The 61,746-nt window shown below is 47.1% G+C and overlaps 3 protein-coding genes across 11 annotated transcripts; 1 reads left to right on the top strand and 2 right to left on the bottom strand.

The window, feature by feature from the left end:
- Nucleotides 1–3,076: 3,076 nt before the first annotated feature.
- On the bottom strand, nucleotides 3,077–24,553 carry C1H1orf35 (chromosome 1 C1orf35 homolog). Of its 3 annotated transcripts, none has more exons than XM_012543452.3 (9): nucleotides 24,435–24,553; nucleotides 20,335–20,463; nucleotides 14,343–14,493; nucleotides 13,687–13,732; nucleotides 12,170–12,252; nucleotides 11,786–11,858; nucleotides 10,435–10,508; nucleotides 9,439–9,573; nucleotides 3,077–8,305 (listed from the first exon to the last, which is right to left on the bottom strand). In XM_012543452.3, the coding sequence occupies exons 2-9, from the start codon at nucleotides 20,426–20,428 to the stop codon at nucleotides 8,149–8,151; spliced, it is 813 nt and encodes a 270-aa protein (XP_012398906.1). In that variant the 5' UTR covers nucleotides 20,429–20,463; nucleotides 24,435–24,553; the 3' UTR covers nucleotides 3,077–8,148. The 3 variants fall into 3 exon arrangements, with proteins under 3 accessions (XP_012398906.1, XP_031816190.1, XP_031816201.1); XM_031960330.1 differs by lacking the exon at nucleotides 24,435–24,553 and adding an exon at nucleotides 20,995–22,278; XM_031960341.1 differs by lacking the exon at nucleotides 3,077–8,305 and having other exon boundaries at nucleotides 9,433–9,573.
- Nucleotides 24,554–30,530: 5,977 nt separating this feature from the next.
- On the bottom strand, nucleotides 30,531–40,508 carry MRPL55 (mitochondrial ribosomal protein L55). Of its 5 annotated transcripts, none has more exons than XM_031960300.1 (4): nucleotides 40,421–40,508; nucleotides 38,901–39,050; nucleotides 36,272–36,473; nucleotides 30,531–30,771 (listed from the first exon to the last, which is right to left on the bottom strand). In XM_031960300.1, exons 2-4 carry the CDS (start codon nucleotides 38,924–38,926, stop codon nucleotides 30,619–30,621), a joined length of 381 nt encoding a protein of 126 aa, XP_031816160.1. In that variant the 5' UTR covers nucleotides 38,927–39,050; nucleotides 40,421–40,508; the 3' UTR covers nucleotides 30,531–30,618. The 5 variants fall into 5 exon arrangements, with proteins under 5 accessions (XP_031816160.1, XP_031816165.1, XP_031816170.1 ...); XM_031960305.1 differs by lacking the exon at nucleotides 40,421–40,508 and adding an exon at nucleotides 39,831–39,963; XM_031960310.1 differs by lacking the exon at nucleotides 40,421–40,508 and adding an exon at nucleotides 39,813–39,834.
- Nucleotides 40,509–40,533: 25 nt separating this feature from the next.
- On the top strand, nucleotides 40,534–61,478 carry GUK1 (guanylate kinase 1). Of its 3 annotated transcripts, none has more exons than XM_031960288.1 (8): nucleotides 40,534–40,640; nucleotides 49,837–49,950; nucleotides 50,528–50,569; nucleotides 51,393–51,489; nucleotides 57,850–57,988; nucleotides 59,041–59,125; nucleotides 60,086–60,171; nucleotides 60,410–61,478. In XM_031960288.1, the coding sequence occupies exons 1-8, from the start codon at nucleotides 40,556–40,558 to the stop codon at nucleotides 60,443–60,445; spliced, it is 684 nt and encodes a 227-aa protein (XP_031816148.1). In that variant the 5' UTR covers nucleotides 40,534–40,555; the 3' UTR covers nucleotides 60,446–61,478. The 3 variants fall into 3 exon arrangements, with proteins under 3 accessions (XP_031816148.1, XP_012398903.1, XP_031816153.1); XM_012543449.3 differs by having other exon boundaries at nucleotides 40,557–41,776; XM_031960293.1 differs by lacking the exon at nucleotides 40,534–40,640 and adding an exon at nucleotides 41,803–43,343.
- Nucleotides 61,479–61,746: the final 268 nt, after the last annotated feature.

Raw genomic sequence — 61,746 nt, 5'->3', positions numbered from 1 at the left:
CCTGAGAGCTACCTTTCTAGCCCTCTAGCTTTACCCCCATAGGATCTGGAGTTGAAAGTCATGTGATCTAAGTTACTTAACAGGAGAAAACTAAAGAAATATCAGAGTGGCATTAAAACTGAAATCATTTGAGACTACATCCATGTGTGCTATGTCACAAATGCCTTTTCAGTGATGATGGATCACTACTCTCATTGGTGCCCCCAGGTACCTAGCATATTTTTCTTTCCTAATCATTGCTATAAGAAAAAGGCCTTGGAGGTGTTTAATATCACATGGAAAAATAAACTCCCAGAGCTGGTTTTACTTTCTATTTTGAGCATGCTTTCACAGACTATTTCATTTACTATGGTCATTTGGTAGTGCTGATTAATAATAATATGACTCTTGGGTGATTTTGGCCAAGCCCATATCAATGTTTCTAAGTATTAACTTCACAGTCCTTTTTCCTTAACACAATGTTAATAAGTTAGTGGGGCATGCTTATGTTCTGAATTAATAAAGACTGCCACATTTCTTCCTTACCCTTAATTTTCAGGCATTTCTTAGAACCACCACCTACATTGGTAAATTTAGATTTCCTTGATAACCTGCTCGTGAGAGGTACTATTAGCAAGAACATTCACCACAGGTTAAGCATCTATTTTTCTTCATAGCTTTTGTTTTTACCTTCACTTCAGATACATTTCTCTTCCCCCTTTACCTCAGACCAAAGAACAGCACATTCAGTGCCCTAGACCCCTATTCTACAAAGAATAGAGCAGTTGTCCTTTCTCATTTACATGCTGAATTTGGTCCCTTAACTACCCGCTTTACTCTGGGCCTATGTTCTTTCATATATACTGTTGTGTATTCATGGGCTATGTTTTCCTGGTTCTGCTTGGTTCACTTGGCTTTGGTCCATTTAAAAGTCCCAATGCATCTCTGTTCATTTTTGAAATTTCCTATCACAGTTGCATTATCATTTAGTCTTCCCAGTCAAAAGACATCTAATTTTGTTTCCGGTTACTTGCTACCACAATGCTATTCTCAATATTTTGGCCCTTCTTTGCTTTGCCTTTCTTAGGTATAGGTCTTGAGATGAGATCTCTCAAACAGTATGGACAGATTAGTCACTTTCTTAACATGCTAAATAGCAAACCATGCGTTCTAGTGAACTAAACCATTCCACAGCTTACCTCTGACCTTTGAAATTTCAGAAATGAGATCACAAAAACACCATGAGCCACTTTACCTCCAACTTGGCAGAGCTTTTGGTCACTTTGGGGGAGCAACTGCTATCAGGAAGGATTTTTTTTTTTTGGCAGTATGTCTAACTTTATATCTCTATAATTTTCACCCATGCAGAATGAGTGCTACAGCCATTTAGATAGTTGAAGAACCTCCCAAAGCTTCTCATATTTAGGCCAAAGAGCCTCAGTCCTTTCACCTAAGAATATACAGTGCAAACTGGACACCCTTCATCCTGGTTGCCTGACTGACCACTCCCATCAAGGTCCTTCCTAACAACAATGTTCGTTTGACCATGAAGATAGTCAAGTGGAACACAACCATTTAGCCAGTTCCAAATCTATTCTCGTTTCCTTGAACTTGTTAGTAATGTGATGTCTAGAATAAGGGAAAAAGATTAGTCTAGCATTACCTGTACATTTTTGGCCCTTTCCTAATGTTTTTTCATAAAAATGAGGTGAAGTGAGGAAATGGCAAACCATTCCGCTTTGCCAGGAAAGTGCAGAAAGATGCCCCAGGGCAGCCTCAAGTCATCCATACTGCTGAGCCTTCAGAAGAACCCAGGAGAGGCCAGGCAGGTAAGAATTGGCTATGAAAAAGCAACACCATGAAAACCCAGATAAGTATATGAAAGGGGACAACCCAGGTGGTCAGGCCTGTAGAGCGACAGAGATTGAGGAGAAGAAAAGGCCACTAGGTTTGATCATAAAGGCCACTAGTGGCCTTGGCAGGGAATAGTATTTCAAGTGAAAACCAAATAGCAAGAGGTTAAGGAGTAGGAAATAATGAACTTGGTTCTAACAGTTTGGCATGATAGTTTGAGGACACGGGTTCAAATGAACATTTTTTAGGGGTAGGATTAGGGCGTGTTTGTAAGCATCAATAAAGACTAAAGATGGAAAATCAAGGATCAGAATTGGCCAAAAGACAAAATAATGGAGAAAGGAGGGAATAGAATCAAGGAGAGAGGCTGTATGATGAACCTTGAGCAAAGGATGAATAAATGAGGGACAATTTTGAAATTATTTGAAATGTGAAATTGAGAATAGAGGGAGCTTTGTATGGATGGAAGGCCTGATTTTTTTTTTCAATGAAATTAAAATGTCATCTTTATGCAGTTAATTCCCAAACCTACATATTCAGCCCCCATCTTTCAAACTTGAGTCCATTATCTCTAGCTTCATTTCAGATTTACATGTGGATTCTTCTAGAGAGGCATGTAAAGCTTGGCTTGGTTCAAAATCAAATCCATTATTTTTTCCCTTAAACCAACTCTCCTAGCTTGTTCATATCTTTACATTTCTCACCACTATTCTTCTAGTCATAAAGGTCTGCAACCTAATCATCTTTTCATTTTCTATCCCTGCAAATCCGATTAGTCCCCATATCTTGATTCTATTACACTATTTCTCCTTTCTATACCCTACTCTCCACTTTAAAGGTATTGTTTCCTTCCTTAGACCTCTCCCTTCTCCAATCTGTTTTCCAAATAGCTGTGAAATCTTAAAAGCCTGGCTTATTGATCGGGAACTTTTTTGTTCCCTTTTTTTCCCCTTAGGATAATATGCCATATTATCTTACTATAGCTCCTTCTTGCTCTAGCTTCTCCCTCTCCAGATAATTGCACAGTGCTACTTTCTCCCACTATTTATGATGCAGCTCAGCTATCCTTGCCTTTCCTTGTTGACAGCTCCCCATATCCTGCCTCCACGGTCCCCTAGGCCTTCCTTTTCTGGAAGTCCTCTCTCCTTCAAGGTCCAGGCAGTGCCATCTTCAACAAGCCTTTCCTCATTCTTCCAATTGTTGCTGTCCTGCTCCATTGTCATTTTTATTTTGCACACGGTCCTGTGTATAGTGACTTGTGAATGGTCATACTCTCCAATACAATGTGAGTTCTTTAAGGGCAGGGATTGTTTCTTTTGTGCCTTGGGTTTAAACAGAGTGCTTAGCACACTATATACATGGGTACTAACTACATGCTTTTTGATTGAGAGGGGAAAAGCCTGGCTTGTTGATCCAGGAGCAGCCTGTTCTGAGGGATCAACCATGCTTCCATCCTATTTCCATAACAATAGGGAACTTAGAGCTGGAACTTTGGAGAGCATTTATTTCATGCAGGAGGCATAAAGCCCAAAGTCACATAGGAAGTCACTAGCTAGCAGGCCAGAGCTAAAGCCCCCAGGTCTTGGGACTTGGACAGCTGGGTCCTTTCCACACATGCCCAATAAACCCAAAAACCAGCAGCCAAGGAAGTTCCCGCCAAGAAGCCCTGGGTGGGCCCAGCCCCTTTAGCCATTAAGGATCATCACTCAAATTCCTGGGTCCTAGGAAGAACCCAGGCTCAAGCTCCAATTCGGGGACCAGGTCTCTAATCCCTCCAACTTAACTTCCAAGCATCACCCATTACACTATTTCTTGTCTATATTCTAACCAACGTGTATAATTGGTTATTCGTTCCATCTGATGTTCCTGGATTCTGTGGTTCAGTTCTTATCTCTTGCTAAATTGAAACCTGAGCCATCTTGAAAAGGTGCGCATGTATGTGAGCCCATTAATACACTGGTCAAGAGCCTTGTGTTCATGTCCTGGCCCCCAAGCCGACTGTGTGGCCTTAGGGGCCCTCAGCATCAATGAGGTTGCCGTGACGAGTGAACATGCATGCATTGAGCACTTTGATGTGCCGTGTTTGCGTGTGGTTATGTCGGCGGAGCACTGCCATCTCACAGCTCTGAGAGGTCCTTTTACAGCTGTGGCCCCCACTTGGGTGGAGGTTCACACAGCTAATAGGTAGGAATCAGGATCTGAACTCTCCCCTCCGCACCAACTGGCAGCCTGTAGTCACAGCTGGCCTGGGGCCTAGTGCCCTCTACTGGGAAGGAAGGGAAGTGCAGGCAGGCTCCATCCCCGGCCAAATGCCCAGCTGGGTGTAAAGGCCAGCGCTAGAGATCCAGAGTCACACAGTGAACCGCAAAAGGCACATAACACTACAAAGAATACCCTGAGAAAAACAGAATGCCCGAGCCGAGGGAAAGATCAGGGGCTCTGGGAAAAATGAGTGAGCAACAACAGTTTGAGTCAAGTATTTATTAAGCACTTACTATGTGCTAGTGTGTTGAGCAGAAGGGTTGTAAGGAAAGGCAAAGCATGATCCCTGCCCTCAAAGAGCTCACACTGTACAAAGAGAGTCAGCATGCATGATAACAGTGTAAAGGGAAAGTCGTCCTAGACTGAAGGCACTGATTGGGGGGCACTGGAAAAGGCTTCTTCCTAGAGAGATGGGGCTGACCAGATGGGACAAAGCGCAAGAAAGCCGAGATCCCTGGATCTTACGGTCCATGGAAGCGAGGATGTGGCAGAAGGCTGGGCACAAAGGAATGGGCCAAGTTGCGAGGGGCTTTAGGGCCTGTGGATGTTCTATTGGCTACTAGAGGTAATAGGGAGTCTGCTAGAGTTGACTGAGTATAGGGACAATAATCATCTATGCTTGAGAAAACAATCTGGGGGCAGCCAAGTGGTGCAGTGGAGAGTACTGGCCCTGGAATCAGGAGGACCCGAGTTCAAATCCAGCCTCAGACAAATTTAATAGCTATGTGACCCTGAGTTAATCACTTAACCCTGATTACCTCCTTTCCCCCTCCCACCAGTCAACTATACCTCCTTTCCCCCTCCCACCAGTCAACTAGACAGCTCAGCAAAAAGATAAAGATTAGACCCACCGGCAGCCATTGTACTTCAGACACAAGGTGGTGAGGATACATCATAGAAGGTAAGAGAAGGGAGAGATGTGGCCCAACTAGATCTGGCACAAGACTGAAGGTATACAAGTGAGGCTGTGCAGATGATAGGGGCTGAGTCCAGGTAACTGGATGGCTGTGCCTTCTGGTCACAGGGAACTTCAGAAAGCAGCTGGGTCTTGGAGCAAAAGTGAGGGGTTGTGGATAGGGAGATGGGAGCGGAGGAGAGAGGCCCAGGAACCATCACAAGGGTTAGCAATGATACCTAATGACAGCTCCCCTAAGGTGACACCTGAGCCAAATCTGGACACACGTGAACAGTAGTTAAGAACCAGACATGGTATGGGCAGATAGCTCCCATTAATGTTCTGAGAGCAAGCCCATGATCCATCTGGGAATGGTATAACAGAAGATGCTTGAAAGCAATTGGAAAGCCCAATATGAAGAACCTTAAATTACTGGGCCATGAAATTCATATTGAATATTATCCTACAGGTGGGAGGGACCCCCTGAAAGCTGCTGAGTAAGAATATGGTAGATTGACCTGCCCTGAGGCCTCTGCGTAACAGACAAGAGATGGGAGAGATGGAATGTGGAAGCCACTCAAGAAGCTATTCTGGCGGTCCAGGCAAGAAGTGACAAGGGCCTGAACCACTGGTAGTGGCCATGAGAGTGCTGGAGAGGGATGAAAGCTGGGGGGGTGCCCTGGAAGAGCGGCCCATGAGGTTTGGGGGGGCCAGCAGGACACCTAGACAGATTGCACAGAGCCAGAAGGGTGCTCTAGTGGGTTCCTCATTTTACAGATGAAGGCACCGAGGTTCCACAAGTAACACCCCTGGCCCAAGACCACAAGGCAGTAAGATCTAGCAGAGCTGGGGGAGTCTGGACTGCCACTCAGGACAAATCTGGGCTTTGAAGAAGCAGAAGTCAGGGGCCAGCAATCGCTTAATTGGAGGTAAAATACTTAACATGGGGGCAGAAGGGGAAACCAGAAGCTGGAGTGGAACACGGGTCCTTCCCTCCTTGACATCTGCTGGCTCCTAGCACACAGAGGGTGTTAGGGGCAGATCACCACACTCAGGACAGAAGGGAGAGCGGTGGGGTGGGAAGGGGCGGCACAGGGTCCCTGGGTGCTCAGGCCCGTCCAAGCCCTTCTGGCCGAGCCCACCTCTTCTGCAGATCAGAGAGTGCTTGTCCCGCCCGCTTCCTGACAGAGGTGCACCAAGATGGATCAGGAACAAGTCTTGTCACCAGTCATAACTAAGGGCCCCTCTCTCCTGAAGGAGAGCATCAGGGAACACAAGGTACAGGACTTGGAGCCCAAATCTATTCTAAGCCCCTGAACAATCTCTTTGGACTTCACTTTCCTACTCAGCCAAACAAAAGGTTGGAGCAGAAAGAAGTTCTCTAACAATCTTCCCTGCATCCTTCCTTCCAGTGACTTCATTCTGGCTTCTCCTATTCTATTTCCAGATACCTGAAATCCTCCTCCTCTCCACTAAGCTTTTCCCATGGTTCTCAGGACCTCCATGGGCAACAAAGACACAAGGGGCTGCTACCTCCCTTGTTCAGACCTTTCTAAAAGGAGTTCTTAACCTGGGGCCCATGAATTTGGATGAAGAAAAAAAATTATCCTTATTTTTATCAACTCATTTAACTGATATTGAATGTTTCCTTCAATGATGATTTTTTTTTAAAGCCATTATTATGGGATTAATGATTATTATTAGAAATGAAACATTCCTCATCAGATGACCCACAAAAGATTCAGAACCCTTGGATCCAGTGACTCCTGCAGGTCCAATCCTACTGAGGTGTTGTCTCACCTGGCCTACTTCTATGGGCTCCTCCTTTTCCACCAGTGGCCTTGATTCCAGAAGTTCTCTGAAAACCACCTCAACCTGGGAGTTCCTAGCCCTGCAGACCTTTACAACACACCCAGTTGGTGTATCTCCAGCTGCTCCCAGCCTAGCTGGGCCCTGGGGTTGGGGACTGAGACAGCTTCTCCTAACATGCTAAAGCTGGGGCACACGGGCAGTCTCCCTGCCCCCATGTTTGGTCCCCACATCTGCTGCTTGCTGATGTTTTCATTTCATTCTTTATAAAAGCTCAAATCCACCTCTTAAGGGTGAAGATCTAATGAGGATCTAGGATCAAATATGGACTGAGATCACAGAGAAGAGGTTGTGTGTTAAGTCTGGAACCTCGTGTAAAATGGGGACAACAGTAGCCCCAGTGCCATGGGGTGGAAATTGTCGCAATGGAAGCCATTATTTACCTGCTATAAGCAAGTGTTGAAAGCCAGATTCCCAACATCCTAAACGAGACCTGAGCAACTACTGCCTTCTTGAAAGAAGCAGTCACACGGGAAACAATACTCATTTGGATTGATAAATTCTAGCAATGATTAAAACACTAGTCCCTCATCTTCAGTATTTCAGTAGAAATCGGGAATCCCAGATGTCCAAGCTGGAAGAGCTAAAAACATGAAATGTTAATAAAATCACAGCCACAAAAATCACCACGTCGCCTCAAATCCTAGAATGTCCTCGTTTGCCTAAGTAAGCAAACAGTGACCACTGCAGGGTCAGTGACTTGTCCCAGCTCAACTCTCTACAGCCCTTCCACATTTATAAGGCACTTTCTTTGCTCCTACAACCATGAGGTTGGGAGTAAAAAGAATTGTAATTGGTGAAGAAACAAAATCCAAGGGAAGGGAGATGGCTCATCCACGTTCAAACAGTTTTCAGGGTCAGAAGTCAGGTTTCCTGCCTCCCAGGCCAGGGTCTTTTTTGCTAAACAAGGAATGTGCTAAACTTGCCCTCTTGGGGACAGATTTGGGAGGAAGGCCCCCAGGCCCAACCTCTGCTCATTCTCCACTGGGGCCATAAAACTCCCTGAGAAGCAGGGACACGGGCAGAAGCTTTATTGGGAGGACTGGCCTGGGCGAGGAGGGGAGGCTGGGGCACAGGAGGAGGTAGCACCTCTTATGGACACATCAGTGTCGCTGAGGGAGGGACCCAGTATCTCAGCTCCGGCTCCCAGAGACACTGCAAGCTTGGGCTCCCCCAGGGATGGGTGGAAGGTTTTGGCCGTTCAGCCCAAAGGGATAAGCTCACAGAACTCTAGGACTGGGGGAAGGGAGGGGTCCTTGCCGGTACCATCTGCTTTCCAGGGCCAAGGATCAGTCATCAGAGTCATGGCGCTGCCGCTTGTGCCGGGCCTGGGCCTCGGGGCTACCACTCTTTCTCCTGGGCCAAGAGTCTGTGCTGTGCCTGCTCCTGGATGTCTGGGCCCGGGAGGAAGGGGAGGGGGAGGCATGGTGCTGACTGGTTCTGTGCCTATGGGAGACGGTAAGAATAGAGTTCAGGGCTGTTGTAGCAAACAGAAACGGTAAACTTAAATTTAATTCCATAAGCACTTATTAAATGGAGTTTTAATCCCTGGACATCTCATGGCATGAACTGTGGCCAAATCATTTCTGCCTCTGGACCTCGGTTATCTTGTCTATAAAACAGGCAAAAATAATCTTCATGCTACCACTTCACCAGGGAGTAAACTTCTAAGTGCTAGACAGGAATGGAAGTTCCCATTATTCAAGCACCAAGCGTCAATTCTGCCTTCCTAACACCTGTCTATGACTGGGTGGGCCGGGCAGTGCTGGCCTCCAGCCTCCCCTCATCCAGCCCACCCAGCACTCGGCTGCCCAGTTGGCCTTGCATATCACCTCCCAAGTCAACACAGACCTGTCTTGGGCTCGTTTGGCTTCTGAAGGCCTCAGTAAGCCAGTCCCCTCCTAGACTTGAAGTCTGTGGCCCTGGCCTGCTCCAGGCTGTTCCGATTCCACGTATAGATGATGGCTGCCCCTAAGCCTGGAAAGCTCTCCCTGCTCATCTCTGCTGCCTGACTTGCCACCTCCTGAAAGGGGCAAAGGTGCCGCGGATGTGACGGCCTGCCCCCTGAGATTACCTCCCTTTTATCCTCTGGGCTGCTACAGTCACTGCCTGTTGTTTCCCCCATTAGAATCTAAGCTTCTTGAGGGCAGGAACTATTTTCGCCTTTGTATCTCCAGCACTTAATAGCGTCTGACATACAGTATCTCGTAAACGCCCGCTCCTGTAACAACGGGACCAAACTCTCCCCTCCTGGGAAAGCATTCCCTCTTCCTTTGGCCTCTGCCAATGCCCTCCATCCACTAAGGCCCCCGTCTCCTTCAGAGGCCTTCTCTAAGCTCCCCTGCTTTTCTGAATGACGTTATTTTAGCTATCGAGGAACGAGCCAAGAACCGGAGAGTGGGCGACATAAGTTACAGCACCAGCTCTCTGCCAAGGACCACTTGTTTCTGGTCAGCAGAAGGGAGGGAGTGGATCGGATGATCTCAGACTGTCTTTGGGTGGTTGAGGGACTGTCGTGCTCCCTACACGTGACTTCATCACCTCCCCAGAATACTCCACCCAAGCTGGAAGCACTCTACCTGTGCGGGGAGGGGGACAATGATGACGAGGTGGAACGCCTCTTAGAATGTTTCTCTTTCTTCTTTTCTTTCTTGTGCTTCTTCTTTTTCTTCTTCTTCTTCTCCTTCTTGACTTTTTTGTGGCTCTCAGATTTGCTGGGGAAACGGGAAGGAAGATGAATTTATTTTTACAATTTTGTTTTGGGTGCAAGGACAGCACTTAGCAAGAGGAAGAAAGGACCCTCAGCTTCCTCTCCCATGCTAAGGGAAAGCCTTTCCCACTCAGGTCCTGGGCCCTGACTTTATACAGATCCCAGGCAGGTGCCCCACCTGTGCCAGAGCTGGAAGTATCCAGAAGTTTCGGGAGAAGGCATCCTTCCTATCTCCGAGGTCCCGTTAGTTCTGGGGAGTCAGAGAAGGTCAGTTCCTAATGCTAAGCCTAGCCTCCAAGGGAAGCTGATGGGAAAGGAGGTTAGTTCTGGGGTCAGAAGACAGAGGCTGCTCTGCCTTCTTGGCCCATTGCGCACAGCATGGCACCTGAGCTCTCTCCTTCCCAGGCACCTGTGGTAAGAGGATTTTGGACCCATGAACCAAGACTCCTTCCAGCTTATTCTAGAATATGTTTGGAAGAGTTGTAGAAGTGTCCCTGTAATCACTTGATCATTAACACCAAAAAAAGGAAACTTCAAAGACAGACTGTCTGGGTGCAGCTGAGGGAACCCCACAATTTTCTCCCATTTATGTGCCAGGCCAAAGAGGAAGTAGCTAAAACCAGCCTCTAGTACAACATGTATTTCCCTGGGAGAAGTTTAATAGATCAAACTCTTCCCAATCCTACAGCAAGCTAAGGAGTATGAAAGACCACCACCCTTCTCTGACAGATGAGGAAATTCTACAAAGCTACGTCATGAGATTCCCTAGGACACCTGCTGAGTCCCAGAGGCCACCGGCACCCCCCGGCCTGGGTAACCCCCTCTCCTCCCCCCCCCATGCCTGACTTCTGTAAGCCTTTCTTACCTGGTGTCTGCTTTCCGCTTGGCCACTGACGGGGCTGCTGGCATGGCTGCGGCACTGCTCTCCACCTTGTGATGCTAAGGGTCAGAGGGTCACAGATTTAGAGCAGGGAGGGGCTGTGAAGGCCCTCGAGGCCGACCCCTCATTTCTCAGATGAGGAAACTGAGACCTGCAGCACAAAGTAACTACCCACGGTCACAGAGGCTGAGGGGCAGGACCAGAATCCAAGCCCAGGTCCTGACACCAGAGTCAGTGCCATGAGGTCTCTCAAGCCAGAACACTGTCAGTGCAAGGGTGTCTAACTTCAGTCTGAATCAACTGGCTATGTGTGGGAAGTGGTTGAAAAGAAAAAGGAAAGAACAGGAAGAGTGAGCCAAGACTGACCAACATGATCTCCTAGGATGAAGGCTAGCCACCCAGGGGCCTGGCTCAAGAGGCTTCTCAGCAGCCCCCTGAGGACATGGTGTGCCAAAAAGAACTTGGATCTTAGAGTCAGAAACGAGGAGAAGCAGAGCAGTGAGGGAGAGGGGAGGGGGACAGAGGAAGAGAGAGCATCCCCTGTGCCTCCTCACAGAACTGTGGGAGAAGCTTTGAAAACCCCAAAGTGCTACAGAAAGGTAGCAATGGTCTAACGACAGCCTGGGAGCTAAGCAGCACACAACTGAGAGGGACAATCAGTTGGTCCAATATCCTCATTTTAGAGGACAGGAAACTGAGGCCCAGACAGGACAAATGACTTGTCTAAAACCACAAAGGCATCCAGAATTGAAGCAGAACTCAAAACTCGGTTCTTTTGACTCCAAGCCCAGTTGGTTTTCCCCAATAGATTGGACTACGAAAGAACAAAATCAAAACCCTACCGCCATCAGCCTGCCAACCTCCATCCTACTCCTACTGCCAGAACAATCACTGCTCCTACTAGGACGAATGGCTAACCTTTATTACTTTATATTTTGTAAAGCATTTAAAAACATTTTCTAATGAGAGCCTCACAACCGCCCTGGAGAGTAGGTATAACTACCAAAGTGCATAACGGGTGCTCTGCCCACAACTCCTACAAGGCGGGGCACAAGCCCCGTGCCAAGTTCTTGGCGAACCCTGTGAGCAGGACAGGGCCTCAGGGAGGAGAGGCCAAAGGCCCGGTTCGGGGCCTGACTCCAAACCCGCTGTCCTGCCTTTTCAGGAAAGTGCTCGCTCCTGCAGCAGCCCAGCATCGGGGTCCTGGAGGAGGCCCAATTATCCAGCACCTCCTTCTGGGAGAGAGTCGGAAGGGCCGGCCAGGCCCAGTCAGTTCTCACCTCTGTGTTACAGCAGAACAGACCCCAGGGGGAGGGGAAGGGGGAACAAGCTTTACCGTAAACACAGACAGCCCCAGCTTGGCAGCTTCTTTGTCTTCTTTGGAGAGCATCACGCGGCCGGCCGAGCCACTGAAGGACACAAATACACAGGCGTCATGGCGTTGTCATGGCAGCTCCGTTCAGTCAAGATTAACAACCAGAAGAGACTTTCAAGATCTCTTTACAGACAAGGACATGAAGGCCCAGAGAGAAGGTTCCTTTCCCCTTTGTCCCCCAGCCGGCTAATTTCACAGATCCAAAGGCAGACTGTTTCACTGCCGGCCCAGTGTGCCTCCCAGCCAAGCCCCAGCGCTCTCCATCACACCGCACTGCTGCCACGGCCAGGCCTGGCATCCCCCACCGGACTTTAACAGGCAACCACCCCAAGCCTCCTCCTGTACCTGGAACTCCCCAGGCCTGACAGCTGGTCCACGTCCTTCTCCTCACGATCAGTCCCTTCCCGCTTGCAGATTTCCACAAAGTCCTAGAGGGGAAGCAGAACCACTGGCTTCGTTTGTACAACTGGAAGACAATTAGATGTGACCACTATGGCTTAGCACCTTCAGTGTCACAAGGACAGGCCCAAGGAGACTAGCTTTGAGACTCACTGATCTGTGAGGACCCTGCTGCCAAAGTGGCGGGGAAAAGAAAAGAAGAGATGGGTTTCCCAGTGATCACACATGATTAGGCTTCCGACTGGCTAGGAGTGAGCTTTGCCTCATAACCCAATCAATAAGCCTGGCTTCAGAGCCCCCGAGTAGACCCCGGCTGGTGCCCATTTGGCATTTTAAGGCCTGCGCAGTGCTGTACAGAGATGATCTCACTTTGGCCACACAAGCTGTTTAGCCATGAAAGGCTGAGGTTGCTGTCTGAGAGCAGTACAAGGACCAGGAGCTCCAGGGAAAAATGATGCTAACGCTGCTGCTTAATAAAGGAAAGCTCTGAGTCACTGGGGGTCTCCCCAGCACCGATGCCCCAAGAGAGGGTCCTCACTGCCATACTGGCAGCCTTCTCTGGGGAATTCGTGGGCACTCTGTGCCCTGAGGAAGCCTCAGAGACACTATTAACAGCAAACCCAAGATAGGTCAGCTGGTAACAGGAAAAGCCCTAGGCATCCTGACCACCATGACTTACCCCAGAACAAAGTCATTTCTGCCTTCTCAAACCACAGGTCCACAGATTTAGGGGGAAAGAGACCTTACTAAGAGCTGGCCCATCTGCCCCACTTGACAAAGGTGCAGACCGAAGCCCAGAAAAAGTCACTAGCCCAGAGTCACACAAGCAGTAAAGAGCAAAATGGGCTGAGACCTAGATCATCCGATTAAATTCAGTGTCTTCCAAAACGAGGGTTAAGCCCAGTCCAAAAGAAATGACTGAGAGGCCTGATTTCAAAAAGCTGGAATTGACCTGAAAGAATCCCCTTTCATTTCCCAATGGGGACCTTCTCTTGAGGACCAGAACCAGGATCTTCACCCAATCCCAATTCCACTCCCATCTTCTCTCTTCCCTTACATTTGGTCCACCCCCACTCCCTGCATACTAGTTTTCTTTAACCCAGAGCCAAGTTATCTGCTCCGACCCAGCAAACACATGTCACTCTCATCTTCTCCAGCTCTGACGCTTGTCTGATAGAAGGAGCTACATGTGATTCCTGGCTTACTTAGCCAGATCTCCATTGGTTTCATTATGCCCACTCTACCCTCCTTGTGTAAGTGAGCAGATTTATAAATTTGCAGACTGAAAAAAAAAGATCTCCTACTTTGTATCTATCCAGAAATGAGACCATCCATTTGCTGTGGATGTTCCCTATTTACAAATCCTTTTCCCAAATCATGCCCCAAAGCCGCCCCTATCCAGAATTAAATGGAAGGGCTCTCCTGAGAGGAGACCCTTTCATCTTCTCCTTCTCCCAGGTTACCTCTTTGCTCAGTCCTGTGGGCTGCTTCCTCACATTCTTGTAGCCTCTGGAAGGAATGAGGAAGAGAAAATCAAGAAAAAGAAATCACAAAATTCTAGTGTTGCAAGGGACCTCAGTGACTTACTAATCCGAACCTATAATTAAGGAAAGAGTCCCCATGACTCACATCTGAAGTCATTCAGACTCTTTAAAAACCTCCAATGAAGACATGCCCACTACCTCCCCGGTAGCTCGTTCCACTTCTGGAGCACTCTCAACATCAAGCCATCGGTTTCTGATATTGGTGTTCTAAGGTCCCTTTCAGTTCCAACATTATTTGTGTTGGGATCCTGTCCATTTCTGTCAATCTGTGATTTTGCCCAGGTAACCTGAATTTATCAAGGACAGTTAAGGACTTTCTTACTAGCTCTTCATTTAAAATATCAAGAATCAAATTCCTACTGTTCTGTCCTTTCCAGTCCTAGAGTTGTGCAGGTTCCTTGACAGAGAAAAATATTAAGTAAAATAAAAATCAAGAATGCCTCCTGCAATTTGTTAACCTCTTTCTAAAAAATGGTGGCAAAACCACAGAATGGATCCCAACATCCAATGGCACACACCCACACACATCTCCCTGGATACCCAACACCCACCAGTCCCTGGGGTCCAGAACTCACAACGCAGCCAGGAGGGCTTCTTGCTCAGCCTGGCGCACTGCAGCTAGCTCCTCTTCTCGGCTCAGGGCCACATCGCCTTTCTTGCCTTTGGCATACCAGGTGAGGTCACGGCCCTTCTGCCACCTGCCCACTGGAGCCATCAGGGAATTTCCTGGAAAGAGAGCAGCCCTAAACTGAACCCATGGGAAAACTGTCAGCTCCCCCTATGCTAGAAGACAGCAACTCCTGCCTCATTTCCCCTTCCCTCAGTGACTGACCCTTTTATTCCCACAATGCCTTTCTGTTACAGTCAATCCTTTCCTCCCAAAAAACAACAGTGTGAAGGGAGACAGAAACACAAAGAAGTTCAAAACCTAATCTTACTCTGGAGGACTCAGGCTAGCTGAGGAGGGAGGAAAAGGGACCTGTAAGTGCAAAAATGTTTGCAGCGGCCCTTTTTGTAGTGGCCAGAAACTGGAAATTGAGTGGATGCCCATCAGTTGGAGAATGGCTGAATAAATTGTGGTATATGAATGTTATGGAATATTATTATTCTGTAAGAAAAGATCAGCAGGAAGAATACAGAGAGGCTTGGACAGTGACACAGAGATACTGAGTGAACTGAGCAGAACCAGATCATTATATACTTTAACAATACTATATGATTATCAATTCTGATGGATGTGGCCCTCTTCAACAATGTGATGAACCAAATCAGTTCCAATAGACTTGTGATGGAAGTCATCTGCATCCAGAGAGAGGACTATGGGGACTGAGTGTGAATCACAACATAGTAGTTTCACCTTTTTGTTTGTTTGCTTTCTTTCTTTTGGTTTTTCCTTTTTGTTCAGATTTTCCTTTCACAGCACAATTAATATGGAAATCCGTTTAAAATGATTGTACATGCATAAACCTATATTACTGTCTTGGGAAGAAAGGGAAGGAAGGAGAAAAAATTTGGAACTCAAAATCTTACAATAAATGAATATATTGAAAACTGTCTTTACATTGAGAAAAAAAAAATTTAAAAAGAAAGTATCCCAGAAGACATGAAACTTCCATTGGAAATTGGAGGTAAGAGTCTTGGCTTTGAGCCAGATTGTCTCTGGGTTCAAGATCTGTCTCTGCCCCTTTTTAGGTCTGTGACCTGGGCAGTTTAATCCGTGCCTCTCCTTTGGCCTATTTCCTAATCTGCAAAAGAATCCCAGACTAGATTTTTAAGGCCAAAGATTTTATTCTACTAAGAGTGCTCCTGTGTGTCTGGCAAAGATGCCCAGGGCTGTTCTGCCAGTGAGAGGCAGCCACATGCTGCGAGTGAGGAATTGGTCCCTGGTGATCATGTCCTGCGGTGAGTCTCCCCTCCTGGACACACCCTTCTGCAGGGGCAGGGTGGGACATTCCTGAAGCCACCTGCGACCACCACAGGGAGGCAGGGATGGCAGCTCTGGCCAGGGTGACCTTGCACCTGGTGGGTCTGGAAGTGGAAGTACTGGGCACAGACAAGAATCTGGGAAGAGCAAGCTAGACAGCAAGTCTATGCAGTGAGGGACTTGGAACTCCTGGCACTGCCATCCTGAGTAGAGCTAGTGATGTGGTATCCCAGAAAGATCAGAAGACTTTGGTTTGAGTTCTGTCCCCAAAAGTAAGTCATTTCACCTTTTTCAGACTCCGTTTCTTCATCTATACAATCTGCTTGCCACATTCTTAATTTTGAACCAAGCTTCATTGGTGTGGGGAACTCCCGGAGAGGAGATAGTATCTACCTATGAGAATTCTCGGTTGCTTGATAACTGTCTCAGGGAGCTTCCAGGGGCATTGAGGAATTGGGTGGCAGGGCCACAGAGTCAGTCTGTGTGGGCCCGGTGCTACGCCAAGCACTCCGAAAGCAAAGACAGAGAGAATCCAGGTCCTGCTTTCTAAGAGCATCTAATGGGGGAGACCAGGTGCAAATGACACTATTCAAACCAAATGCCTATGAGATAAAGCCCAGGGAGCCTCAGGAGGAAGGCCCTGAAATGAAGGGAGGCTACAGGGATCTTCCAGAAGGAATGGCAGCCAGAAGGGAGACACACAGAGTATTCCAGGCAGGAGGGAAGCCGGGGCAAAGCCTTGGAGTCAGAAGATGGAAGACTGTTGGAGGAAGGGCCAGGAGGCCAGCGATCAAAGTGTAAGAAGACTGGAAAGATACCAGAGGATTTTATAACAGGAGACCCTGGGGCTTAATAAAGGGGCTAGTCAGACCCAAGTTTCTGGAAAGCCACCTTGACCGCTGACTGGAGGGTGAGACTGGGGACAGGCCGATCTCCCAGTAGCCTGGAGACTACAAGAGTTCAGGCTGTGGATGATGAGGGCCTGCACCAGGCTAGGAACAATATCAGAGAGCTGGGGCCACATTAGAGAGAGACTGACCATGATGGGATTCAGAAAGAGAGAGGGAGAGGGAGAGGCGATGAAGAGTTTGGGAGGATTTCAGGAGAAAAGAGGAGGTCAGTAACGGTCAGGTGGGTTTAAGGTGTGCATGGGGCATCCAGTGAGCCTGGAGCTCTGCAGAGAGGTCAGAGCTGGACAAATATATTTGAGAGGCATGACTGTATCCCCCACTGCTGCTCCTTCCCTAAAGGGGGACACCTGGTTAATGTTGCACATGGATAGGCAGCTCCCTGAAAGCAGGTCCAGACTAGGCTCTTCTCCCCCAATCAGGATACCTTCCTGGAGGCTGGGCAAAGAGGAGAGAGGAAGAGCCAGTCATTCCACCCCAGGGGCCTGTCTCCAGTGCAGTAGGGGCTGAGGGGAAGCTAAAGCTGTTCCCCTTCACAGGCCCTGGTCCATTCTCATCTTTCTATCCTCTCTACCTTACAGACACACAAGGACACACACACACACAAACACACTCACTCTCCTTCTCATTTTAGCTATTCCTCCACAGCATTTTAAAGCCAAATTCTCTGCCCAGGCCATACAGCTATCCAGGTGCCAGAGATGAGAGCAAGGAATGGTCCTCAAATCTCTCCTTTAACCCCTAAACCCTGAATTGAGAGCTTAGGAAATTACCCCTTTAAGAATTTCAAGCTTGCTTGCCACCTAGGGGAGGGGGTGGAGGGTGGGAGGGAAAAATCGGAACAGAAGTGAGTGCAAGGGATAATGTTGTAAAAAAAAATTACCCTAGCATGGGTTCTGTCAATAAAAAGCTACTATAATTAAAAAAAAAAAAAAAAAGAATTTCAAGCTTCCCTTTTGCCACAGGCACTTGAGGAAGTCTCTCCTCAGCAGTCTGGGCTTCACTCTCCTTTTTGGAAGTAAAAAAGCTGTTAAAAGACCTGTGGATTCTCCAAAAAAAGGACATGCTTTGCAGAACACTGCCCTAACCCATGTTATTTGGTGACATCACGAGTGTTACCACCCCCAAGTTACATGGAGAAAATGAGGCACAGAGATGAGTACAGTGACTTTTCTATATAGAAGGAGGGCCAAACAGGAAGTAATGGGGAGTCGCTGGAACCCACTGAGCAGCAGGGTAATGTGTTAAGGGGCAGCCCTGCCCTTTGGCGGCCGAGTAGAGGATGGACGGAGCAGGGAGAGAACTGAGGCAAGGAGAAGCAGATGGAGCTACAGGAGGACAGAGCAGGCAAGCTGGCTCCACGGGAGGAGCAAAGTGTCCCGAGGGAGATGGCCAGCTAAGTCAAACCAGCTCCACCTTGAGCACCATCATCCCTCAGTCCCTAGTCAGAAGCAGGGCAAGACAACCCCCCCTCCCATCTAAGTCTTAGAAGGAGCCATGCTTTCAGAAGAGGGTCCACAGCCATCACCCAGGGAAGAACTGTTGTGGAGAAAAGAACCTGCTTCTACTGAAGATCCACAACAGAAAGTTCTTGTCACTTAAGTCTTTGTCATTGTCAAAGGATTCAACATCACAAAGTGATGTCGTTTGTCGATGGAAAGCCCCTACTCCTAAAGATCCTGGGACCTTTACTTTCAGCTAAAATCTTCCACATATTACCTTTCCCATTAAAACGTGAACTTTTAGAGCAGGACTGTCTTATTTTTCTGTGGCTTCAGCTCTTAGCACAGGCCTTTCCATATCTTTGCTGTAGCTGTTGGGACATTTCACTGGATCTGACCCTTTATGACCCTATTTAGGGTTTTCTTGGCAGAGGTACTGGAATGGTTTGCCATTTCCTTCTCCAGCACAGGTAACTGTGAGGTTAAGGAACTGAGGCAGCATTCTACAATTGATAAATGGTCAAAGGATATGAACAGACAATTTTCAGATGATGAAATTGAAACTATTTCCACTTATATGAAAGAGTGTTCCAAATCAATATTGATCAGAGAAATGCAAATTAAGACAACTCTGAGATACCACTACACACCTGTCAGATTGGCTAAGATGACAGGAAAAGACAGTGATGAATGTTGGAGGGGATGTGGGAAAACTGGGACACTGATACATTGTTGATGGAGTTGTGAAGGAATCCAACCATTCTGGAGAGCAGTTTGGAACTATGCCCAAAAAAGTTATCAAACTGTACATACCCTTTCATCCAGCAGTGCTACTACTGGGCTTATACCCCAAGGAGATACTAAAGAAGGGAAAGGGACCTGTATGTGCCAAAATGTTTGTGGCAGCCCTCTATGTAGTGGCTAGAAACTGGAAAATGAATGGATGCCCATCAATTGGAGAATGGTTGGGTAAATTGTGGTATATAAATGTTATGGAATATTATTGTTCTGTAAGAAATGACCAGCAGGATGAATACAGAGAGGTTTGGAGAGACTTACATGAACTGATGCTAAGTGAAATGAGCAGAACCAGGAGATCATTATATACTTCAACAACGATACTGTATGAGGATGTATTCTGATGGAAGTGGATTTCTTTGACAAAGAGAAGATCTAACTCAGTTTCAATTGATCAATGATGGACAGAAGCAGCTACACCCAAAGAAAAACACTGGGAAATAAATGTAAACTGTTTGCATTTTTATCTTTCTTCCCAGATTATTTTTACCTTCTGAATCCAATTCTTCCTGTGCAACAAGAGAACTGTTCGGTTCTGCACACATATATTGTATCTAGGATATGCTGTGACATATTTAACACATATAGGACTGCTTGCCATCTAGGGGAGGGGGTGGCGGGAGGGAGGGGAAAAGTCGGAACAGAAGTGAGTGCAAGGGATAATGTTGTAAAAAAAATTACCCTGGCATGGGTTCTGTCAATAAAAAGTTATAATTATTTAAAAAAAAAAGAAAAAAAGGAACTGAGGCAGCTACTAAATGTCTGAAGTCAGATTTAAATTCAAGAAGATGATTTTCCCAATTCTAAGCTCAGTGCTTTATCCACTATGCCACCCAGCTGCCCCGGCTTTGCAAATGGTAAGAGCTTAATAAATGCTTTATTCATTCAAAATAACAACAATTCTAGCCTTTAGTCCTTAGCCATAGTTCAAGAAAGCTATATTTGTGGAGATGGCAACCTCTTCTGCAGGTGCTGCAGGCTCTCCCTACTCAGGAACCATAATTATTGAAGATCCAGCAAAATTCTCACCACCAAATTCTTTGGCATTGTGAAATGTTTCAATATCAGTTTTCAGAATTAGAAGTAATACTAAAAAAGATGCATTACCATTTCCTTTGCTGTTCCACTCACAGGAACAGGCAAGGCCTTCTACTTGTCTTGTACCTCAAACCTCTTACGTATTGTCTTTCTCTGTAATAATGTGGGCCCCTTGGGAGCAGAGTCCATCTCTGATTTTCTACATGAATCCCCAGCTATTAGCACAATGCTTTGTACACTCTCAGTACTTACTGCTTTTTTTCATTCATTCATAAACACACTGTAGGCTGCAGAAGTATTCCTTCTTTACCTCTTTCATGTACTACATCACTCTGTACAGGTTCCACTCCCTTCCACTTCCCTCCTAGGTTCCCCAAGGAGCAGCTTTTCTTCTTTCTCATTCCCTGCCACATTCATCCCATTGACTATGCCCAATGTTTTTGACCACTTGACTTACCCAAGTAGTTCTCCCTCTGTTTATCAGTCTTCACATCTTCCCAGTTGAATTGGTCTTGTCCACCTCGCACACCTCCACGGGAAGAGCCAAACATCTTTAAAGTCTGTAAAGGCAGTCACTCTAGTAGCTCTGGGGAGAGAGAGCCAGAAAATTCTCAGACTCAATTCTGCTTCTTCTGTGTACAGTATAAGCTTTTTCCCCCCTGCTGCTGAAAATCCCTAAGGAGAAGGAATGAATCTCTTCTTTAAGGTATCCCCATCAAGCCCAGAAGAGGGCTTTGTACACAGGGATAGTTATTCTTGGGGGGTCAAAAGCCAAACGGCTACAGTCTACCATTTGTACTTTATGTTCCTCAGTTTTCTTAACTGGGGGGATGAGACGGTAAAGATCACAGAATCTCAGAATTAGAAGGGCCATCAGAGATCAGCTAGTCTAACCCACGTCCACAGAAAAGCTCTTGTACAAAATACTCACAAGGGGTTGTCCAACCTCTGAATAAAGAACTCTCCAAGTACTCACACTACCATTAGATAGCACTAAGTATTTCTTTAAATCAAACCCCAATGTGGCTCTCTGCACTCCTGGCCACCACTCCTGCTTTTGCTATCTGGGCCTCCTAAATGGGCCTTTCTTCCACGGTCCTTGCAGACCTTTAAATACCTGAAGACAGTTAGTTGTTAGGTCTCCCCAGTGTCCACTCTTCTTCACCATAAACGTCCCTAGTTCCTTCAGCTGATCCTCTATTATCCTGGCTGCCCTCTAGCTTTATAAATGTATCTCCTACAATGAGGTGCCCAGAGTAGTCTCTGGGGATTCTGTCCAAAACACGAAGGGATAACCACCCCCTTCTTCAGAGAAGCTATGCTTCTCTCGCTGCAGCTGAAAGTCAGCCAAGTCTTTTTAGACTACCTTCCCACACTATGGACTCCTCCTGAATTTTCAGTCTACCAAAACCTCTGGATTTTTTTTTTTTTTTAGACAAACTGCCATTTAACCATATTCTCCACACCTTTTTTTGTTTGTGATTTCTGCACTTGAGAGTAAGATACTACCATTTATCCTTATTAAATTTCATCTTAACAGAATTAGCCCTGCCTTCTAGCTGGTCAAGATATTTTTGGATTCCATCATGCAGCATGTTAACTATAGCTCCTGGCTTTATGTAATCTGTACATCTGATAAGCATGCAATCTACACTTTTTATTCAAATAAATCATCTCCTATTTCCCAGGCAGCAGGCTCATCAACCAGGAATCACCATTAAGGCATGTTCTACAATGCTTTATTAACAAGAACCCTATGAGTTAGATATTGTGAGGATTATTAGCCTAATTTTACAGGAAAAAGTTAAGGCTTAAAGAGGGTCAAAATGACATTAAAGTAAAAGTACTTTGCCATTAGGGATAGTTTCATTCTTTGTACTTGCACCTCCAGGGCATAGCACAAAACTGCTTAATTGCTCCTGCTAATTGAGTGATTTGTCTGCACCTAGGAATTATCAGTCAAAACTCAGACCCAAGCCTAGCTCCAGTATCTCCCAAGCTGCTGTTCTTCTCCCTAAGAGAAAATAAGAAGACAGTTTTTCATTTGTTTCTCCTGATGTCAATTTTTCCTTCCCTAGACTAAAGGCCAAGGCCCATCACTTGGTAGATGGCCAGCTCCCTACTTCTATCATTTTCCTCCTGCTAGGAAAGAGGAGGGAGAGATGAACAGAGGTACTGTTGGATTTCTGTTCAGCTTTCCCATTAGGGAAGAGCTCTGAACCTCTAGAAGACCAAAAGAACCACCAGATGTGGGAAAGGTTCTTGGTCTGGTGTCTGGTCCAGGCTCTTCCACTGACTTACTGTCACCCTGGACTAGTCTCTCTGGACTAGTCTCATTTGTAAAATGAGGGGGATGAGTAAGAGAATATCAAAAATCCTCTCCAGCTCTAACATTCCAGAATTCTACATTTTGAGATCCATTCTTCAAGTTCGAATGTTCCATGATGTCAGACACTACCTTAGGGAACTCCTTGACCAATAAAGGAGAAAAAGTCTCTGCTAATATGGAATACCGTCTGAAGACAGCCACTGGACACACTCAAAATGACCAGTTCTTCTAGGTCCTGGACCCTGATCTGAAATGCGAACAGGCCTAGACTAGACAGCATCAGAGAAGAAAAGGTCTTCTGAGCACAACACATCAGAGCTGAAAGAGACCTAAGAGATCATCTCGTCCAATACCCTTATTTTACAGCTGAGGAAACCGAAGCTGAGAGAGAAATCACTTATAGGATCATCGGTGCGGAGCTAGAAAGGGCCTCAGGTCATTAAGTCTAATTCTCCTCATCTCTACAGATTTGGGAAAGCAGCATTCATAGAGACAAAATGACTTGCACAAACTTTCAAGTGCCGGTGAGATCTAAGGTGTAGCTGAAGTTAGAGAAAAAATGGTGGTCAATGGAGTTAAGGTTAAAAGAATTACCAACTGCTGTGAAGGACTTTGCAGTACAATTATCTATGAATGCTGTCCATACCCAGAAAAAAACTAATGGGGTCTGAATACGGATCGAAGAACATTCTCTCTTTTTCACTTTATTTTCCTTAAGAGTTTTTTTTGGTAGTGGTAGAGAAGAACAGGGCTATGTTTTCTTTCACGTGACTTATGGAAGTGTTTTGCATAACTTCACATGTGTTTTCTTAAAGGACGGGTGAGAACCAAGTGAGAATCTGGACATTTTTTAAATGTAATTGGGAAAATTTAAAATATTAAAATTTTTAAAATGACTTGCGCAAGTCACCAATGCAGCAAGCTGAAGAGCTGGGACGGAAACTCAAGTTCCCCATCTCAAAATCTGTGGCTATACTGACTTGTCCACGGTCACATAAAATCTGAAGCCGGCATGAAGTAGCGGAAAGGAGAGGGGACTGAGAGAAAAGTGGCCTGGTTTTGAATTCAGATTCTGCCATATTGATCCAAGCCAGATCCTTTCAAGACCTCCAAGTAGGTCTTTTCCACCCAAAACAAAATATACAAATCTCTTTTACTACCTCCTAGCTCACAAAGTGACTGAGGAAAGTATTCCATAAGTTTCACTAAGTAGCTCCTACGGGTACAGCTGGGAAATTAAAAAACACGTGACACACACACATTAAGTAATCGGAACTTCACAGCAATTCTGTGGAGTCGGGGCGCAGACGGCCGGTCCGAGCGGGGCTCGGGAGTCGGGAAAATCGCCGTTCAAACCCTGCCTAAGCATTCGCTAGCTCCGGGATACGTCATTTCAACTGTGCCTCAGGGTCCTCGCCTGTACAAGCGGGATAGCAGCGGCGCCGGCTTAAATGGGTCACAGCACCAGATGAGGCAAACTTTAAAGCGCCGCTGTGTCCTTATGAAGTGGTCTGATTGTCCGTCCCTTACTCTCCCCGCACACCTCGGACACCGCCCCCAGCCTTTGTCCTCGGTTCTCTCCGTAATCCGTTCTCCGCCCCCCCCCCCCCCCCCCCCAGGGCCCACGCACACTGGCAAATCCCGTCCCGCCTCACTCCCCTCCAATTAGGCTCCTGGAGCACTTTCCTCAAGCCCCGCCCCCGGCCCTAGGCACGCTCCCTCAAGCCCTACCCATCTCCTCTCCCGGCCCAGTCACGGTCCCTTCAGTCCCGCCCCCAGTTACCCCTCCTATCAGGCTTCAGGCACGCTCTCTCAAACCCCACCTCTCATCCGGCTCGGGCAAGTTCCGCTCTCACCTCTCAGGATCCTTCAAGTCCCGCCCCCAGCCTCCTCTCCTATCAAGCTCCAAGCACGCTCCCTCAAGTCCCGCCCCCAGCCCTTCCTCCTATCAGGCTCCAAGCACGCTTCCTAAAACCCCGTGGCTTTCGTACCCGGGTCTGGACGCTCTTGGCAAACCCCACTCCCGCCTCTCGGGCCCCAGTCGCGCTCCCATTAGCCCCGCCCCTCAGCCTCCACTCTTATCGGGCCCAGGCGCGCTCCCGCAAGCCCCACCCTTCTCCCAGTCCCCCTCCCCTTGGGCCCCCCAGGCGCGCTCTCCCAGGCTCCGCCTCCAACTCCTCTCAAGACAAGTCAACCTCTCAGAACAAGGCAAACCAACCCCTCAATACCTCGTGTTTCCCTCTCTAGTTCTTCTGGGCCAGGGATCCGTGGCCCTCCCGGCTCCAGCCCCTCTTGGGCCGCGGACTCCTCGATCCAGGCCCAGCTTAGCTCACAAGTTCTACCGCCTGCCGGGAGGTTCTTCCGCGGGACAGCGCACAGCGGAGCGAAAGCCGGAGCTGAGGCAGAGCAAAGGAGATCGCCGTCGCCGTCGCAGCCCCAGCCGGAGTGGGCTGAGTCGCGGCCGGAAGGCCCGCCTTCTTCTCTCTCGCTCCACCCTCTTTCCTCGCTCCTCCTCCTTCCCCCGGGGGGCGGGGAAGGAAATCTGTGAGCTCCTGCGGTTCTGTTGATTGTCACCGGGAGACGCTGCGGAGCCGGTCCTCTAGTACGCATGTCCGTGAGCCCGGGCCTCGCGGCCTATAGAGGGCGCTGCCACACCTCTCCGGAAAGGAATTCACCCTTCGCTATCTGGGTTCCCGTGCGTGCTTCGTTCTTGGAGGCAGTTCTTGGGCAGTCGGGGCAAGCCTACCTTCTTCCCATTTCACAGGCAGGGAAACTGAGGCCGAGGCCCTTCTTGACCCACTTTTAGAAGTCAGTTAGCTGACTCCCAGACCGCTGTAAAGGCCTACGTGGTCCGTGGATGCTGGACCTGGCTTTAATCCTCCTCTTACCTGGGGGCTCTTGTTGCCTTAAACAAACCCTTTCTGTAGCAAAGATTGCTACGTGCATCCCTAATAGGACAACTGGGTATTCTGCAATTTGTGGGAGGGAGGGAGGGGCAGTGTACATTGTGATAATCCACTTAATAAAATTAAGAACTCCCCCCTCCAAAAAAACAGGCCCAGTTCTTCATCTTTAAAAACCCTCCCACGCCCTCAAACTGTCATCCAAAGGCAGCCAGATACCCAGAACAAAGCTGTCTGTACTTCCTTTTTTGGTTTATTTAAACACTCTTTTTGTACTCTGGCTTCTGATTTCATCACTCATTTTGCATTGCTCTTTTCAAGATCTCTAAATTGCCAGAGCCAGGGGCATTTCTCAGTCCACACCCTCGACCCCTTTGCAGCGTTTACACCGTTGACCACTGTTTCTCCCGTTTCAGAGTTTGTGAAACTGTGCTTTCTTGGTTCTCTAGGATTCATTTTCATTTGGGCTGGCTTTTCCCTTCATACTCTCCCTTTGGTGATTTTGACAGTTTCCCAGGGGTTCGATCACATCTGGAGGTCTCACCCCCTGCATCCTGAGCTCCAAACTCAAGGTTGTCTATTAGATGTGTCTATGTGGTTATCCCAGGGACAGCTGCAACACAACCTACCCAAGGCCGAATCCACCCCTCTATTCAAATGCCTTATTTGCACTGAGAATAGTGGCGTTTTTCCAGTAACCCGGGTTTACATCTTCAATTCTTCATTGTTCCTCAATCAACAATTGTACTTATTGAATGTACCAGACACTGTGTTAGGTACTTTGGATACGTGCTTATGAGACAAATAGTCTAGCCAGAGGAGACATATTTGTATATAGGTTTTTACAAATAGAAGACGATTTTGAAGAGAAGTTACCAGCAGGACCAGGAAAGGCTTCATGTAGAAGGTGACTCAAGCTAAGCTGGGTTTCTAGAAGATGAGTGCATTTCAGGGATGAATGATAATCAGTGTAAGGATCACTTTGACTGCCAAAATGATCTTCCTAAAGCACAAGTCTGACTGTGTAGCTTGTTAAATTCCAGTAGTTTCCTATTACCTTGAGATCAAATAGGAGATCAGAGAGAAAGGGCAAGAGGCAAAAGATGCTTTAGAAGTAGAAAGAAGATTTGACGGCTGATTAGGTATGTGGAGTGAGAGAGTCAAAAGTCAGGGAACTGATCCTTGTTTGCAACTGGAAGGATGGTGCCCTACACAGAAATAGCAGAGGATGGAGAGGGGAAGATGATCATCATCTGTATGGGCCACTATTTGTTAAATCTGTGAATTCTGACCGACATCCAACTGGAGATGCCCAATAGGTAGGTAGTGATGCAGTGGAGAAAAGGTCCAAGGGCTGGATATAATCTCTCTGGAACTCATGCATGGACTCACGTCCATAGTTTAACCTATTGGGGCTAAGGATATTACAGGGAGAGAATGTAGAGTGAATTCTCAGGAAGACTGGGGTACACCTCTAAGATGTATGGGACAGACCAAAGGAGTGATTAGACAGGTAGGGGCAAAGCCAAGACAGAATAATTAAAAATTAAGAGGAGAGTGTGTGTTTCAAAGAGTGGTTCATAGAGATAAAAGCTAAAGAGAGATTTTTTAAATGTGAGAAATGGAGGAGAGAACTAAATTTGTCAATGAAAAGATCATCAGTAATTTTGGAAAGGGCAGTTTCAGTTCTTGTGCAAAGAAACTGGAGTGGACAACCTTAGGAGAATTCCCTTCTATGTGGTCCTTTGAGTCCACTCCTCCTCCTGAGTTCAAATCTGACCTCAGACACTTGCTAGCTGTATGACTCTGGGCAAGTCCCTTCTCCCACTTTCCTCATCTGTAAATTGAGCTGGAGAAAGAAACAACCAATTGCTTCAGGATTTTTGCTAAGAAAAGCCCAGATGGGGTCACAAGAGACAGCCATGACTGAAAAACGAATGAAACAATAAAAACAATTATAGTATACCCAAGAAGCTCAGTTGCATGACTTCCTCCAGGCCTGTCCGGCACCACATGAATGGGTGTGAAGGAGGTAGATTTTAGGAATGCCCAAGCTGAGGCTCCACCATGAGAAGGTATTTCAAGATATTAAAGAGCCAGTGAGTAGGGTAAACCAAAAGTAATTAAAAAAAAAAAAAAAAAAAAGCCCAATGACCAGCACCTCAGGGATGGGCTAGATGGTATGTGGATGTGGCCGCTGGGAATGGGGAGGTTTCATTGAGTGATGAATCCCCTTCCGAAGTTACCACTTAATCCCTGGTTTCTTGTCCTCATTCTCCTCCCTCTCAGTAGCCTCTGACAGTTGGTCACCCTCCCTACTTGATACTCTCTTTTTGGCTCTCCTTAGTGAATTTTCTAAAGAACTGTTCTGACCCTGTCAAGCCCCTTCTCTTTGCTTGGCATTCCTAGTCCCCTCCAACTTTCCAATCTTCTTACACCTTCCTCTCCCCCTCGTACTCTTCAGTTTTGTGACCCTCCATCTGTTAGCTCCAGGCATTCTCTTTTACATCTTTTGGGTGTGTTGCTCAAGGCAATCAGGGTTAATTGACTTGTCAGAGGTCACACAGCTAGTGCAGGTCAAGCAGTTGACTGGATTTGAACTCAGGTTCTCCTGACTCCAAGATTGGTGTTCTATGCACTGTCCCAATTCCAGACATTCTCTCTGGTGGACTGGCCTCCATGTTTTTTCCCCTCCACTCTACCTACTGACTTCCCTGGCTTTTCTTTAAATTCCAAGTTATCCCAAACTTCTAACTTTTCTGAGAAAATTTATACCATTTGCTCTTTTTAGCCCTTATCTCAACACTCCTGGAGATTATCCCATATTCTCTCAGCCTTTCATCTAATCTCTAATAAGATGACATTTCTCCTTAAAAAGGTCTCTATGTGATCCTCTCCCCTCACACCTCTTCCAGCATATTGTAGCCTGCTTTATTTTTCCTTTCTAATCTTTAGAATCTAATCTTTCCTTACCTACTCATTCCTTCCCTACTTAAGCCTTCAAACACACCCCTCTCATCCCATAAGCCTTTACCATAACCTCCGAGCCGTCAATTCTCCCTTTCTAAACCAAATTCCTTGCCTACATTTCCCCCTCGATTATCCTCAACCCAAATCTTGTAACCTGGCTTCGGATCTAATCAATTGAAATTGTACTCTCCAAGTTTACAGATGATCTCCCTATTTGTTGCCCAGTATGGTAGCCTTTTTTAGGATTCATCCTTCGGCTCTCTCAGTAGCATTTGGCATGATTGGACATATTTTCCTCCTATAGGCTTGTCTTTCTGGACTGTCTTCTTTCCACCTTGACCACTCTCCCCAGATGCTCATCATCCATGTTGAGTCTCTAACTAGGTCTATCCCAAAGCTTTGTCTTAGGCCCTTTATTCCCTCTATCCTCTCGTTCTTGGTCTTATTTCCCACTGTTTTCATTATAATCTCTATGCGAGTGATTCACACAATTAGATATATAGCTTTACTCTTTCCCCTGAGCTCCATTCCTCCATCCACAATTGCCCATTTTAAATGTAAAACTCAGGGTTCTTTTCTCTTCTCTCTATCCCACTTAGCTCTATACTCTGGGTCTGTGCACCCTCACTTTCATATTAGCTACTGTCTGTTTTGCTGCACCATCCTCTAAGTCAGGCTCCCCCCCCCCCCCCCCCCCCCCCCCCCCCCCCCCCCCCCCCCCCCCCCCCGGCCAAACACCATGCCTGGGAGAGAACCCCTGCCTCTTCTTGCTCTGACGATTCCATTGCCTCTAGAAAGGGCATGTGAACTGACTGTCCTACTGTTCCATTCAATATCTTTACAATTTTCTAGAACCCAACTTGTCTCCTCTCTGTACTGTCTCCTCTTAGAATATTCATTTCACACATAGGTTAGACTAGATGGTCACTTTAGTCCCTTTCAACTCCCAAATTCTGAGATTCTGTGAATTAAAGCTCTTTGAAGGTAAGGGCTGTCTTTGGTTTGCAATCCCAGCATTAGCTTGGAACATAGTGAGTGCTTAACATGCGTTTCATTCCTTCAGTGTCACCACTATTATCATTACGATATCATTACGAAGTCAGGAGGACTCCTCTTCCTAAGATCAAATCTAGCCACACTTATTAACTGCGCAAGTCACTTTACTCTGTTTGCCTCAGTTTCCTTACCTATAAAATGAACTGGAGAAGGAAATGGCCAACACTCTAGTATCTCTGCCCAGAAAACCTCAAATGGGAGCATGAAGAGTTAGTCATGACTGAAAATTACTGAACAACAATTGTGACAGACACTGTGCAAAGGGCTGGGAAATACAAATACAAGCAAAAAATAATAATAATCCCTGCCTTAAAAGAGCTTGTATTCTAATAAGGAAGGCTAATATATAAAACAGCAGAAAAGGGAGTGGAAGAAGAGAGAAGATACCTCTTAGGCGATGTTATAGCTGGGAGGGTTATATAGGTTGGCCCATCTGGGGCACTCCCAAAATGGAAGCTCCAGGACACATCCACCAATGGAACAGGCGGGCTGCTATGACAAAGGGATGTTCTGGGGTGAGAATGAAACAGACATGGCATGGAATTCTGCAAAGTCCAAAACATAGTCAGGAGGGGAAAGAAAACTCTCCATCTTCTCTGTGATTTCTAGTCTGAGAGAATTGCTTGGGAAACTGAGGTTAAGTGATTGACAATCACAAACAGGATATCCATCATGACCCCAAATCCGGGTCTTCCTGACTGCTAGGCAGGCACTCTATTCACTATTCCTTGCTTCCAGAGTAATCTTGATATGAGGTCACTCTCCTATTAGAAACCTACAAGGGCTTCATGCCCTTGATCAAATTCCTAAACTTTGTATAGCTTGGTGCTCAGCCTCCAACTGGCTTCATGCTACCTTTTCAGCCCTATCTCAACTGGTCCCAACATTCCCCATCTTTCCAGGTCTGGCTCAAATGGCCTCTCTCATAGTCTTCCCTGATCCCTTCTGTAAAAAACAACCTTCCCCTCCAACACACCTTCCTGGTGGCCATTTGTATACATCAGAGTCATGGAAGGAAAGAACACTGCACACATGAGATGGGTTTGATTTACTCTGCCTCCCCAAGTCTATAAGCTTATTTGGAGAATTCTCACACAGTTGTAAGAATCCACAGAAACATGAACAAATGTATGACCGAGTAGAATGCATATATGTAAATTGTTATTATTTGTACATCCTATCTCTCCTATGAAAGTGTCAATTCCTAAAAAGAAACCAGGTTCATCTTTGCCTCTGTAAATTTCTTCAAGGTAGGGACCACATACTATCTACACCTTCATTTCTCACTGCTATGCACACAGCAGTTGCCCATCAGGTCAATGACAAGAGTTTGAATCAGAAAGAAGCAGTAGAGGAAGAAACCATCCATGTAAAAGATAAATAAGTACATTATTATAAGGCTCAGTAGTTTTTAATTTTTAAAAATAATATATTTGGGTGTATTAAGTGCATTTACCCTTCATACAATCTAATCAACACAAATTCAGGTTTTCTTCCAAAATTTTGCGTATTGTTCCACATTGAAGTCATCTCCAAATTCTGCCTCTTTTTTATCCACTTCAATATACTTGGAACTCCGTTTTCGTAGTCTCATTTTTCTTTCTTCTGGAGAAAGTGTGTCAATATCTACTGGCATCTGAAAGCAGAGAGAAAAAGCAAAGGTATAATCATTCAATGTGAAATCCTGAAAACTCAGAATCCTAGAGGTGGAAGGGACATTGAAGGCCATCTGGACTCTTCAGATCACCTCAACAAATGGTCTTATAGCATCTCCTTGACAATTTTATTCTTGAAGGGAAATGTAATTAAGCCCTCTGTTTAGCAATTTCTTATTAAGGCTTTATAAGTATCGTATTACTTAGCTTTTTCTCATAAAATTTATTTACCATTTAACTTTTTTTTTTCCTTTGGATCTTCTCCATACATAATACCAAAATATAGGAGAGATGACAGCTGAATTCTCGAAGTGGCAAAACCTCCTATTTGAAATTTCAGAAACCTCTTTGATTAGACATTAATTTGTGAATTAAATAAAAGATCTTCCAGCAGTCACAGTTCTACATTGCAGGAATTAATCTACATTAGCTCTTTAGTCTGAGCCCATAAGCTTGTCATTAGCAGCACTTATTAGTGGGAGTTAATAAAAGGGAGGCCTTAGATGACCCTATCTGAGATCAGTGCTGTATGTCATGCTTGCATATATCAAGCACTGTCATTAAGAAAAGCATTTTGTTACGAAGTAGTATTGAGCCTCTTCCCATGAAGTCACTATAAACTTTTTTTATATAACACCCACATTAGAATTTATACATCCATAGGAATATCGTTTTATTCATTTAGCACCCATTAAGAGTCCACATTGTGTACAGTATCTATCTAGGTAATATGGGGAGTGGGGATACAAAAATAGCCCGTGTTATCTTAGATAAGTGGCTTACTCTCTCTGGCCTGCCTTTTCCTCATCTGTAAAATGAGGAGTTGAATTAGATGATCTTGAGACCCTTTCTGGCTCTAAATCGATAATCCTATTATAAATACGCCATAGTTTCTATCTTCATGGAATTTGTAGTCTAGTAAGGGGTCTGACACACACAAACTTATGTCTAATATAAAACACTGTACAATAAATGTATAAGAGGAATTTCATCAAAGAATTACCAATGGGGAAGATACAGCCTAATAAAGGAAGCTGCACATGATCTTTACAGGATAGCCTGGGATTTATTAGGCATGAGGAAGGGGCATCTAGACATAGGGCATGGTAGGATAAAGTTGTAGAGACAGGAAAGTATGACAAATTGTGAGAATATGGCCATTAAAGGGCATCTCCTTAGGTTCTAGTTCTTTAGAAAAACCCAAAAAAGCTGCTACAAAGTTTTTTGTCTTTGGGTCCTTTTTCTTTCTTCAAAACAAAACAAAAACTCTTTGAGGTATGGGCCCAAATATGGTATTGCTAAGTCAAAGGGCATGCATATTTTACTGACTGCTTCCCAATGCTTTCCAGACTGGCCATGCCAGCTCACGGCTCCGCCAACAGTGCATTTGTGTGCCAACTTTCTGCCCCTACAACATTTGTCATTTTCCATTTTTGTCAACTCTAGCCATATGGCTCTTGGGTGTGAAGTAGAATATCAGAGCTGCTTCAATGGGCATTTCTTTATTAGTGATTTGGAGCATTTTTTTCATATGGCTGTTATTGCTTAGATTTCTTCCTTTGAAAACTGCCTGGTCCTATCCTTTGACTATTATTGGCAGGTGAATGATTGAACAAATTATGGTATATGAATATAAAGAACTATCATTATGTCATAAGAATTGATAAAATGGAGAATTCACTGAAACCTAGGAAGATCTGCATAAGCTAATGCAGAGTGAGGTGAGTGCAATAAAATTACAAAATAATACTTACAAAAGAGAAAATGGATTACTGTTCACTTAAAATGAACTTTATTTTAAAAAGGAAATATGGGCAGTATAAAACAAAAGATACTGATAAAAGGGGATGACTAGCAGTAGAATCTAGCCAGACCACTGAGTATGTAGCACAAGCCGGATGAGATAAATAAGAAAAGTCTGCTGCTACAAAATTATGGAGGATCCTAAACACAAGGCTGAATTTGAACTATATTCAAAAAACAGGGAATCAGTAAAGGGCTCTGAACAAAAGAGAAACATAAACAGATCTATTTAAGTGGAAAATTAATCTGGCAGAAGTGTTAAGGATGGTCCAATGTGGGAAAAGAATGTAGACAGGAAAATCAGTTAGAATTCAAAATAGCTGCAGAATCAGAGACTGTCTTGAGTTGGAAGGGATCTCAGAGGTGCTATAGGCTGATAGTGTTCAATTCAAATAGAATCAGAGGCCACTAAACTGTCCATAAGGATCCCCGAAAGCAGGCAGGATTTAGAAAAAACTAGAGTGGTTTGCCAGTTCCTTCTCCAGGTCATTTTATAGATAAGGAAAGTCAGGCAAACTGGATTAAGTATACTTGTCCAGGTCACACAGATGTTAAGTGTCTGAAGCTACATTTGAACTAAGGAAGATTCCAGGCCCAGTACTCTATCCCCTGCACCACCTGGCTACCATATTTTTATTTATTTGTTAAACATTTCTCAGTTCTTATGATGGAGAGTGTCATCCACATGCAGAGAGAAAACCATGGAGACTGAATGTGGATGACAACATAGTATTTTCCCCTTTTTGTTGTTTGTTTGCTTGGTTGTTTTTTTTTTCCCTTTCTTGTGTTTTTTCTCCTTTTGATCAGATTTTTCTTGCACAGCATGATGAATATGGATATGTTTATAAGAACTGCACATATTTAACCTACATTGGATTGCTTGCTGTTTTGGGAAGGGAGGAGGAATGCAGAGAGGAACACAAGATTTTGTCAAAGTAAATGTTCAAAACTATCTTTGCATGTATTTAGAAAAATAAAACATATTTTAATCTGGATGGGCCATACTCAGGAATGTTAAGGGCCACATGTTCCACACCTCTGCTCCAGGCTGACCTAAATCTGAACAAGAATCCCTTCCAGAAAACTCCTACCAGTGTCCGTCAGGAAGCCCATTAGATTCTGGATGCTCCCTCCTTGGAAGTCTTTCTTTGCAGGAATCCCACTTCTGCCTCTTGCCCTGCTGCCCACCACCTCCAGTCTGGCCTTCTGGGGCCCCTCCTCTACACACCAGCCCTCTAGATTCCTGCAGACAGAGACAGCCACCATGCTCCAGACACCGCCTATGCTTTCACCAGTGCTCAGAACGAGTGCACTCCAGACCTCCCACCTTCACCCCCCTTGCCTGACTCTTTCCAAAACATGGCGCCCCCAGCTGAGAAGAGCGCTTCTTGTCACATAATCGGGGCAGTGCGGCAGGATGGCGGCTGCCCAGTCTCTCTCCGGGGGCTCAGGATGGCCTCAAAAAACCCAGCCTGCCATGCCCTAACACCCCAGGTCTCTCCCATAAGAACTCCCATCTTCCTCATCTTGAATTTATGAATTTATTTTTGAGCCTCAATAGAGAATGCCATACTCGTCACTGTTAAATTTCTTTTTTGTTTCCTTTGAGGTTACTGATATAGGCCATAAAGCATTGCTGAACTTTGGTCTTAGTACCCTTAACACAAAGCAGGCACTTAATAAATATTCAATTTATGGGATGATTTTTGGATCTTCAATGTCATCAAACATATCAGCTATCCTTCCCAGCTTCGTGCAGTGTTCTAATTTAACATAAATCTCCCAAGTTTTCATTGAGATGTCTCATCAGAAAGCACACTCGCCCCTCTGCCTCGCATCTCACTGCCAAGCACCTAGAAATAAGTTAGCTACACTCCAACTTTCTGAAATTTCCTTTTATCAATCCCTTGTAATTTGACTTGAGACCCTAACACTTAACTGAAACTGTTCTCTCTGGGTTTCCAATGCTCAAACCACATATTTTTTGATTTCTCTGTCCCATAGACCCTGGAGGCCCCTCCTTCTTGTTGGATACATTTGGCTCCCCGAGTTTTCCTTTGTTCTATTTGCCATCTTAGTCTCCACTGCTGGGTCATCCACGTGCTGCTCTTAACTGTGGGGTTAAAGTCCTCTGAAGTTTTCTTGTATGATTATCTCAGAGATCTCATAAATGACTATCTCTATCTGGATAAATGCCCTTTCGTACTGAACTCTAATATCACTAATTGCCTATCAGACATCAGACCATGACCTTGGTTCAAATTCTGCCTCTGATGCTTTCTGTTTATGTGACCATAGCCACATCTTTTCATCTCTCTGGGCTTGTTTCCTCATCTATAAAATGAGAAGGCTGGATAAGATGGCCAAAGGTTCCTTCCAGCAAAGGAACCCATGCTCTTCTTCTGAATGCTTGGGACACTTCTCCAACTCAACAAACCCCAAACACTTTAAACATTCCCCCATCAAACCTGTTGCTGTTTCTGAGGGCACAGACCCTTCAGAAAATCTCACTTCTATCTTCCTTCCTCCCATCTTTGACCAGCGGCCAAGTTTCATCGATTCACTCTCTTCCATATTTCCTCTCACAGCTATTCCTTTCCCTCCATTCATGACTATTATCCTTGTTCAGGATCTTATTATTTCTAGACAGGAAGGACATAACCACCTCCTGACTGGAGGTCAAATGCATTTCTAGTTTCTCCTCATGGTAATCTATCCTGCATTTGATGGCCAAACAATATTCCCAAAGCACAAGGCTGACCAGGTCATTCCCCTCCCCAAGATTCTTTGTGGATTTCCTGTTTCTTCCAGGATGAAATACAAGCTCCTCTGCTCAGCACCTGATCTGGTCAGAGGCCTTGGACAGGAAGCCTGTCCTGACTTCTCGGTCAGCACCCTCTCCCTCCTTTTCTGATTCCCAGACATATTTCTCTGTACATGAAGCATCCTTTGATACAATCTGAGCTCCTGGAAGGCAGTGTCCAAGGCTTCTTTTTTCTCTGCCTCAAGTCTGTGAGAAGACCCTGCCCCACTGCAGTCTAATTACAACTGGGCAGAACTCAGAGGGCCAGGGACTCCAAGGTCCCAGAGCTAGAGCTGCAGATTCTAGGTTGCTTAATCACAGAAAGTTAACCAGAGGCCCTCTACCCTTGTTCTTGCTTGTCGGTGCCCAAGCCCAGCAAGGCAGAGGTGACTGCACAAAAAGAGCTCCAATATATTCTGGCACCTCTGGGCCATTCTCTCCTGTCCAACAGGAGCGGGTGACCATGACCACCTAGGTCACGGACTATGGCAACCTGTCTATCTCCTCCTGCCCAACCTAAGTAGAAGCCCGTCCACCCTTTGAGGAGATATCCCTTGTTTCACCCAACTCGTGACCCTGCTGACACATTATTTTAGCTTATGTGTCCTAGGTCAAGCGATGTAATTACTCTGCATTTGGTACAGCCATTCTTGAATGACTAGATGCCGACACAAAAGAGAAGGGGGCACCTCAGATCATGAGGAAGGTCCGCTCCATTAGAGGGAACGATTCATAAAGTGCCATGGGCTCAGAGCTCTGCCTCAGCCTTTTACTGTAGGTGCGACAAGTTCAACACCCACAAACCCCAACGGGGCTTTACATGCAGTAGGCTCTTTCCAGATTAATACAGAAACAATTTGTGCTCAGGTTCTTACTGTAAGGATCCGCCGAGGCTCCCTATATCTGATCCGAATGGTAGATCCATCTTGCTTGACCAACATCACCGGGTACAGCCGAGCATACATCTTCCTGTGCATTCGTGTGAGAGAGGCCCGGTTGGAATTGAGCTGGATGGAGGATGTATGCAGGTGATGTAAAGTGGGAAAGCCGATCTTCGCTAAATTCTGCTGTAGGAAACTACAGAAGAAAAAGGTTCAGATGCATCATTGATGCAAGGAAGCAATCATCAAACGTTCACATTAACAAAATAGATGGCAAAACTGTGCAAATCTGTCCACCAATGTTAATAGGCGATGCTGTTTAACCCTGACCAATGGGTCAGGAACTTGAAGTAACAAAAATATTTCCCCACCCCCTTTTACAGTACTTAAAAGTTTATTAAGTATTTCCCTCCTTATAATAACCTTGTCAGGAAACTGATACCAGGTTTATTACCCTATTTTACAGATCAGAAAACACAGATTCAGTAAAGTGATTTGTACAGGTCATACAGCAAGTCACTGACAGAGCTAAGCTTTTAATTCTGATTTTCCATCTCCCTTAAAAAGAGGCAGGAGTCAAGATAGCAGACTGAGGTGAGTGGGTAACCAAGAAAAAGTCAGTCAGTTATTATTCCAGTCCAGGGAAGCATAAGGCAAAAAGAGGGGTCTATGGATGATGGGGGAGATGGAAGTGTCCAATGCACTGTAGACAATGAGAGGTCAGAAAGCGATTCTAGGGAACCCCTGTGCTAGCAATGGGCAACTAGGCACCCTCCTTGGCAGCTCCTTGGTCCCTTACCCAGCTCTGGGTTATAGTTCCAGAGGAAAGGATGTAGTCACAAGGGAGCAGAGGCTCATCTGGATAAGAACCAGAGTGCAGACCAGGGGGACAGTGACCAGAACTCCTAGCTATGAAAGCAGCAGAAGGACGTAAAAGACTGAAGCTCAAACTGGTAACCCCTAACTCGAATATAAAGCCCACAGTCAAGAAATGGGCTGTAAAAATGAGCAAACAAAAAATTGTGTTCATAAAAACTACTATGGTGACAGGGAAATTCAAGATATAAACTCAGAACACAGATCTTCTGACTGAGAAAAGTGCTCATCCCATTATGTCTCATTTAGGAGCAAGTTCCTGGTGCAGGGCTTATAACAGATTCCCTACAACACAAATACACAGTATAGAACTGAGTTCTGTGGGGTGTTGATTTAAATGCTGAATGACTTAACAAATTATGGTGTGTTATTTTACTCAGTGGATAGTATTAACTTTTAAACATTTATTGATAGCAAAATGCGATTCTGAAGACATGTAAAATCAGTGTGATAAACTGTAGTACATAGAACTAACTAACCCCACTGTTAGAAAATAAAAATGACTTTCAGTTATGAAAAGTGATTAGTTTTTGACTCTTCTAGGGGTTACTTATGGGTAATAAGGATAACAGTCTTTGCATATGGACAAACCAGACCTCAACAAAAGCTATTTTGGTGGAGGATAAAGGTAAGCTGCATTAATCCCCAAAGATACTAACAAGATGAAGGGCAGGTCGGAGCACACCTGAAATTACAGAGATTCTGAAACAGTAAAAAAAAAAAAAAAAAGTCTTAGTGTTAACTTATTTTCTTATTGTTGAATTATTCCTATATTTGTTTGGCTTTAAAGGGAAAGCTTAAGAATAGTGATAATATAAGGATTTAAAAGACTAACTGGCTTAAGTGAGACATCTTCCATAGGCTTCCAAAGACCTTTTCAACATATTTTCTCTCTCAGATTTCTTCATATCAAACCCCTGGCATTTTCAAAGACTCTCTATGAATAACTATCTATGGGATGAGAAAAAAAATTCTTTTTAAATCCTTAAAATATTTTTGAAACTTCCATCTGCTTCTGATTCCCCAACTCTTTTTTCCACTCAACTAATAAATATCTGAGTGCCTCATATTACAGGTAATATAAAACAGTAAGTCATAGTCCCTACTTTTGAAGACCTAAATTTCTGGTAGAAGAGACAAGATAAAAACATGTTAAAAAAAAAAAAAAAACACTTTAAAATATGAATTAGCAATAGCTAGAGATATAATTCAGGGGAGCAAGCACCTATTTTTTAAAGGTGAGAGAGTCTTTAGGGCAGAAGTGGGACCTTTGTAACTCATATTTAGGACTCAGACAAAGAAAAGGGCATTTACCTAGGGTATGAGTAAATGCTCTGGAAATAATAAACTTGTTGGGAAAAGTGGTATGTGCACACAGGGAAGAAACATAGTAGGTAAAGAATGCTGGACTGGATGTCAGAAGCTCTGGATTGAGTCCTAATTCTTCCATGGTTTAAGCTGTGACCATAAATAAGGCACTTCACTTCTTTGAGATAAAGTTTCCTCCCCTGTAAAATAAGGATTCTCATGTCTCGTTAGAGCATTATAAGGAAAATATTTTTCTTTAAACTTTAAAGCATCATTTAAACATGAGCCACAATTGCTATAAGGTTGTTATAACAGTGATTTGATAAAACTGAAAGGTCATTATAGATAAATTTCTGAATTAGCAAAAACAAAATTCTACAGGACAAGTAAGTACTTATCCTTGGTTTAATACCCAATAACGCCAGAGTTCTGTGCTTACCAAAACACTTTTCCCACAGCTGCCATTCTTGGCCCTTGGTATGACTAACGCAGCTTCAGAGATGGAAGCCCTCTTCACACAATTATCAACTGAGTCTCATCACATCCAAGGCACCAAAATATTAATCGATGTTAAGGTACAATCCGCTGCCTAAGAAAACAAGACATTTTTTTTAGTTAAATCATTTAAAAAAAATAATAAAAAACCACAAAACGAAATGCCACCCCAAACCTCTCTTCCCCACCCCCCAACCTCTTTCAATCACGGCTATTAGGCTGTGCAGTGTGCCTTGTATCAGACTCTCCCAAAATCTCAGCTATACTCATGTTAGGTAGTTTGGGAAGCACTGCTGGAGGGCATTCACAAGGGCTGACAAACTCTACATTGTTTGATCACCAGTAAATAAAAGATTTTATGGCCTTAGAGATCATCTCATCTAAATCCATGGCTTTAGAGATAAGGAAAGCAGGCCCTAGAACAGGAACTCTTAACCCGAGATCTGTGAATGTGAATACAGAAAAAGCAAAAAAAAAAAGAGCATCTTTATCCCCAACTATCTCAATCATGCCCTTCCACTATGAGCATTTTCTAGCTACTCTCAGCAGAGATGATTCTACGCATAGATGTATGTGTCTGCATTCACCCAGAATCCAAAAGGAGTCTAGGACGCACGCACAAGAGTTAAGAGTCCTGCCTTGGAGATCCACGTGACTCCAGCACCCGGACCCCTACAGGCCGTGATTCTAGGCAAGTCGCTTAGCCCCGGGCGGCCCGAGCACCTTCTATGGGTCAGTCCTAGACAAGACGCTGCTTACTGATGGCGGGCTTCCTTACTGGGAGTTCCCCACTTATGTCCCAACGGACCAGGCGTAGACACGCCCCCCGCCCCCCCCAGAGAGACCCACCACCTACGTCAGGCGCTACACAAACCAAGAACATGCTAAGTATTAACGACGTCAAGTGGCTGAGGAAGGAACTGGGGGCCAAAGGAACAACGCGGAGGATAAATAAAAGCGACGTTGCTATGGGGGGGGCGCCCAGGGCCCGGGAAAGCAAAGGCCTCTTCAAAGAAGGCGCCCGCGCGGCAGCGCGCGCAGGACTGCCCGCAGCGGGAGCCATTCCCAGGGGCTCCCCGGTGAGAAGGGCTCGCGTCTGATCCTGAAGGAGATGCGGCGAGCTGCCCGCTCCGCAGAGCGTGGGCTCGGGAGGCGGGGAGGGGGGGGCTTCCGGGAGGAGACCCGCCCAAGGTCACCCAGCTAACAAGCGGCAGGGCCGGGGAGCGGGGCCCGCTGGGACTTCGGCCCGAGGCTTCCGCGTTCCCGCCCAGAGATGCCGTCCCTCCCCCCTCCCCCCACGGCTCCACGCCTCGGGCCCGACGCCGGCTCGTTTCCGAGGGAGGAAGCCGGGCGGGCGGAGGACGGACCGTGCCACCGGCCTCTCCCCGGCTCCCCGGGCCACACAGACGGCCTGAGGCCGTGAATCGGCCCGGAGAGGCGGGCGCGGGCCGCCGCACTACCCACCTTCCGGCCGGGGCGTCCGGGAACCGCGCTTCGCGGGGCCTAAGGTCGCGGCCGGCGCGTCCGCGTCGCCTCGCAACGGCGCGTGGGGATGACGCGGGGGGGCGGGGCCGCGCGCTTCCCTCGGGGTCCGCCTTCATGAGCTGGCGCGTCTGGCTAAAGCTGGCAGTCGCCGCGGGAGCCGCCACGGCGTCTGCCTCTACTGTAGGAGCCCGGGCCGCAGGTGAGGAGACGAAAGGCGAGGGCGGGGACCGGCGCCCGCAGACTGGTGGCTCTCCCGCCCCTCCCCCCCGCCGCTTCCCAGCCGGGACGGGACAGCCAGGGTCTGTGCCCAGGAAGCCGAGGACGGGAGCCGGGATGGGACACACGCCCCCGGGGGGGGGGGGGAGGGGGGCGCTGAAGGACCGGGACTGCTCGCCGTGGGGGGCACCGGGGCGGAATTAGCGCGGCTGGGATCCTCACGTGACCAGCGCGCCGTCGCCGTGAAGGAGGGACCCTGCCCCCCCCAACGCAGGGAGTCCCCCTTCGGCCCCGCGCTGCCGCCCCGCCCCCGACCTCCGGGGCCTGCTGGGCGTGAACTCGGGCATCCTTTCTGTGCCGGTGCGACGCTCACGCGGTGTTTTCGTGGCCGTGCTCGGGACCGACGGGAGCGGCATAGTCAGCTGGCAGGGATCGCTGGGCGCGCGAAACGCTCTGTTCTCCAGTCTGTTTGTGCCCGATCTGACCGGAAGGATGCTCCTCCAGATTTTGCCCTGTGGTCACGTTGCCCCGGGAAAGATTCGTGCCAGCTCACCGACTAAACGCCTTATCTGAGCCAGTGAACTTGGGCGGTCTGGGGAGAAGGCGGGGTGAAGGCCGAGGAGCGGATCCCAGAGCTGTAAGGGCCTGTAGGGGCTCCGGTCTAGCCCGTGAGCAAAAGCGCAGCAAGATGGCTCCCCGTTCTTTGCCAGGCAGAAGCCGGAACGGCGCGCGTTGGAAGGCGATCCCGGTTGGAAGGGGCGTCCTGACGTCAAGGCTGAATGCGTCTCGGACAGTTCTGCCCCTCGGGCTTAGTTCTGGGGTGAGGCAGCCAGCCTGCCCCTCTCCGCAGAGCTCAGCCACCTTTGGGTGCTGAGAGCGGTGAAGCAGCTCCTTTAACTGGGCTTCGCGTGCTCAGCGACTGCCCCGGTCTGGGCCCACCAGAGCCTTCGTGGGCAAGGACAAGTGCACTGATGACCGGTGCACTCTAAGGGCCCAGCCGGGGCCGTGATGAGGAGAGTTTCTTTTTGCCTGGATGAAAAGGCGAGAACTTGGTAGAGAAGTTGGGCCAAGAGGAGAGACAGCTGGAGGGTCCATTCATTCCAGCAATCCTAGGGTGAGGTGAGTGAAGCCAGAGAATTGAGAGAGGCAGGATTTGTGAGGAGAATATTATGGGGCAAGACAGGTTGGAGTCCTGTTGTGAAGGGCCTTGGATGCTGCAGTCAAGTTTATGATAGCAACGGACCGGTCTGCAAACTGCTTTTATATATGCCGCTTCCTTAAATGACCGTAGTCTGAAGGATGGGTTTTAGAGGGGAGAAAATGAAGGCAGAAGCAGCCAAGTAGGAGGCGATTACAGTAGTTGAGGCAAAAAGAGGTAGAGCCTGAACAAGAATGGAAAAAAGATGGCCGCGAGTCACATCTGGGAAGTAGAATCAGCAATGTGGAGATATAGCGCCAAAGAGAACCCCAAGGATTCAAGTTTGGGGGATTGGGAAGAATACTGTGATGCTGGCAATAGAAGTGGATAAGCTGCAAAAGAGGTTTTAGGGGTCAGGAGCCGAGCTCATTTTAAGTGCTGGTAGCAAATTGAGACGAATATGTCTAGTGAGCAGTTGGAGAATCAGGACAGAAGCCCTAGGAAGAGATTGGGGTAGAGATACAAGATTAGGACCTCCGGTTAATTTGGTCCTGCTTCAGATGCCCAGCCTCACTTCTGACCCATCCATTCCCACCTTAAAACTGGGAAATACACAATGATAGTTTGGTGTTTAGGGTGAGGAAGGAGAGCTGCTAATTGGAAAGAAAAACTAAAAAGGGAATAGGTAAAATGAGTTAAAAGCAATTTCTTTCTCAGTTCCTCATCTAACGCATTTCCTTCAGTCTGATGTGGGGAAAACCCATTGTTGAAAAAGAGATGCCATTCTTCTTTCCTGAGCTGAACTGATCATGGTAATAGTCACAGGAGCAGTGAAAAGGTTAAGTTTGGTAATGAAGAAACAAACTCATGTTACTTTCATTTTTGGTTTGACCTGAAATCACTGCTGAAAAATGTACTTCCTTTCCCATGCAAATGCGCAGCTTATTATTTGTTCCGACACCAAAATCATTTCTCTTTAACCAATTCCTGTCCTCCCAAATCCTTGCTTGACATGAAATCTACAAAATGAAATCCTGGACTTGAAATGATAAAATCCTAATATGAAAAACACTTGAGCAGAGACAACAGAAAAACAAGCAGATCTTACAGCATGTGAGCTTTTCATTCAAATTTGTGATTTACTCTCCTGCGGTATTATGGGTATACTGTCAGAACCCTTATTATTCAAAACCACTAAGTTGAAAAAACTCAACTCTGTCTGTCCCCTCTCCCCAGTACCTGTTCCCTTATTCCCTCTAGGTTCTGAATTCCTAAGAACTCTTATGCTAAGATTTTCATCTAGAATAAGTCTGGGCAGTAGAAAATGTGGATATTTTTCTGGTCTCTGATACAATTTAGCTTAGGCCACATAGTTCTGATCTGAGGAACTTTTAAACATACAGTGTCAGAGCTGGAAGAGTCTTTAGAACATGGAATGTTAGAGTTGGGAGGAAATCTACAACAGACTGTTAGAGCTGGTGGCCATGACAAGAGTCATGTAGTGGTGGGAGTACTGGTCTCAGATCCTTACCACCTTGATGACGTTGGGTAAGTGAGTTAACTTTGTGGGACCCCGTTTCTTTACATGAGTAGGTTGTAATAGATCTTTTCTAAGGTCTCTTCCAGGTATAAATCTAATCCTATGAGGACCTTAGGTTAGTGCCATCCTATTCTAGATAAACCACAGCCTGGCTCACTAGTGCATAGAATTGGGTAGGAGACAGATTTATCCTTCACTCTTGAGAGAATCTGTTTACTTAAAGTATCAAAAACATGTACTCACAACAAACACAGTGACTTTTTTTCTATGATTTAATCTTGATGACATTGTGCATTCCTGCTGCATACTCTTTAATCCAGGCTCAGGTTCCTCCTTGCTGTTCTACAAACAAGAAACTCCCATCTCTTTTGGCTCTGAGCATTTTCTCTGACTGTCCCCAATCTCTGGAATGCTCTTGGTTTCAGCCTCCTGGTTCCCCTGGCTTCCTTCAAGGCCTAGCTAAAACCCCATCTTCCCTAGAACGCTTTTCCCAGTGCCTCTTAAGGTACTATGCCCCCCCTCTGTCACTTATTTCCAGTTAACCCGTATAGAGCTTGTGTGACTAGTTATTTGCATAGTCCCTCCTATTAGATTGTGAACTTCTCTAGAATAGGACTAACTTTTGTCTTTCTTTGTATTCTCAGACCTTAGCACTGTGTGCTCTTGGCAGGTTTGAAAATTTCACCCCTTATGAAGTTAACTCAATTCAACAAATATTGACAACTTGCTGTGTCCAGGACCGTGTGACTGGTTCTAGGAACCCTCAGAAAGCTTATAATCTTACAAGGGAATAGAACATAGATTGTGTGTGTGTGTAATCCATCCATATAATACATGCATACACACATATGTACATGCATACTAGATGATGGGACAAAGGCGAGTTCACTTGGTTGCAGTGCTGAAGGGTCAGAAGAATAGAAATAGACAAGAGCTTGAAACCAAGGCCAGGCCTACTTGGGCTAGTCGAGCTTTTCTCATTTTCTTCCATTTTGATTTGGGGACTGGCTTCTGGTACCATCTTTATCTCTGGTGGGCCAGGTGGCTTACTACACCTGCCAGATGTTTTACCCCTAAATTGCTCTCTTGGTTAGGAAATTCCTTCAAGAGCTTCCCCCTTTTAGGGAGAAAGTCCTGCTGACAAGGAAAACCAGGGGGAGAGGAAGGGAAGAGTGGATAATGGAAGACCTCACAAAAGGTTTGGAATTCACATCAGGTATTGCTGTAGGAGCAGCCCTTTGTGCTTTTCTTCTGTGTTTTATCTTCCATGAGTAAATTGCCAGGTAGGAACAGTGCCCTATGCATTGGAGGCCCCCGTAGCATTGTTCTGTTGGAACAAGGCTTAATAGATTCTGACTTAAACTGCCTTCCTCCTGGACAAGTCAGTGGGAGTTTGCTTTGAAGTGAATGACTTTTCCTTTTCATATTCTCCTGCTTGCCTTCAGCTGACTTCATATTTGTGTCACCTCTTGATGTCCCTTTTTATAGCACAGCACCATAAAAGCTCCCAGCCATGATGGGATTTCTGTCAAATAGTCAATCACTGATTGAGATTTATTCTGTCAGGGCCTCCATAAAAAGGCTCTTTTGCTTTATTCTGTTATGATAATGGTCTGAGTACACAAAGGCATTAGAGGAGGCCAATCCCAGGACAGACTTCAGATGAAGACCATGCTCGGAGTCTGTTCTCTTGTCTAAGAACTGGACAGACTAAGTGCACAAGTGCTCATCATCAGAGAATTGCCCGCCAGGAGACAATTTTTTCAGTCACATCTACTTGAGCAATTGTCTATTAAGGTGTGAATAAACTGCTTTCTGTCCTGGTAGAGTTCTACACATAATGCAATTCTGCATCCTTGAAGAGTAATAATACTATGTGATAAAGTTCTGGACAATGTTCAGAGTATCCCGCCCTCAAGGAGTTTGGAGTCTCATTGGAGAGATAAAATATATCCATTTGATAAGGGAACAATTGATACTCCATGACAAATGGGTGATAATACTAGGTACTTTCACTAACAAGGTGTGTAGATATTAGGAATATTGGGAATAATTATTACTATTAGGATTAGTAGATAACTAGGAATAGATGGTTTATCCATTATCCCAGGGCCACAGATCACTGATTAGAGATGAAAGAAGGGACCGTAGAAGTTGAGTCCAGTTCCTCATTTTACAGATGAGGACACTCGGGCACGTTAAGGTTAAATGACATGCCCGGGATAACACTCAGAGTGTCTGAAGTAGGATTTGAGCTTTGGTCTTCCTGACTTCCAGCTCCAGCGTCCCCTCCACACTGCCTCTTGTGGCCCTGTCCCTGCAGAGGTGCAGAGTGAGGCTTGTGACTAGAAGGTTGGTCACCAGGGAATGAATTATTTGTCAGGGCATAGAGGAAATCCCTCATCTGTAAAGGACTACCCACACCCTTGAAATCACAGATCCTAGAAGGGTTGAAGTAGGGAACTTCACTGATCACCACACAGACCTCAGTAAACTGCCTTGGAGGATCTGAGGATACTTGAGATTTTCAGGGCCACCGAGTCCTCATTCTGTACATCATAAGGAAGAGACTCTGGAGATAGTCCAGCCTTGTGATTTGCAGCATTATTCTTCAGTGGAAGAAGTAACAATATTGAATTGACAGATCTTTTAATATTGAAAAGTGTTAACTGAGTGGTTTAGATAGTAGATACCCCTGGGGTGCAAAGGAGAAAAAGATTGCTGTTGACCAGGATGGTTAGGGAAGGTTTCTTGTAGGAGGTGGGCCCTGCAGGCTGCAGAGGATTTGGGCAGACATTCTTGAGCAATCTGTAGAAGAGACAAAACCCAGGACAAAATGAGGCAAGAGCCTTTCTTGTTAAAGAGAAAAGTGACTTTGTGGGACTGGTGGGAGATAAACCTGGAGAGTTATCTTAGAACCATGTGGTAGAAACTTGGAGTGTCAGGCAAGGGAGTCTGGAATAAGAGAATGTTAGAAGTATAAGGGCCCTCAGAGACAGCAGGAGAGGCAGGAGGAAGCCTTTGAAGGTTTTTGTGCAAGGGAGTGATATGATCAAAGCAGCAAGCTTTTGGGGAGTCAAGTGGTGGCAAGCAGGGTGGGTCTCCAGAGTGCTGCTGAGGAAATTCACATGCATTCTACTCATTACACTAGCCAGTTAGGAAAGATAAATGAGAAAGCAAACATTGCAAAAATGTGAGCTTAGCAGAGGAATAAATACCAAACATACCTGTGCTGGGGAAATCCAAGGCAGGATCCAGATAACAGGTGAAATGACAAATCACTTGAATATGACCTTCCCTCTGCTCTAGGTCCTCCAAGTGGGGTATGACTGCTTGGAAGGGCAGAGTCACAGGAAATGCCTCTACTGTCAGGTGGGAGAAAAAAATATTCCTGCCCTCTGTCTTCTTCCATTGCTAGGACATCTTGACCAAATGAGAGACCATATATAACAATGCTTAGAAAAAAAAGCACCAAAGGGTAGACAATATTATTGGCTGACACAGACTGTAGGCTGGGAGCCAGGAGACCCAATTTATTTATTTGTTGTTTTGTTCCTGCTCAGTGAATAACTAATTCTGGGACTTTGGTCAGCTCCCTTAAAACCCCTCTGAGCTTATGTTCCCATACCTGGAAAATAAATAGGTTCTTTTTTTTTTTTTTTTTTTGACAGGCCCCTTATAGCTATTTTTTTTTTTAATAACTTTTTATTGACAGAACCCATGCCAGGGTAATTTTTTACAACATTATCCCTTGCACTCACTTCTGTTCCGATTTTTCCCCTCCCTCCCTCCACCCCCTCCCCCAGATGGCAAGCAGTCCTATACATGTAAAATAGGTCACGGTGTATCCTAGGTACAATATATGTGTGCAGAACTGAACAGTTCTCTTGTTGCACAGAGAGAATTGGATTCAGAAGGTAGAAGTAACCCGGGAAGAAGAACAAAAATGCAAGCAGTTTACACTCATTTCCCAGTATTCTTTCTTTGGGTGTAGCTGCTTCTGTCCATCCTTGATCAATTCCTCTATAGCTCTTAAGAGTCTATGAGTCCCTGACTAGTAGGAATATTCCATAATGCCAAGAACAAGTGATTTCTAGTGATTCTCTCTACCCTGCAGAATGCTGGGCATTTTTTTTTAACCTCATAGGAAGATAAAATTGGATATTACATATTAAAAAAAAAAACCCCACTACAAACGCTAGTCGTTGTGCTTGTTATCTCTGGGTAAAGTAGGTTGTGGGTGCCTAGATGTTCTTTTCATATGCAGAGATAGTATCATCATGAATTTTAGAACACTCTCTCTATCCTTCTAGACCAAATGCTAGAAGCCTAGAGCCTGTGACCTCACCCATCCACCTTATAGACAATATCCTTATATTCTTTTAAATCATTTTTTATTGCTCTTTTCTATTTATATTGCCTAAATTTCCCCCTTTCCTCCTCCTTCCTTCCCCTTCCTAGAAAACCATCCCTTAGAATACTTTTTTTTGAAGAAAGAGAAAATCAGTAAAACTGATAAATAAATATTTCGAAAAAATCTGATATTCCATATTATTCACTTTTCTACCCTCCATGAGACCAGTCCCTTCTCTCTGGATCAGCCGCGGGTTCTCCGTAAAACGAGGGCACGGAACCAGATGATCCTGGAGGCCCCCCATTTCTGACCTGTCATTCCCAAAGAGCAGGGACTATTCTTTGGGACATTTGGGTGCCCTCCCATGGTACTCGCCCACAGTACAGGCTCAGGAAACAGAATGGATGGATTCAGTTCCACAAACAGTCATTAAATACCTCCCAAGTTCAAATATTCTAAGGGTGCAAAAATGAAAGGAAGTGGTAGGGATATACAACATTATACAACATTAAGTGAATAAGCACATTACAAGGCAGAATATGGTGGAGGGGGAGAGGGGGGTGAAGGAGAGACCCAGACTGTGGACAGTTAGAGGAGGAAGGGTTCCCTTCATTTTGGGGGTAGGAATTGGGGAAGAGTAAAGGTTCATGGGGGGGGGGGGGGGGGGGGGGGGGGAGATGACTTATCCCTGAGAGGTTTAGGAATAACATTGAGCAACAGGGCTGGAAGCAGAGCGGCTTAGGCTAAGACACTGACAGGAAGCGCTCATTGGCTCTCCTGAGACATTTATAAGCTTCAGCTCAGCCTAGCCCGAGCAGATGGCTTTCTTTCTTGTCTCTTGAGCTCGCTGACCAAGAACTGGGCATTTTTACATAGAAACATACCTAGCATTGCCAGAGAGGCCTCAGATAAGAGGTAAGTGCAGTCCATGCTGGGGATGGAGCAGGGCGGGCAGTTGGGTGCACTCCTATCAGAAAAGACAGATGGGGAGGCAGCCATGGTACCTGAGAGTTCAGGCATGGAGCTCAACAGGGAAGCAGGCCGTTTTCGCCCTTGACAGCCTGCAAAGACAGGGACTGGTGAAGCCTTAGAGAATCCCAGGAGGTTTCTTTATAATCCAACTCAAGCATCTCCTGTGCTGGAAATACAAAGCTTCTGGGGAGCTCTGAGGCTGGGGGGCACGAGATGCTTACATCTCTGCTGCAAAAATGACAGTATTGGATCATATCAGCTTTTGGGTCCTCCATCCAAGGGAGAAAAGCAAGAAAATTGACCCGGGAAGCTTGTGGGAGAGGCCACATTACAGCTGCGAAGGCTCATGGAGTTGGAGAGATGGGTTTCAGGAAATGTAGCAACTACAACTTAGCTGGGAGCATGGGGGGTGGGGGGTGGGGGTGCAGCTGGAGGTTCTGGTCCAGCTATGAGATGCAGTATATTGTGTTAAGGAGAACCAATTTGGTCCTCATCCTTACACTTAGCTCATTCTCCCCTGTGTCTTTCCACCCATTAAAGTCTTAAGTTCTTCTGTCATTATTTATTTGTCCCTATGAAGTAGCACAGGACCTTTTTCATGGTAGGCACTTAAATATTTGTTTAATTGAATATGTTGGATTTAATTGGTGCAATTGGGAAAAGAGTCAGTCATTTTCCTGCCAACTGAGCCCTTGGGAAGGGAGAGAAAATGAGGGAAAGCTGTCTAATCTAGTGGCAGTCTAAGCACAAGGTCACCATTCCCACATTAAACTTCACTCTTATCTCCTATTCTTCTGTCTCTTTTCTTTCTTGATTATTTTTTTCTCCTTGTTTCTTATCTCTTCTCCGTCCTTTCTTTGTTCCCCTTTTTCTCTCTTCCTCTTCTGTCTCTTCTTTTTTCTCTTTCCTCTCTTCCCGTCTCCTTTTTTCCTCCTCTTTTCTCTCTTCCCTTTTTCCTATTTCTTCTCTCCCTCTTTTCCTTTTTTTTATCTCTTCCCATCTCCTTTTTCCTCTCCTTCTCCCCTTCTTTTCCCTTCTTCTCTTTCTTGTCCTCTCTTTTTTGCTTCTCTGATTCTCCTCTCTTTCCCCTCCTCTTTCTTTTTCCCTCCCTTCTTCACCCTTTCCCCCCTCATTCTTTCTTTCTTCCTCATCCCCTCTCTTCTCTCTCCCTCTAGGGATGACAGGACCAAGGCCAGTTGTTCTCAGTGGACCATCAGGTGCTGGGAAAAGCACTTTGTTGAAAAGGCTTTTTCAAGAATATGGCAACATTTTTGGCTTCAGCGTCTCCCGTGAGTACTGGTGGGTGATTGGGGAGTGGCAGGGCTGCCCAGAAGGGGGGAGGGCTCAGGCATCTCCATTGACTTTGCCTCAGAAGCAAGACCGGCTGCCCCAAGAAGGGGGACTATCCTGTCTCCATGGGGAGATGGCTCCCACCCCTGCCCAGCCCCAGTACAGAAGCATTGAGAGCCAAGTCAGAGGGGCAGCTTTGCCATGCCAGTTTCCTGGGTGACCCTGAGGGAGCCTCTCCTTGATTAGCCCAGGCCGACCTCAGGGACAGTAGCACTGGGCCATAGTGGAGGGCTTGCTGCCCTGGGCTGGGCCATCTGATCAGGCTTGCGGGAGCCCAGGGTCACCTCACCATGAGGAGCTGTCAGGACACGCCAACAAGCCTTCCTTAGGATTTTCTGAGCGTTGTTCCTTGGTGCTCCCCAGCCCTGCTCATGGATGAACAAGGGAGAGCCTCGGTGCGCTCCTTCCTGGGCCCCAAGGAGAGCAGAATGCTCTCTCAGAGCAGGGGGGGCCCTGAGCCTGCAGGGGATCAAGTCTTAGGTCTCCAGAGGGAGTCACTGGCATGCTTTGTTACAGATACCACAAGGAGCCCGAGGCCCGGAGAAGAGAATGGCAAAGGTAGGTGCCCCTGGTTCTGGCTGGTGTTCCCTCTCAGGCACAGGAGACCTGTAGTCTGGGGGGCCCGGCCTCCTGCCTTCCCTCTCCTCTCTGCCCGGGGTCTATCTTGCCCTTTTGCTCAGTTCAGTCATTACTTGCCCTCAGAGCCATGTGCTGCTGTTAGGCCCTGGGTCTGTGAGGTTCAGAGACAGTCCCTCTGAGGAACCCCATGCCCCCAAGACCAGGCTCGAGATGTTGCTCTGACAACATGAATTGCGGTGTCTTCACAGACGAAGGAAGCGGGTTTCCTCGCTCCTTCCCTACCCTTCCCGTTCTCATTTAAACTAGAGAAAGGAAGTGGCTGCACCTTCTCCGTCCCCAGGAGGGCAGCTACTCAGACAGAGGCTCAGCTGTGAGGGAAGGGGGTCCGCCCAGGGCAAGGGCTGGACCCTCCTGATTTAATCCCACATCCTCTGCCCTACCTTCTCAGCAGGCACAGCATGTGCCAGGGAGGGAAGACCGGCTTATGGGGGAAGAAAGTTCATGTAGGGGATTAGTGGGGAATCAGGAAACAGGTGGCAGACTTGGACTGGAACCTGGGGCCTCTGCCTCCTAATCCAGCGCTCTCTCTGCCACTAACAATCCATCTCCTCTCCCTAAAAGACTCCTAAATCAGGGCACCCTGGGAGGGATGATGGCAGAGAAGGAAACAGGGAAGAGTTCTAGAGCCCGACTGCTTTGGGCCCTGCTCCTGGTCTGCTGTTCTGTAGGAAGGTGCCGGGAGAGGAGGGGAGCAGAACAAGCGGGCCTGCGGCCTTTTCCATTGTGCCCGTGTGTGTTCCAGATTATCACTTTGTGACCAGGGAAGAGATGCAAAAAGACATCGAAGCTGGAGAGTTCATCGAGCACGCTGAGTTCTCGGGAAACATGTATGGGACCAGGTAGGTGCCAGCTTCCTTGCCAGCCCAGGCCTTCCCCAGGGAGGGGACCAGGTTGTCCGGGAATGCCTGTCCTGTGCTCCAGCTCGGGCCCATGGACCCAGCCTCCCCAGCATGGTGGGCCTGGCCCGGGCCTGCTCACCGGCCTTCTCTGGGAGATTAGTTGGGAGAGCTGTAGGCAGGCATCCGTCCCAGCGCTGTGGTACCGACCACAAGGCGGATTTTATTGTTGTCTCCCCTGGGACACTCCTCTCCCCTCCCCTTCCCTTCTTTGCCTTGGTTCTGGCTGCCCCCTGTGTGTAGAACAGACTGACCATGGGGGACACCCCCCCCCAATTCCTTCCAAGCTCAGTTCAGATGCCTTTGGTTAAATGAGGCTTCCTCTGATTCCCGGCTAGTGGCCCCTTGAAATTACCCTGGTACCTGTGCACCCCTGTCTCCTGATGGAAGGGGAGCTCCCCAAGGGCAGGGACCTCTTGTTTCCTTGGTAACGGGCACCCCATGTGCTGTGGTGAATGCTTAGTGAGTGATTGAAGAGTGAGTGAGTCACTGCTGAGTCAGCTTGACCTCCAGGCTACGGTTAGGGAGAGTAGGAGGAAATTGCTGGAGATTTTGGCTTACTTAGTGTGAGGAAAAACTTCCTAAGCACCAGAGCCACCCTAAAGTGAACTGTTTCTGGAATGTGAGGAGTCCCTGTCTGTGGCTCTTGGAGATCTCTGAACTCCTGCCCTGTCGTCCCCACCCACTGCCCACCATGGCTGCCCGTCAGCTCTGCCAAAAATAAGGAACAGACGGGTGCTGATTCAGGCACCTCAAGGGAAGGAGGAGAGAAGCAGTGCCCTGGGACAGAGGCCTCCTGTGCCCCGGGGACAGTGCCAGCTGGGGGGAGACCCTGTGTGTGTGGGGGGAGGCAGACAAGGAAAGAATGAGGGAGAGAGAGCACAGAGAAGTGAAATGAGAGGGAGCAGGGAGGGAGGGGAGAGGTACAGTTAAGTGTCCTGTCACTGAGGTCTCTAAGGAGAGACCAGATAATCCCTGGTTGGGGGGAATCCTGGAGTGTTTGCTTGTGATGAGGTATGAGATCATCCTATGTGAAAGAATTCACAAACCCGAAATCTGTGTGGCAAAAGGGATTTATTGGCACTGAGAAGCCAGCTTTGCTAGGAAGATAGACTTTTTGGTGGGCAAGGTCCTGTTAGGAAGATAGCAAAGGTTAACATTGAAAAGAGAATATCTTCACCCATGGGCAGAGTCTGTTAAGATGTCTGCAAAGATATCTGGGCAGGTAGCTTGCTTTGATCTTTGATCAGGAGAGGGGGGCCAACTAGTGAGGGACTGATTTTCAATTCAATTTAAAATTGAACGAGATTACTTACCTGGGAGTTTGAGCCACTGAGAGTTATTTGTGCCAATTCAAAAGGAGGGTGACAGACCAAGATCTCCAATTGAATGAGACTGCTAAACTGGGAATTTGCAGGCTTCTGGGGCCCCAAAAGATCTCAGTTTATGTCACTCGGACACCATTGGAACAGTCTTGTGAGCCATATAACCGGTAAGCTGAAAAAGCCGGTGTTCTTGCTGTCTTGAATAAGGAAAGGGACTGCTCTGTGAGGGAACTACCTTATAACTCTGGCTAATTATCCTTTAAGGCTTTATCATCTATGAATTTCAGTGTTTTGAGCCTAATTATGGGTGGCCCTGTGAATCAAAACTTGGAATACCAGCCATTTATTTAGACATTTGATAGTGAGAGCAGTACATTTTACTTTTTTAATAGTTTTTTATTTTTCAAATACATGTAAAGTTAGTTTTCAGCATTTATTTTTATGACACTTTGTTTTCTAAAGTTTTCTTCCTCCCTTTTTTACCTTCCCCCTCTCCAAGACAGCAAGCAACGTGATATAGGTTAAATATATGCAATCTTTTTAAACATATTTACATATTTGTCAGGTTGTCAAAGAAAAATCAGACCAAAAAGGGGGAAAAACACAAGAAAAAAAATGTTCTAAGATGGAAATAGTATGTTTTGCCTGATAAACAGAAATATGTATAGAAGAATTGCATGTTTAATATATATTGAATTACTTGCTGTCTGGTGGAAAGAAAGAAAAATTTGGAACATCAGGTTCGCAAGAGTGAATGTTGAAAACTATCTTTGCACATATTTGGAAAATAAAATGCTATTATTTAAAAAAAAAAGTATATTTTGATTCACATTCAGGCTTCATAGTTCTTTCTCTGGATGTGATTGGCTTTTTCTATCCCAAGTCTATTAAATGACTGCATTGTTGAGAAAGCCAACTCGATTATCACATAATTTTGTTGTTGTCTTGTGCTCTCCTAGATTTACTCAATTTGCTCAGCATCAGTTCATTTAGGTCTTCCCAAGCTTTTCTGAATTCAGCTAAGCAGTGCATTTTATAGACCCAGGCAGGGAGATCTGGATGCGGGGTGCATCCCGGAGACGGGCCAAGGGAAGCCTGAGAAGGAAGCGGGCTGCCAGCAGGTAAAATGCCTCATCTCAGGCCAAGGAGTTTGCATTTGGGAGACTGAGAGCCGGGCTTGGGTCTCTGCCTGAGGAAGGTGAGCCTGTTCGTATCTGAAAGATGATGGAAGGAGGAGAGGAGAGGCAGAAAGACCAAGTACTTGGAGAGCATCTTAATGAGAGAAGTAGGGGGGCATATAAGCTGCCAGCTGGTCCCAGGGAGAGCTCTTCCCAGAAATTCTCCGAGGACGCTGGGAGAAGGCAGAGATGCTGGCCCTGGAAGCCAAGGGCTCTGGGTTCTAGTCTGGATTCTCTTTTCTTCTTAAAATGAAGGAGTTGCACTTGAGGGTCCCTGCGGTCCTTCCTAGATGTGCCATTGTGTGTTCTAAATATTAGAACTGGCTGGAGATGGGCTGACCTAGAATACCTTTTTGTTCCTTGCCTCCATTCACATGAGGTAGGTAGCACAGATTTTATTATTCCCATTATACAGATGGGAAAATTGACTCAGAGACAAGAAGTGACTTGCCCATGGCTTTATGAGTAAAATTAAATATTTATCATCTGTTCTTTAACTTGCTTTACTTGAGTGTTAAGTTGGAGGTACTGGCAGAGAGAGCCTTGGTTAATGAGAAGCCATCACCATCCCTCAGCCCTGGGAATAATTGTTGCTAATGGACCTCTGGCAGGTCTGGGCATGCTTGAGGGGCTGCTGTCATCCTGGAGTTGTTCGCAAGTCCTGTCCTGGAGGAAAGAGAGGGAAACTTTGCTGGACCCTGAGGAGGAGCTCTTGGGACTCCTGCAACCCCCCTCCCTCCCACTTCCTTGTTAGCAGTCCCTAAAGTAACAAATGAGCAAAGTGATTAGACTCACTCTCAGCAGGCCCTGGGGAGTGCCCCCCAACAAGGACCCTCATGAGCTGGGGCTGCAGAGCGCCTGCTGCGGCTGCCCGCCTCTTGTGGCCAGAATCGGTTTAGTGCAAACGGGAAGCCCAGGTTTTAAAAAGGACTCAGAGCTGGGAAGAACCGAGAGATTGTTGAGTTCAGCCTCATTGCTTTATGAAGGATGGAACAATTCTGAGAGCTTGCAGCTTGCTCAAGATGTCCAGGTGCCAAGTGGCACAGACAGGGTTTTGGCTACTGCGTTAGAGTGATACATACTTTTAAAGAACAAAATGTAAATAACGGAAGATGAGGGTTTCCTGTGCAAATAGTGTTTGGGCTCTTGTTTGTATGATTGAATATATTAATCAGTGGCTCGGTTTGTGATAGATATATAAAGAAAATTTGTTTCTTAGGCTACTATTTCCCCTTTCTGTTTCCTTATAGAAGCTTCTATTGAAAAAGCCTAACTTTGGCTGAACCCAGGAGAAAAAAGGTTCTCTTAGCCAAGGCAGAGAGGGGAAACAGCATGCCTCCAGGAGCCAGGCATTCTGATGACACAGAGAAAAACCGAGCCCTCCAGAACCAGAAAATAGCTGCAGAATTGCAAACTGGATAGATTGGTGAACATCCAGGAGAGAAAAGGGGTCACTGTGGGTGTGGTAAGGGAAAACGCTGATCTGAGAGTCCAAAGAAGCAGGCGTAAATCCCAGCATTCATTGGCACTGGGAACAGTGTCCTCATCTGTAAAGCAGGAGGTAGTAATTGGACCCACTTCTTCCTAGGTGCTGCCACTTGATCAAGTAAATGCCTGGTAGAGTACAGGTAGGCAGTTACTGTGAGAGAGTCAGAGTATTGTGAGAGTTCCTACTGGGCCAAAAGCATCAACAAGAGCACGGCCCAGGCTTCTTTGGATAATAGCAAGTTGTCCCTGTGGCTGGAATATCCAGAATATTGAGGGAAGGAAGGGAAAGCTGAAGCCATCGAGAGAGGCAGGGCATGATACAATCAAAGGGGTGTTTTAAGAAGATTGCCGTGGCAGAGGGTGAATTTGAGGAGAGGTACAGAGATGTACCATTGGAACCCCCAAATGGGGTCACAGACACCCACAAACTCTGCTTGCCTCTGGAGCTACAGGGTAGTGGTCACCATCTACACGGATAAGTATAATTGGAGCCCAGGATTTTTGGGATGATTGACTAGCCCATAGGCAGAAAGAGGGAGGAACCAAAGGTAACTGAGGTTTTATCTGACTGACTTTGTGTGTAATAACGGTGATAACAGAGAGCCTGTGTGCCTGTCTGTGTATGAGGGAGGGGAGAAGAATGCGGAGATGTCCCTAGAAGTCACTGAAGAAGAAGGCATCCCTAGGTCACAGCACTTTTTTTTTTTTTAATTTATTTAATAGCCTTTTATTTACAGGTTATGTGCAGGGGTAACTTTACAGCATTAACAATTGCCAAACTTCTTGTTCTAATTTTTCACCTCTTACCCTCCACCCCCTCCCCCAGGTGGCAGGATGACCAGTAGATGTTAAGTACATTAAAATATAAATTAGATGCACAATAAGTATACATGACCAAACCGTTATTTTGCTGTACAAAAAGAATCAGACTCTGAAATATTGTACAATTAGCTTGTGAAGGAAATCAAAAATGCAGGTGGGCATAAATATAGGGATTGGGAATTCTTTTTTTTTTTTTTTTTTTTTTATTTAATAGGCTTTTATTTACAGGATATATACATGGGTAACTTCACAGCATTAAAACCCAAAACCTCTTGTTCCAATTTTTCCCTTTTCCCCCCCTCCCTAGATGGCAGGATGACCAGTAGATGTTAAGTACATTAAAATATAAATTAGATGCACAATAAGTATACATGACCAAAACATTATTTTGCTGTACAAAAAGAATCAGACTCTGAAATATTGTACAATTAGCCTGTGAAGGAAATAAAAAATGCAGGTGGGCATAAATAAAGGGATTGGGAATTCAATGTAATGGTTTTTAGTCATCTCCCAGAGTTCTTTCTGTGGGCATAGTTGGTTCAGTTCATTACTGCTCCATTGGAAATGATTTGGTTGATCTCATTGCTGAGGATGGCCAGGTCCATCAGAACTGGTCATCATATAGTATTGTTGTTGAAGTATATAATGATCTCCTGGTCCTGCTCATTTCACTCAGCATCAGTTCGTGTAAGTCTCTCCAGGCCTTTCTGAAATCATCCTCTTGATCATTTCTTACAGAACAATAATATTCCATAATATTCATATACCACAATTTATTCAGCCATTCTCCAACTGATGGGCATCCATTCAGTTTCCAGTTTCTAGCCACTACAAAGAGGGCTGCCACAAACATTCGTGCACATACAGTTCCCTTTCCCTTCTTTATAATCTCTTTTGGATATAAGCCCAGTAGTAACACTGCTGGATCAAAGGGTATGCACAGTTTGATAACTTTTTGAGCATAGTTCCAAACTACTCTCCAGAATGGTTGGATTCATTCACAACTCCACCAGCAATGCATCAGTGTCCCAGTTTTCCCGCATCCCCTCCAACAATCATTTTTTCCTGTCATCTTAGCCAATCTGTAGGTCACAGCACTTAAAAAGGGACGGGCGGATCTAAGTTCTCATCCAATCTCTGAAGCTCACTAGCTGTGTGGTCTTGGGCAAGACATTTTACTGCTCAGTTTTGTCCATGACCTGGGGATAGGAAGCGTTATCATCAGCTTGTTCATGGGGTTACAGTGAAAAAAGGCATTTTGTGAGCTTCACAAGTATAGGCTTAAAGGAACCTAATAATAACGCTGCCATGTTTGAGAAGTCTGAGGTGACTTGGCATGCCAGGTGGCGGTATCCCCAGAAGCCACATATGAAGGGGAGATGCCCCTCTCTGGGTCAGCCTGAGGCAGGGGTCTCCGAGCTAGAGGACAGGAGTAGCCGAGGCTGGGCTCCCCTGGAGGTGCTGACCACAGCTGAATGGCCTCTCTGCAGTAAAGCTGCCGTGCAGGCCGTGCAGGCAATGAATCGGATCTGCGTGCTTGACATAGACCTGCAGGGAGTGAGGAACATCAAGAAGACTGAGCTGCATCCCATCTATATCTCTATCCAGGCGCCATCCCTGGACATCCTGGTACGCTTCCTCCTGGACCCCTGCAGGGCTGAGTGGGGGGGGTCCCCCATGTGGTCTCCCCAGTGATTGGGGAGCTTTGGGCTTTTCACAGAAGGGTGCCCGAGGGCTGCCCAGGAAGAGGGAGCCCCTGTAGGGAAGAGAGGCGTCCACTCTCTTGGGGCGGCTCCAGACCCTGGAAGCTATTCATTAATTTGTGGTACAGCTTCCCATCTGAGGAAGAACTTGCCTCGTTTTCTGGGTCTCGAAGTTCCCAGGGTTCTCCTGTCCCTTCTCGATGCTCCCTGGGGCTGGCCCATTTCCCTTTTTTGTTCCCAGCTTTGACCTTGACTTGTTCTATCCTGTGGTTCCAGTTCAGCAGCCGGCTTTTCCTTCTTAGCCAATAAGGCCCCCTGGGACATCCAGCCTGCTGATCCTTGTGGTCCAACCTGAAAAGCAGAACACAGCTCAGGGAGAGGGGGAAGGGGAAGCTTCCATCGGGCCCTGCCAAAGGACCCCGAACAGGAAAGGCTGTTTTCTCACCTGTTCTGAGGCAGCAGTCTGAACCAGGACCCAGAAAAGGGCAGTCCCTTCTATCCTGAGCTGGGAACTAATCCCTTTGTACAGTCTGTGCTCCTTGTTCTCCAGTTGGAGACAGGAGGAGGCCTTGGGGAGGCACCTGCTGGGGAGGAGCACCATGGGGGCCATGATTTAGACTGGCAGGGACCTTGGAAGTCATTGAGGCTGCCCCCCATGTGACAGAACAGATAACACCCGCCCCAAAAGGGAGGAGGTTTGGGCTGGGGTTACCCTTCTGGGGAGCTGCCACATCTGAACCCAGATGTAAGAACACTGCTCCGTACTACCTGGGGGCCACCCCCATCTGCTCCTTTGATAACAAGTCATGGCTGGAAATGGCAGACTGACAGTGCCCAAAGTGGGGCCCAGGGCCAGAACTTGTGTGACTGGCACGGGAGACTCCCTGCCACTGAGTGGGCCTGGGGCTGAGGCCTTGAGGAGGGGCCTCCTGAGCAGGGAGGGCCTGGGGTAGTCACCAGGCTTGTCATGCCTTTCAGGAAAAACGGCTGAGAGACAGGAAGACTGAGACGGAGGAGAGCTTGCAGAAGCGGCTGGCTGCTGCCGCCGCTGACATGGAGAGCAGTGAGTCGGGCGGGTGGGCGCTCCCTGGGGCTCTGGCACCCGCCCCCTGGGCATGCCCTTCTGTGGCTCGCAGTACTCGCCGGGCTCAGACGCGGCACTCGTGCTAGAAATGAGCTCCGGGGAGCAAAGGGGCAAGGAGAGGTGGGCTCCGCTGGGGAGGGATGCCAATCCAGAGGCAGCAGGGGTCCAGGAAGGTCTGATGGGAACCCTCGCTCAGCCTCTCTGTAAGGCCCACGGACCTCGGGGTCCTGGAGACTTAGCAGTGAGCTGGGAGGATCCCGGAGCCAAGGGGCTGCTGCAAGGACGGGAGCCTGTCTCTACAAGCGTCAGCTGACAGCACCCTACAATGGAGGCCCCCCTCCTGGCACTGAGTCTGATCAGGCCTCTGGAGCCCTAGGCCGCACGTGGCGAGGGAGACCGTTCATTCAACGCTGATTAGGCCCTGCCGGCTACAGAGCCCTCTGCTCGTCTGGGACACCGAGCAGGGCCCTGCTGGGCCGGGGCAGCCAGCGGGGCAGTGGGGCAGGCTTGGGGTGCTGAGGGGAGTCGGGGGCCCCGATGTGGCCCGCTCACATGCCTGCCGGGAAACGGGGCAGAGGGATGGGAAAGGGGGTTGGCCACCGGGCCTGGGGAGAGTCTGTGCTGAGCCCAGAGCGGCAGGGCCTGGGTTTTAGGGAAGGGAGGAACTAGCGAGGGAGATGACCGTGTCCTTGGGTAACACTGCCCTGCACGTGTGCAGCAGCCCTCAAAGTACAGACTGGCAGGGGCAGGAGGGGAAATCGAGGCGTAGCCCAGCGCTCGGAACTGAGCTCCTCCCCAGGCTTTCCATGCCGGCTCAGCTCATTCCCGCCCACACGACCAGTAATCCACTGGTCCTTCCGGCCCCTACTGGTTTGGGTGGCAACTTGGGAGGGGGAGGGACAGCCTCCTGAGGGCCGGGCCCCCCCATTGTGTTTCCAGGCAAGGAGCCCAACCTGTTTGACCTGATCATTATCAACGATGACCTGGACGAGGCGTATTTGATGCTGAGGAAGGTCCTGGCTGAGGTGAGCTGCCCTTGGTGGAGTGTGGGCACCTGGCTTAGGCTTGGCCCTGCTGCTTGTCCTGTGGGGACCTTTCTCTCATCTCACTGATCTGGGGGGCTCCCAGGCAGGCAGGGAGGGTTGTGGGTGCCTGCTGGGGGCCGAGGGCACTGGGAGCTGGGGACACGAGCCAGGGGCACAGAGGCACAGGTGGGTGGTGCTTCTTTGGCCCTGACCTGAGCCTCTTTTTTTTTTCCTGAAGGAGATCAAGAAGGCCCAGCAGCCCCGTGAGTCGTGACCAGAAAACCAGAGGCCATCCCGCTGCCCTCCCCCATCCTTTTACGTTCTGAGCCACACATTCCTTTTCATCTGACCCCCTCCCTACTCCACGCCGCAGAGGAGCCTGTGTGGGCATCAGCTGGAACCATGGGCATCTTGGGCCAGAGAATGGGTGGATGATTGTGCCTTTTGGACCCCCACATCTTTTCCCCCCATTAAGATCCCAGGGGCATCCTCTGTACCCCGTAAGACCCAACCTGGGAGAGAGCTGTGTCCCCAAGGCTCCACCACCCACAATGGCTAAGACTGGGAACCTCTAGGCCAGGTTGTGTGGGCATCTAACCCTGCAATGGCCTCTGGACCAAGGAGAGGGCATTCAGACCCTACAGAGAAGGGAGACTCCTAGAGCTGGGGGCCAGGTGAACCCTGGGTCCTTGGTTCCCATATACCCCTGCCACAAGTGGCCATGGCAGGGTAGCAACTTACATGCCAGCCAGTGTCATGAGGCTTTTTGGCTGGGGGGCAAGAATCCTGCTGTCCTCTGGTCTCCACGGTGGGTTGTCTGGGATGTCTGTCCTGTCAGGTTCCTCCAGGGAGGAGACGACCTGCCATGTATTTGGAAGCAAAGGCAGCAGGGCACCTGGTTCTGGAAAACTCCCCTGTATGGGCAGTCACCCTGGATGGTGATTTAGCTCCAGACTGCCATCCTGCCCCCCAACCTGGCGGGTACAATGGCTTTCTGAACCATTTGGCATCCTGGGGACCACTGGGGTAACGGTAATCCCCAGCACGCACACACACTCCCCTCTGACACTTGGACTTGTTTCCTGACTTCGGTAGCCCATCGGGGGGATCCATTGCCTCCCCTCAATCCTCTGCACCCCCACAGCCTAGATCGGCCTGGACTACATTGGGCAGCACGGCCAGGCCACGTGCATGTGTCCAGAGTGATGCTGAGCAGTGGGATGCTCCCCATGACCCCCTCCTCTGTGAACTCTGGATGGTCTTCCTGACCCCAGAACCCAGCTTGGAATAAAGTCCATTTTACTTTAGAAAGGCCTCTTGTCTTCCTGGGATGTGATCTCGGGTAATCTGGCCCAGTTTGGAGGATCCTGTTAATCTGCCCATTTGGCCTGCCCAGAGTGCAGGCAACTGGAATGGGGCAGAGACCCCCGACCTTGGATCCTGGGTGGGGCTGGGCTCCCCTGAGGCCTCGGTGCTGTCAAAACTCCAGAGGAGTCCTGAACTCCCATCTCCCCACAAAGAAACAGTCTGGCCTAGCCCCCCTGCCAGGTCAGGTCCTATAGCTAGCCCACCCAC

The sequence above is a fragment of the Sarcophilus harrisii genome, chromosome 1 (genome assembly GCF_902635505.1).
Source record: "Sarcophilus harrisii chromosome 1, mSarHar1.11, whole genome shotgun sequence".
Classification (NCBI taxonomy): domain Eukaryota; kingdom Metazoa; phylum Chordata; class Mammalia; order Dasyuromorphia; family Dasyuridae; genus Sarcophilus; species Sarcophilus harrisii.
The sequence above is the reverse complement of the archived record's forward strand: the minus strand, read 5'-3'. Positions and strand labels throughout refer to the sequence as shown.

Excerpts from the sequence above, each read along its gene's own strand:
- GUK1 (XM_031960288.1), top strand. The coding sequence starts at position 40,556 with ATGAGCTGGCGCGTCTGGCTAAAGCTGGCAGTCGCCGCGGGAGCCGCC. Across the intron at positions 40,641-49,836 it reads TGTAGGAGCCCGGGCCGCAG|GGATGACAGGACCAAGGCCA; the intron begins GTGAGGAGACGA and ends CTCTCCCTCTAG. Across the intron at positions 59,126-60,085 it reads CGCCGCTGACATGGAGAGCA|GCAAGGAGCCCAACCTGTTT; the intron begins GTGAGTCGGGCG and ends TTGTGTTTCCAG.
- MRPL55 (XM_031960300.1), bottom strand. The coding sequence starts at position 38,926 with ATGGCAGCTGTGGGAAAAGTGTTTTG. Across the intron at positions 36,474-38,900 it reads GCTGTGGGAAAAGTGTTTTG|TTTCCTACAGCAGAATTTAG; the intron begins GTAAGCACAGAA and ends TTTCTTCTGTAG. Across the intron at positions 30,772-36,271 it reads AGCCTCGGCGGATCCTTACA|ATGCCAGTAGATATTGACAC; the intron begins GTAAGAACCTGA and ends CTCTGCTTTCAG.
- C1H1orf35 (XM_012543452.3), bottom strand. The coding sequence starts at position 20,428 with ATGTTTGGCTCTTCCCGTGGAGGTGTGCGAGGTGGACAAGACCAATTC. Across the intron at positions 12,253-13,686 it reads CCACAGGACTGAGCAAAGAG|GACTTTGTGGAAATCTGCAA; the intron begins GTAACCTGGGAG and ends CTTCCCCTCTAG. Across the intron at positions 11,859-12,169 it reads TCAGGCCTGGGGAGTTCCAG|TGGCTCGGCCGGCCGCGTGA; the intron begins GTACAGGAGGAG and ends TGTGTCCTTCAG.